Source organism: Ornithorhynchus anatinus, chromosome 19 (assembly GCF_004115215.2).
Source record: "Ornithorhynchus anatinus isolate Pmale09 chromosome 19, mOrnAna1.pri.v4, whole genome shotgun sequence".
In the NCBI taxonomy this organism is placed as follows: domain Eukaryota; kingdom Metazoa; phylum Chordata; class Mammalia; order Monotremata; family Ornithorhynchidae; genus Ornithorhynchus; species Ornithorhynchus anatinus.
Window position 1 is genome coordinate 849,357 of NC_041746.1, and position 60,284 is coordinate 909,640.

Here is a 60,284-nt window from a genome sequence, read left to right on the forward strand (position 1 = left end):
TGGCGTGGCTTAATGGAAAGAGCCCGGGCTTGGGAGTCGGAGGTCGTGGGTTCTAATCCTGGCTCCGCCGCTTGTCAGCTGTGCGACCTTGGGCAAGTCATTTCTCTGGGCCTCAGTTACCTCATCTGTAAAATGGGGATGAAGACTGTGAGCCTTACACAGGACAACCTGATTACCCTGTATCTACCCCAAAGGTTAGAACGGTGCTTGGCACATAGTAAGCACCTAACAGATACCAACATTATTATTATTATTATTACCACATGCCCCGGGAGGGGGCTGGGGTCTGGGCCCAGGGTGCGGGGACCAGGGAGTTCTTGGGCTGAGGTGCCATGCGGGGCTGCGGGGGCCTGAGTGCTGGGGGTGGTTGGCAGGGTGGGCTGGGGGTGTTCTTCAGCCCCCTCCTCCTCTCAGAAGAATACTGGCATTTGTTAAGCGCTTACTATGTGTCGAGCACTGTTCTAAGTGCTGGGGGAGATACAAGGTCATCAGGTGGTCCCACGTGGGGCTCACAGTCATCATCCCCCTTTTACAGATGAGTTCACTGAGGCCCAGAGAAGTGAAGTGACTTGCCCAAAGTCACAGAGTCGACAAGTGGCGGAGGCGGGATTGGAACCCACAACCTCTGCCTCCCAAGCCCAGGGTCTTTCATTCAATCATATTCAAGTGCGCTGCCCTAAGCACTTGGAACATACAGTTTGGCCACAGAGAGGGACCCTCCCTTCCCAACAATGGGCTCGTGGTCTAAATGGGCCCATTTAGATCACGTGGGGAAGCAGCCTGGCTCAGTGGAAAGAGCCTGGGCTTCGGAGTCAGAGGTCATGGGTTCGACTCCCGGCTCTGCCACTTGTCAGCTGTGTGACTGTGGGCGAGTCACTTCACTTCTCTGTGCCTCAGTTACCTCATCTGGAAAATGGGGATTAACTGTGAGCCTCACGTGGGGCGACCTGATGACCCTGTATCTCCCCCAGTGCTTAGAACAGTGCTCGGCACATAGTAAGCGCTTAACAAATACCAACATATAAATGCATGTTCTTGCCACTGAGCCACGCTGCCTGCCTCTCAGAATAATAATGACGGCAGTTGTTAAGCCCTTACTATGTGCAAAGCAATGTTCTAAGCGCTGGGGAGGATACAAAGGTGATCGGGTTGTCCCACATGGGGCTCACAGTCTTAATTCCTATTTTACCGATGAGACTGAGGCCCAGAGAAGCAAAGCCAAAAGTCACGGAGCCGACCAGCGGCGGAGTCGGGATTAGAACGCACGACCTCCGCCTCCCAAGCCCGGGCTCTTTCATTCAATCGTATCTATCGAGCGTATACGACGTGCAGCGCACTGTCCTAAGCGCTTGGGATGTACAATTTGGCCCCAGACAGGGACCCTCCCCGCCCAATGACGGGCTGGCGGCCTAACGTGTGCTCTTGAGCCCCACGTGGGACAACCTGATCACCTTGTTTCCTCCCCAGTGCTTTTCATCACCCTATTGATTTTGTTTAATGAGATGTACGTCACCCAGATTCTATTTATTTGCCATTGTTTTTAGGAGATGTTCTTCCCCTTGACTCTATTTATTGCCATTGTTCTTGTCTGCCTGTCTCCCCCAACTTAGACCGTAAGCCCGTCAGTGGGCAGGGACTGTATCTGTTGCCGACTTGTCCATTCCAAGCGCTTAGTACAGTGTTCTGCACATAGTAAGCGCTCAATAAATACTAATGAACGAATGAAAGCTTAATAATAATGTTGGTATTTATTAAGCGCTTACTATGTGCAGAGCACTGTTCTAAGCGCTGGGGTAGACACAAAGGAATCAGGTTGTCCCACGTGGGGCTCACAGTCTTAACCCCCATTTGACAGATGAGGGAACTGAGACCCAGAGAAGGGAAGTGACATGCCCGCAGTCACCCAGCTGACAAGGGGCAGAGCTGGGATTCGAACCCATGACCACCGACTCCAAAGCCCGTGCCCTTTCCACCGAGCCACGAAGCTTCTCTGTTATGCTTGGCTTAACAAACGCCAAGGTTATTCTTCATAAATGCCCACATTATGCCGACTTGTTCATTCCAAGCGCTTAGTCCAGTGCTCTGCACATAGTAAGCGCTCAATAAATACTACTGAGTGAACGAATGAATATGAGGCCCACGGCCTCAGGCCTCCCTGGGGCCTAGGCCTGAGGCGCGGCCTGGCGGAGGCGTCTCCCCGGCTCTCGCGAGACTTGGCGGCATCCTTCCCGCCCCCCCCCCCGTTTCCCGGGCAACCGCCATGGCGACGGCGCCGGAGCGTCTGTTCGCCCTGGAGCTGCTGGTGGAGCGCGTGCGGCTGGAAGGCCGGGGGCCGCCGGCCCCGCGGGGCTCCCGCCTGGCCGTGGCTTTCCACCCGCCGGATCTGCCCCGGCTGTCGGTGGCGGCGCCCCCCGCGCCCTGCCCGCGGCCGGGCCTCTTCCCCTTCGGCCGGGGCAAGTCCTGCCTGGTCCGGCTGGGCCCCGCCGCCCTAGTGCGCCTGCTCGGCGGCGCGCCGCTCTGCGCGCTGCTCCTGGCGCCCCCTGCCGGCGCCGCCGCCGCCCCGCGCCTCCTGGGCGCCTGCCGCGTCTCCCTGGCGACGGCCCTCGGCGGCCACCGGGGCCGCTACGCCCTCCGCGACCACGCGGGGGCGCGCGTCGGGGACATCGCCCTGGCCTTCCGCCTCACCGAGCTGGGCGTCTGCCCGCCGGGCCGCCTCCTCCGGGAAGCCCTCCCCCCGGCCTCCGACCCCCGGGACCAGCCGGCCCGGCCGGTGGACGCGGAGGAGCCCAAGCCGGAGGGAGGCGGCGGGCCCCGCCTGACCGGGGATGCCCGGCCAGGGGTCGTGCATCCCCCCCGCGGGAGGACCGGCCGGGATCCGGATGGGATGGAGCAGGAGATGGAGACCGACACGTTCCGCCCCCCTCCCCTGTTTTACACCCGTGCGGCCGGCGTCGACACCACGCCGACGGCTCGCCACGGCGGGCCCGGGATGGCGGGAGAGGCCGAAGTCGGCCTTCGAGAAGAAGCGGTTCCGAGGCCCCCGACGCGGAACCAGGCCGGGGCCCCGGGGACCGCCGGCGAGGCGGCGGCGGGGGTCGGACCGCGACCGGCCCCAGGTCTCCGGCCCGACGGGCTCCGCCCCGACGGCCTCCGCCCCGACGGCCTCCGCCGCCTGCCTCTGCTCAGGGAGCTGTTGAGGGAGTTGGCTCTGCTGGACGGCCAACTTGGGGACGGCTCCCCTCGCCCGGCCTGGGTAGTTCAGGACGCGGCCACCGAGGCCCCAGAGTTTCCCGCCCGGCCCGCCGGTCGGCCGGTCCGACGAGGAAGGGAGAGGCCCCCCGGCCTTCCGCCCGAGAGGGATGGGGGACGGGGCCAGGTGCCCACCGCGTCTCCCCTTCGGGCCGGGGAGGGGCCCGAGGACGGTACCCGTCCCGAGAAAGCTCGTGGCGCCCGGGGAGACGGACCCCCCGGGAAAAAGCCGGTGTTTGGGCTGACGAAAACCCTCAGGCTGCGCCTAGGTCAGGCCAATCCAGAGGTGTTGCTCCTGCACGAGAGGAGAGAGCAGGCCAAGAAAAAACGGGTGGAGACTCTGAGAGGAAGAAAGTTTGGGTCCCCGGCACCCAGAGGGAAGCCCTTCCGGCCTGCGGAGGACAACTGGGAGCCAGTAGGCTCGTCGGGGCCGATTGGAAACTCTGACCCGATTCCCCCTTGGGGGGAGAGGGGTGGGACATTAGCACCCAGTGAAGGGGAAGCGGACGGCCGCGGCCCTCCGAAAGGAGCGGAAGACCGGAGGATAGAAGCTCAGACGGGGTCGAGCGGCGAGGGGGCAGAGGTAGCCAACAAATCCTCCCCGCGGGGCGGTGCAAGCCGGACTCCTGGCGCTGTTCGGTCAGCCCCGGGGACGGACGCGGCGGCCCCACCCCCGGGCGCTTCCCCTCCGGACGCTGGCATCCAGAGGGACACAATAGTCCAGGAAGTTGGCGACGGGCCAAGCCAAGTCAAGGACCCGGGCTTCACCGGTCCCAGCCCCGAGGGAAACGGGCCAAGGGAAGCCAGCCCCTCGGAAAGGTATTCCGATGACTTCACCAGCTCCTGCTCTTCGGGAGCGCTCTCCAGTGCCGACGCGGGCGGCGGGGAGTCGGGAACCCTCCGTGTCTGTCCGGAACTGGAAGGAGCCAACCCGGAGTCCGCCGACGCGGAGGCCGATTCCCAAGCCAGCGCCTCCGGGACGCCTGGGAATACGTGTGGGAACGAGGGGACTTCCGCCCCTCTCCCGCCACTCTCTGCAGCCTCCTGGTCTCCCAGCTCCTCCGGAACGCCTCGGGTGGCGAGCTCTGCGGCCCCAAGCCCGGCCGCAGGGGTTGGGAGATCCGGCCAGAGTGATCCGTCGCCGATCTGGGGCCGGGACGACGGGCGGGCGGCTGCACCGAGGGAGCACCGGAACACCGGAGCAGAGAGCCGTCGAGGCATGCTAGGGTGTCAAGAGGCCACGCGGTGGGCTAGGGCTTTGGAGACGAGCCAGTCGCTAAGATCTTCTCTAGTGAGCTCTTATGTCCCAACATCCAGCATGTCTGAGGAGGAGGTCAGCGCCCCGGATAGCCCCAGCTCCATTCTCTCTGGAGAAGGGGTGGACAAGCTGGGCTCCCTCATGCTGTCCAGTCAGTACAAGGACATCCGGGAACTCGTAATCGACAAGCTCCCTGGGTATACGGTGTGAAAATGCAAAGGTTCCATTCTCTGCAAGGGGGACATTTTTTACCACTAGGAGCACCCTCCATGACTCTTGGGGCAAGTGATCTGTAAGTCACATATATGTTCTAATTATAAAAATTTGAAATCCAGCCCAGCGAATGTCATCTGTCAATTGGTGGTATTTACTGAGCACCTCCTCCGTCTGGAACTGGAATGCTGGGCTAAGCGCTTGGGAGATTTCAGCAGCACTAGTGGACATGATCCCTGCCCTCAAGGAGTTTACAGTTCAGCCAAGATTTCATGAAAATTGAATTTCTTTCTCCACTTTCTGCAGCCCAATATTCCCTATTTCCAGCAGAACATGTGAAGTAATGGTACTGCCCTCGGCAGACTGCAGGAAAAGCGGCGTGACAGGGACTTGCAGGTGAATTCTAGGGCAGTTCCTAAAGAAACTGTTCCAAACCTTAGTTTGATTTTTCCCCCGTGAAAAAAGTGCCTAAAACTCCCTTCTCGGGCGAGGATTAAAAATTGCCAAGGTGTCCGGCGAGCAAATATATTCAGGCCCTTTTTGACTCAGGACGCTTCGTGCTTTGATGGGCGACGCTTAAAGCGTGTTGCTAACTTCACGGCCCATTTCAGCTTCACGACTCGTCGGCGTGGACTTTCCAGACTCGCTCCTTGGTGGCCCCGGCTCGGTGGCTTGCCCCAAAGATCCCCCCCAAATACCGTGATTAGGGGAGTGGGGAGGGCAGGGGCAGGCAGAGCAGGAAGGGTACCACAGGCCGGGTTCGTTGGCATCCCCGTATTTCTTCGGATGACGTAGGAGTCGGTTGTGAAATCTGCCTCCGGGGAAATGCACGAGTGTCTGTCTATTCCTTATCTATGGCGGGGTGAAAGCACAATCCAAAGTCACCTCCTAAAAAAGGGGTGCGGAGGAACTTGGTTGGGGATGACACCCCTCAGAAGAAGCGTGGCCTAGTCGATAGAGCACGGGCCTGGGAGTCAGAAGGTCGTGGGTTCTAATCCCCGCTCCGCCTCGTGTCTGCTGTATGACCTAGGGCAAGTCACTTGACTTCTCTGGGCCTCAGTTCCCTCATCTGGAAAATGGGGATTAAAACTGTGAACCCCAGCTGGCACAGGGGCCGTGTCCATTGTGATTATCTTATATCTACCCCAGCACTTAGAACAGCGCCCGGCACATAGTAAGTGCTTAACAAATATCATTATTATTATTATTAAAAGACATCGTTGAAAAGGAAGATGTGACCACCGCCGCCCCAGCAAATGTCGGTGAGTTATTGCAGCTCATTCAGACCGCCGTTTTCCCCACCTTCAAAGCCTTATTAAAACCACATCTCCGAGTGGCCTCCGACTAAGCCCTCATTTCCCCGGCTCCCTCACCCTTCTGCAGCCACCCATCTACTTAGATTTGTACCCTTTATTCACCCCACCCACAGCCCTTCTGAACATATCCATAATTTATTTTAATGTCTGGTCTCCCTTCTATACTGTAAGCTCCTTGTGGGCAGGGATGGTATTTATTGAGCACTTATTGGTGCAGAGCACTGTACGAAGCACCTGGGAGAGGACGATAAAACAGAATTGGCAGCCACATTCCCTTTCCACAGTGAGCTTTCCAAGCACTTAGTACAGTACTCTGCATATAGTAAGCGCTCAATAAATACAGCTGATTCATGGGAATCGCTCTCCAACGATTGGACAACTTTGACAATTTATTGGGCGCCAACTGAGTGCAGATCCCTCTACTAAGCAGCTGGGAAAGTGCACCAGGATGTCCCCTGCCCCCCAGAAGCTTAGAGTCTAATGGGGAAGCCAGACAGACAAAAAATATCTCTAAGTGGCTGGGAGCAGGAGGGACAATCAGGATAATATAGGAACCGCGGCAAATAGGCCAGGATGGAATATCAGAATAAATCAGAATGAATAATTGAATGTACAATGAAATATTCATATGCACACATCTGCATATTTACATAAGTGCAGAGGAAATGGGCATAAAGACATAGGCTGCAAATTGTTGTTGAATTCAGAAATCATCCAAACAATATACCTCATCATAAGGCACGTTTTAAGGATTTTTCCAAATACAAAAGTAGTCAGATCTGCCTGTAATCTGCCATATTGCATTTGCCCTAAAAATCCAAGTTTCTTTAGGTCTTTCTTTCTAAGCAATCGAGGAGGGCGCTTGCAAAGCTGGAATTGGCTGGACTAGAACCGGCAACAGAAGGGGCCCAGCAAAGCTGGAGCAGTCCAACTTATATATGTCTAATATATAAATATATATGTCTTATATGTATTTCTGTACATAGATCTTCAAAATCGATTTCTAGAAGAGCTATGTAAATGTAATGCTCTCTCAGACCTGCCAGCTGTTGCTTAATTCTCTGGTTCTTTGGAGAAGGGCCAGGTATAAATGATATTGACTAATTCAAGCATTACGTTCTTTCATTAGCTGTAGCAAAGAAAACTAGCCTTTTCCTCCTCCTCGTCCTCCTCCTCTTTTAGAAAGAGAATGAGGGAAACCTTGATGCTGAGCAGGACGGTTGCTCTGCGAGGGGACATGTGGGCCAAGCAAAATCCTCCGGAAAGCAGAGATGATGGGGACGAGAAGCAGCGCGGCCTGGTAGGTAGAGCAGGGGCCCGGGAGTCAGAAGGACCTGGGTTCTAATCCCAGCTCCGCCACTTGTCCGCTGAGTGACCTTGGGCAAGTCACTTCACTTCCTCTCTGCCTCAGTTACCTCATCTGTAAAATGAGGGTTAAAGCTGTGAAACACATGAGGGATGGGTTGGTTCCGCCCTGATTAGCTTATATCCACCCCAGCGCTTAGTACAGTGCCTGGCACATAGGTCTAAGTTGAGAATATTATTTGTCTTTTTCTTCGTTTTTTCTTCCTTTTTTCCTCTCCTTCTTCTTTGATCTTCTTCCTTCCTTCTTTTTTTCTCCTTTTTCCTTCTTTTCCTTCTTTCTCCCCCCCGCCACTTTCCTTTCTTCTCTTCCTTCTTTTTCTCCTTCCTTCTTCCTCTTTCATCTTCTCTTCCTCTAAGCCATGGGGTAGACACATGATCATCAGCTCAGAGGTTGTGGGTTCTAATCCCAGCTCCGCCTCTTGTCAGCTGGGTGACTTTGGGCAAGTCACTTAACTTCTCTGTGCCTCAGTTATCTCATCTGTAAAATAGAGATTAAGACTGTGAGCCCCACGTGGGACAACCTGGTAACCTTGTATCTCCCCCAGTGTTTAGAACAGGGCTTGGCAATAGTAAGCGCTTAATAAATACCATTATTATTATCTGCAGGAGGACTGTAGTCGAAGAGGGAGGGAGAGGCACATTAACCAATCCATCAATCTTATGCATTGCTTTCCTACTGGGTGCAGTCAATCGTATTTATTGAGCACCCACTGTGCAAAGCGCACTGTACTAGATGCTTGGGAGAGCATCCAAGCAACATCAGGCCATCTTTACCCAGTGAGGATTGGGAGTACTTCGCTTGGCTTCGTGAGGGGAGATTGGAACTCCAACGTGAATGGAGAAATGATCATTTACAGTTAAGAAATACATTCCAGTAGGACTTCCCGGAAAAAAGGAGAGAAGAGTAGATGGAAATAATTACCAAAGAGTCAGGAAATCACCTTTATTGCAGTCAGAAGAGAAAACCGGAAGCCCTTGGGGATGTGGGCAGAAGTCTGCAGGGGCATCATCTCCCATCGTGAATGGATTCCCAGGGAATCTGTAGACTTAAGCTCTTTGTGGGCAGCTCCTTGTGACTACCAACTGTGTTGTATTTTCCTAACCACTTAGTCCAGTGCTCTGCACATAGTATAGGCGCGATAAATACCGTTCAATTGTGGATTGAATCAGTTCTTGGTCCATCTGGGTCAGGCCCAGTCCCCTGCAGGTGTGTGAGCCGAACCCCCAGCCTTGCTCTGCCCCACGACGACGGAGAGATTCCCCTCAGGGAGCCAAAATGGCTGCCAGCCTGCCCCACCGCAGTCCCGTCCCCCTTTTCACCCCGAGATTTACAGTGAGAAGCTGGGAGCCCAGGACCACCAAGGTCTGTATGGAAAATTACATTGTTGGGGATTTCCCATTCTTTCAGGGAGGGAAGAGAAAGAGGATAGCCTCCACGGCTAACTGTCGTTCCTGTGTCCATCTCTCCCCTGGAGCATGAGCTCTTTGAGGGCAGGGGCTGCCTTAATTAATTAATTATGGTATGTGTTAAGCGCTTATTATGGGCCAAGCACTGTTCTAAGTGCTGGGGTAGATAGGAGTTAATCAGGTTGGGCACAGTCCCTGTCCCATATGAGCTCACACTCTTATTGCCATTTTACAGATGAGGTAACTGAGGCCCCGACAAGTTAAGTGACTTGCCCAAGGTCACAAAGCAGGCATGTGGCAGAACCAGAATTAGAACCCAGGTCCCTCCTACTCCCAGGTCCATGTTCTATCCACTAAGCCACATGCATGCATTCACTCCCCTGGGCCTCGGTTACTTCATCTATAAAATGGGGATTAAGACTGAGAGCCCCATGTGGGACAGGGACCGTGTCCGCTCTGATTAGCTTGTATCTACCTCAGAGCTCTGCACAGAAGGAACCTCAAAAAATGACAGACCCCCCCCTCCCCCCCATACAGTGACCGGACCGGTATCCAGCCAGGGTGAACAGGACCAGCCTCCGATTCCTGCTCCTCAGTTCAGTGGCGGGTTTTACTCGATCGATGCCAGGGTAACCGAGATCAATTCAGCCCGCCAACTCCCCGAAGGCTCTTCGGCTGCTCGAGAAACACAGGGATCCGGGCTTCCCCAGTCGACCCGGGCGGGCTCGGCTTCCTCCGGCCGCAACGATGGTCTTCCCGAAGATCGAGAGCCCTCCGGGGACCGCTCCTGACCCCTGACCTTCCTGGAGTTGGAGTGGGCAGATGGAGCAGCAGATGGGACAGGAGGGGGACTTCCTGGTAATCTGTCTCCCAGCAGACGCGCTACTTCCTGAGCACCTACAGAAGGCACTCCACTAATAATCATGATAATGGTGGTATTTATTAAGTGCCTACTGTGTGCCAGGCGCTGTACCTGTAAGTGCTGAGTAGATACGATACATACATCAAATCAGACACAGTCCCTGTCCCACAGCGGGCTCACAGGCTAAGTAGGAAGGGAGTTAAGTGAGTCCTCATATATCTGGAAACAGGCACAGAGAAGTGAAGTGACTTGCCCAAGGTCACACAGCAGGCAAAAGGCAGAGCAGGGATTAGACTCTAGGACCTCCTCCGATGCCCAGGCTCTTTCCACCAGCCCGCACTGCTTCCCTATCAACTTTCTCCAGGCAGCAGCTGGGCGGGGATATGTCTGATGAATCAGTATGCGAGTGATTTACCAGGGGCTGGGCAAGCTTCTAAAAATAAGTGGTCGAGATTATTTTTAGTTTACGGGATTGACAATGACAATATTTTCAGCAGATCTCTGGGCTCTTATGGGAGCGAGGATGGGTGGGGAGAGGTGAGGAGGAGGGGGTGTCCTCAAATATCCCAGGATGACAGATCTCAGGGAATGTGTCAGACCGGGACAGGCCGAGCGTCTCCCTGCGAAGCCACTATCGACAGGCTCCTTCTGAGACTGCAGAGAGAGCAGAGCTGAAATCGTTGAAGGACAATGCAACCGCAGCACAGCAGCCTCCGCAAAGGAGGCCTCAGGCAGATGTCCCCCCAAAAGTGGTCCTTTTTGGTGGCCCTTTGATGTCATCCCTGCCCCCTAGACACATCCACCTGGGACTGGACACTCTTCAAAGCCACATCCATCCCTCCGTCGGTCACTCAGTCTGTCAGTCAGCCAGTCATTCATTCAGTCAATCATTCATTCAATCAGTCAGTCAGCCAGTTATTCAGTAGTCAGGCAGCCAGTCGGCCAGTCAGTCAGCCATTCAATCAGTCAGATGGCCAGTTGGTCAGTTGGTCAGTCGGTCGCCCAGTCATTCAGTCAGTCAGTCAGCCAGCCAGTTAGCCAGTCAATAGTACTAGTTACTGAAGGCCTCTGACTGGACGGCACTTGGGGCCGAGCTGGTTGTAACATCACGGGCTCTGGCCGCCCATCCTCTCGGCCGGCTCTCGGCCGGCCTCCCGAATAGCCAGGGTTCCTTCTCTGAGGAACGTGCTGTCTGCGTGGGCGGCCAGGTGTCGTCTCTCCGCCTCGGGTCCAGCCGAGGGGGCATCACTCAGGGTCTGCATCCTGGGAACCCAGAAGCTGATCCGAGGCCCAGCGGGTGCTGGAGATTGTGGGGAAAGCCCAGATCCAATCCCTAAATGCTCTCCTTCTCCTTTCCCCCATCCCTACTTCCTCTGCTGGGCAGGACCGGTCTCCCCAGGGACTCTGGCAGGCTCTAGGCCTTCCATTTGGAGCATCTCCAGGGATTGGGCTTCCCCCAACTTTCACAAAAGTCTATTTCACAGTCCGGTAATTCTTGCTGCTTTGGGTTTCTCTCCTTATCTTTTGCCCACACGTTCCCTTCCTTCTTAATTTCTTTCTGGTGCTCCTATAATGCTCTTATAGTGCTCCTATTGTGCTGTAATGTCATGCTGAGTAATTTCCAAAATATCGGCCCCAAATGATTTCCTCTTTACATCAGCAACATACATTGTTTGTGGGATGGGGAGAGGATCCTTCCCGCCACCCCCTAACAAATCCTCCTGTTCATCCCTGAATTCTTGCCTAACCTGCTCCTCAGTCAATGTTTATTTGCTGAATTTTAAAATTTGCTCTCAGCGTTTGCAGTTTTTTGTTATTTGTAATCGGTTACGGTTTTTCTGTGCGTCTTTCTTCATCCCCGGCGGCACCCGCACTGGGCTGCGGTCATTGCGGCCAGCGACGGTCCCGTGCGGAAAAACATGCCCAGACGCTTTACTGTGTGCCAACGAGTTGACCCTTGGTTGGGCTGGACCCCAGGTACCTGCTAGGCTTGCTGATTCAGGATAGCTGGTCTCACGTAACAATAATATTAATAATAGTAATAAGAATAGTAGTAATAATTATTATATTTGTTAAGCACTTACTCTGTGCCAGGCACTGTTCAAAGTGCTGGGATAGATACAAGATAATTGGGTAGGACACAGTCCCTGTCCCACATGGGGCTCAGAGTCGAAGGTGGGGGAGAACCGGTGTTGAATCCCCATTTTACAGATGAGGAAACTGAGGCAAAGAGAAGTTAAAGTCACCCAACAGATAAGTGGCGGAGCTGGGATTAGAACCCGGGTCCTTCTGACTCCCAGGCCTTGCTCTATCCACTAGGCCAAGCTGCTTCTCTTTGTGGGCCTGGAATGGGTCACCTTCCTGTTGCATTTTCCCAGGCGCTTATCACAGTGCATGGAATCCAGAAGGCACTCAATAAACACTCCTACTGTGACTACTATGGGGCCGGGCCCCAGAAAGTCAGCTTTTGGGTCCTGGTCCTGCCCAGGGGGTTGTGGAGAGGGGGCTTTTAGTTGGAGTAAAGAAGATGTAGAATGGGCCCCCTTTTGCACAGTTATTTTTCCTCTCCCTTGCCCCCATGGCAACCCCCTCTAGATAATACATCTCCGTACTTTCTACTTCTCTGTAATTGATGACAGCAGACGCGAAACCTGGCAACGGTAAAAAGCAGCATCCTGGTTTATTGGGGGCACCCATCATTGTATGAAGCCAGCTTCTCCGGCTGCCAAATTGTCTGCCGTCCAGATTTGTTCAGCATTCTTCGACTGCTCATCCAGCACTCAAAAAACCTCCGCTTTTCTGACTGCAGGCAGGTCAACGCAGTACTTACCTCACTCGGGGTTTCCCTTCTTCCCTCTCCACCGCGGAGTTAGCGTCTGAGCCGGCTCCTCCAGGGAAAGTGTCAGCCGGAGTACTTTAAAGTCCTCAATCCCCTAATGCCGATCTACTCACTGTTCCTCCATCTCGTCTATTTCACTGCCGTCCTCTTGCCCGTGTCCTGCTTCTGGCCTGGAATGCCCTCCCTCTTCATATCCGACAGACAATAACTCTCCCCCTCCTTCAAAGCCTCCTCCAAGAGGCCTTCCCTGACTGAGCCCTCGTTTCCTCTTTGCCCACTCCTCCTCTGTGGCCCTGATTTGCTCCCATTAATCATCCCTCCTTCAGCCCCAGAGCACTTATGTACATAGCTGTAATGTATTTATTTATATTAATGTCCGTCTCCCCTCTAAACTGTAAGATCGTCGTGGGCAGGGAGTGCCTACCAACTCAGTTATACTCTCCCAAGTACTTACTGCAGTGCTCTGCAATCAATCATATTTATTGAGCGCTTACTATATGCACAGCACTGACTTAAGCGCTTGGGAGACTATGATACTACAGAATTAGCAAACGCTACATTACCGCATACCGTAAGCACCCGATAAATACGACTGATTGATTGGAAGGGGAAGTCAAAGCTTAATTAGGGAAAGGGAAAGCCCGAAAAGTGTATGTTGGACAAGTAATATTCATTCAGTCGTATTTCTTGAGTGCTTACTGTGTGCAGAGCACTGTACTAAGCGCTTGGAAAGTAGAATTCGGCAACAGAGACGATCCAAACGGTGCCTATCAAGCAGCTCTCGTGAGATGCCCATTTTGTGCAGAATTCTGTGCTGGGCAACTATTATAGGCAGAGGTTGTACTGGGCACCTACTATGTGGAGAGCACTGCATAGGGTACTTCCTGTGGAGAGAGAGCTGTACTGGGCACCTACTGTATATTGCATATGTACTGGGCAAACACGGCATGCGGAGCACTGTGCTGGATACCTACTGCGGGCAGAGCACTGAAGCAGCATGGTGTAGTGGCTAGAGCATGGGCCTGGGAGTCAGAAGGTCATGGGTTCTAGTCCTGGCTCTGCCACTTGTGTGCTGTGTGACCTTGAGCAATTAACTTCACTTCTCAGTGCCTCAGAGACCTCATCTGTAAAATGGGGATGAAGACTGTGAGCTCCCCGTGGGACAACCTGATTACCTTGTATCTATCCCAGTGCTTAGAGCAGTGCTGGGCATGTAGTAAGTGCTTAGGAAGCGTGGCTTAGTGGAAAGAGCCCAGGCTTGGGAATCAAATGGTCGTGGGTTCTAATCCCGACTCCGCCACTTATCAGCTGTGTGACTTTGGGCAAGTCACTTAACTTCCCTGTGCCTCAGTGGCCTCAACTGTAAAATGAGGCCTATTGTATCTATTCCAGCACTTAGAACAGTACTTGGCAAATGGTAAGTGCTTAGCAAACACCATTATTAACAATAATAATAATAATAACAGTAAATAGACACAATCCGTGCCCACAACGAGCTTACAGTCTAGAGGGCAGAGGGCTGTGCTGAGTGCTTAGGAACCCAAGGCATAGGAAAAAGTGGCTGAAACTGGCTGGAAGGGAGCGTTACGTATATATCAGTCATTTTATTTATTTGTATTGATGTCTGTCTCCCCCAGTCCTAGACTGTGAGCTCGATGTGGGCAGGGATCCTCTCTCTTTACTTCTGTAGTGTGCTTTCCCAAGCGCTTAGTCCCCTGCTCTGCACCCAGCAGGTGTTCAATAAATACGATGAAATGAATGAATGCCCATAGTTGGGTAGGGGATTGTCTCTTTTCCCAAGTGCTTCGTCCAGTGCTCTGCACAATCATTCAATAGTATTTATCGAGCACTTACTATGTGCAGAGCACTGTACTAAGCGCTTGGGATGTAAAAATCGGTAATACAGTCCCTGCCCTTTGACGGGCTTACAGTCAAATCGGGGGAGATGGACAGACAAGAACAATAGCAATAAACAGAATCGAGGGGATGAACATCTCATTAAAACAATAGCAAAGTGCACACAGTAGGCGTTCAATAAATCCGATGGAACGAAGGGATCAACAGTAAGCGCTTATGAGGAGAGTGCCTGGCACATGGTAAGCGCCTAACAAATGCCATAATTATTATTATTATGAATAAATCGATTGAATGATCGATCGGGCGCCTTGAGGCCTTGCGGGGAAGCTCTCCGCTGAGCTCACCTCCTCCAAGAGGCCTTCCCAGGCTGAGCTTCCCCTTTTCCCTCTGCTCTCTCTCTGCTCCCCCTTCACCCCCCCTCAGCTAAACCCCCTTTCCCTCTGCTCCTCCCCCTCTCCCTCCCCCTCCCCTCAGCACTCTGCTCATTTGGATAGATTTTTATCACCCTATTTTATTGTTAATGAGGTGTCCATCCCCTTCATTCTCTTGATTGCTATTGTTTTTGTCCCTCCGTCTCCCCCGATTAGACTGTGAGCCCGTCAGTGGGGGGGATGGTCTCTATCTGTTGCCGAATTGTCCATTCCAAGCGCTTAGTCCAGTGCTCTGCACATAGTCAGCGCTCAATCAATCCTAATGAATGAATGAATGGATGGATGAATGGATGGATGGATGGATGAATGAATGGATGGATGGATGGATGGATGAATGAATGGATGGATGAATGAATGGATGGATGAATGGATGGATGGCTGGATGGATGGATGGATGGATGGATGGATGGATGGATGGATGGATGGACGGACGGATGGATTGTTCTTGTTTTATTGCCATTGTTCTTGTTTTATTGCCATTGTTCTTGTCTGTCTGTCTCCCCCGATTAGACTGTAAGCCGGTCAAATGGCAGGGACTGTCTCTATCTGTTGCCGACATGTTCATTCCAAGCGCTTAGTACAGTGCTCTGCACATAGTAAGCGCTCAATAAATACTATTGAATGAATTGAATGAATGGATGGATGGATGAATGGATGAATGAATGGATGAGTGAATGAATAAATGAACGGATGGACGAACAGATGGACGAATGGATGGATGAATGAATGAATGGATGAATGAATGAATGAACGGATGGACGAATGGATGGATGAATGAATGAATGAATGAATGAATGAACGGATGGACGAACGGATGGACGAATGGATGGATGGATGGATGGATGGATGGATGGATGGATGGATGGATGGATGAATGAATGGATGGATGAATGACTGGATGAATGAATGAATTAATGAACGGATGGACGAATGGATGGATGAATGAATGAATGGATGGATGGATGGATGGATGGATGGATGAATGAATGGATGGATGGATGGATGAATGAATGGATGGATGAATGAATGGATGAGTGAATGAATGAACGGATGGACGAACAGATGGACGAATGGATGGATGAATGAATGAATGGATGGATGAATGAATGAACGGATGGACGAACGGATGGACGAACGGATGGACGGATGGATGGACGGATGGATGGATGGATGGATGGATGGATGAATGGATGGATGAATGACTGGATGAATGAATGAATGGATGGATGAATGAATGAACGGATGGACGAACGGATGGATGGATGGATGGATGGATGGATGGATGGATGGATGGATGGATGGATGGATGGATGGATGGATGGATGAATGGATGGATGAATGAATGAACGAACAGATGGACGGATGAATGAATGAATGAATGAATGAATGAATGAATGAATGAATGAATGAATGAATGGTCTTCACCCCCTCCCCCGGCCGCCCGGGCCCGCTGTGGCGCATGCGCGGGGGGTGGGCGGGCACTTCCGGTGAGGGCGCGAGGCGGCGGCGGCGGTGGCGGCCATGGCGCCTCACGTTTTCCTCACAGGATCCCCAGGTACCCTCCCCTCCCCCCCCCGCCCGGGAACCGCCGCAGGAGCCTCCGACGCACCACCCTGGGCGCCGCAGACCCCCCCACAGACACCCCTCGACGCCACAGACGCCCCCACGCCCGCCCCTCGACACCCCACAGCCACCCCTCCACCCCCCCCCCCCCCACGGCCCTGCTCGCCACACTCCCGCCCCTGGACCCCGCAGACACCCCCGTACCTCCCTGGACACCACACACCCACCTTGGATACCCCACAGACGCCCCTGGACCCCCCAGAGACCCCTGGACACTCCACAGCCACCTCCTCTCGTCACCCCACAGCCTCCCCTGGGCACCCCGGCCCCTGGACACCCCAGAGACCCCACATCTGCCCCTGGATGCCCCACGCACGACCCTGGTCACCCCCCACACGCCCCTGGACACCCCAGAGACCCCTGGACACCCCACAGCCACCCCTGTCACCCCACAGCCGCCCCTGGACGCCCCACTCCCGCCCCTGGACATCCCAGGGACCCCATATCTGCCCCTGGACGCCCCACACCCACCCTGGACACCCCACACCTACTCCTGGACACCCCAGCCACCCCACACCCGCCCCTGGACGCCCCACTCCCACCCCTGGACGCCCCACTCCCGCCCCTGGACATCCCAGAGACCCCATATCTGCCCCTGGACACCCCACACCCGCCCCTGGACACCCCAGCCACCCCACACCCGCCCCTGGTCACCCCACAGCCACCCCTCGTCACCCCACAGCCTCCCCTGGACACCCCACACACGACCCTGGACACCCCAGAGACCCCACACATCCGCCCCTGGACACCCCACACCCACCCCTGGACACCCCAGAGACCCCACAACTGCCCCTGGATGCCCCACACCCACCCCTGGACACCCCACCCCCAGATCCGCCCACCCCCAGCTACCCCACACCCGCCCCCAGCCCCTCCACCATGATCTGTGTTGGATGTGGGACATTTGAGGTGTCAGTTGTAATTAGCGAGCGTTACTATAAATAAGTGACGGAGATGTACACAAGTGCCGTGGGGCTGGGAGGTGGGGGGGGGGCTAGGAAGGGAGCAAGTCAGGGAGATGCAGAAGGGAGCGGGAGAAGAGGAAATGAGGGCTTAGTCAGGGAAGGCCTCTTGGAGGAGGTGGGCCTTCAATAAGGCTTCAAAGAGGGGGAGAGTCATCGTCAGGTCCGGGCGTCACGTGCCGCTCGGATGGCTCGATGATAGGAATAATAATGATGATAATGGTGGTATTCGTTAAGCGTTTACTATGTTCCAAGCACTGTTCTAAGCGCTGGGATAGATACCAGGTTGTCCCCCGTGGGGCTCACAGTCTCAGTCCCCATTTTACAGACGAGGTGACTGAGGCAAAGACAAGTGACTCGCCCACAGTCACACAGCTGACAAGCGGCGGAGCCGGGATTCGAACCCATGACCTCTGACTCCCAAGCCCGGGCTCTTTCCACTAAGCCCAGCCCCGGGGAGCCCGCCCGGGCCGACCGAGGTCCACGTTGCCAGTGACCCCTGCCCGGTCGGTTGCAGGAGTCGGGAAGACGACGCTGGTCCGGAAAGCAGTGGGAGCGCTGGAGGCGGCGGGGGTGCCGGCGGACGGGTTCTACACGGAGGAAGTGCGCCGAGCCGGGAGGAGGGTCGGCTTTGACGTGGTCACCCTGTCAGGACTGCGTGGGCCCTTGTCCAGAGTCAGGTAAGGGGTCCTGGCGCGGGGGGATGCACCCCACTCAATCCGTGGAATTTACTGAGCGCTTACCGTGTACTGAGCGCTTGGGAGAGCACATTGCAACAGAATCGGTAGATCAGGCCCTATCCACAAGGAGGGTACAGTCTAGAGTGGGAGACGGACATTAAAATATATTTTGGGTAGTAGTAATAGAGTTTATTAAAGCAGTACGCTCGCTGTGGCCAGGGGATGTGTCTGCTAGTTCTTCTATTGTCCTGTCCTAAGCGCTTAGTACAGTGCTCAGCCCCTCCCCCCTTCCCCATCACCACCACTCGCTTCCTTTGCTCTTCCCCCCTCTCCCCGCCCCTCAGCACTTATGTATATATGTATTTATAATTTTCTATATATAATTCTACATCTATTTATAATATCTATAACTAGAGAAGGAGTGTGGCTTAATGGCAAGAACACGGGCTTGGGAGTCAGAGGACATGGGTTCTAATCCCGGCTCCGCCGCTTGTCTGCGGTGTGCCTTTGGGCAAGTCATTTCTCTGGGCCTCAGATACCTCATCTGTAAAATGGGAATTTAAGACTAAGCCCCACGTGGGACAACCTGATTACCTTGTACCAGTGCACAGAACAGTGCTTGGCACATAGTAGGTGCTTAACAAGGACCACAGTGCTCTGCATTCAGCAGACGCATCTCAGCGCTCAGCATGTACCCAGCATAGAGCCCTGCAAACAGAAGGCCCCCGGCGCAATGCTCTGCACACACAGGCGCCCAAAAAATACTTCCTAGCAAATAACCGGAACAGAAAAGCAAAGGCCACTGCCCCCGGGGCCAGGTCTGGACACTTGACCAGGTCCCTCAGCTCAGTGGGAGGATGGTGGGTGTAGTGGGAGGAGGGAGCTTGGATGGGAGCCCCCGGCTCCCCTGCTCTCCCCCGGTCTCCCCACGGTCTCCCCGCGTCTCCACCCGCAGCTCGGACCTCTCCCCAGGAAGCCGGGCCCCCCGGGTGGGGCAGTATGTGGTGGACGTGGCTTCGTTGGAGCGGCTGGCTCTTCCCACGCTGAGCCCTGTGAGTCCCGGCACGGCGGGCACGGCGCCGATGGGGGTGGGACGTGGGCGGGGGGGGGATGTCTGGCCGAGCCGGCAGCTCGGGTGAAAGCCTCCCCTCCCCGGACCTCGCCCTAGGTGGCCGCCGGCGACAGCGGCACCGTGGGGAAGAAGGTGTGTGTCGTCGACGAGGTTGGCAAGATGGAGCTGTGCAGCGAGGCCTTCGTCCAGAGCGTCCGCCGCGTCCTGTCGGCCCCGCGGCTCGTGATTCTCGGCTCCATCCCGCTGCCCAAGGGCCGGCCGCTGGGGCTCGTGGAGGAGATCCGCGCCCGCCGGGATGTGACGCTCTTCGTGGTAAGGAGCCGGGGGTTGCTGGGCGAGACGGGGAGGTGCGCTGGGAAGCGCGGCCGGGATGCTCTTGGGATGCAGCTCGAACTGGGCTTAGAGGGGGCTTTCAGGGCGGACGCCTCCAGCCCCGCACCCTACTGATGATGATTATGGGGCTTGTAAAACACTATGTGCCAAGCAGTAGATACGAGATCAGATTGGACACAATCCCCGTCCCACCTGGGTTCACAGAATTAATCCCCATTTTACAGATGAGGCAGCTGAGGCCCAGAGAAATGACTTGCCCAAGGTTACACAGGAGACAAGTGGCAGAGCCGGGATTAGAACGCAGGTCCTTCCGACTCCCAGGCCCGGGCTCTATCCACTAGGCCATGCTGCTTCACCTTAGGGCCCCCTCCCCCCCCCCCGGCCCAACTTTCCTGAGGCTGGATGCCGGAGAACTGGTGCCACGCGCCAGAGAAAGGCAGCTGGGCCTGGCAGAGGGGCCCGGTCCCTGCCCTTCTGGGTTCTCCAGGTGAGCCCCTTTCCCCTGCTGGGCCTCTCCTTCCTCGCCTGCAAAAGGGGGCTAAGATCCCAGCTCTCCCTGCCTGTGTCCCAGCTGATTATCCCGTGTCCAACCCAGCGCTCTGCACAGCGCCTGGGGTCGAGTAAGCGTCCAGACAGCACCAGAACTAGATGCTCCCGTGTGGAGATCAAGCTGGACGTCTGCCCCGAGGTCACAGCCTCAAGGTGAGCCCTCTGCCTCAGGTCACCAAGGAGAACCGAGACCAGATTTTGGACGACATCGTGGCGGCCGTGCGGGGCTGCAGGGACTGACCTCTCCCCGCTCCCAAAGCTCCCCCGCAGGTGAAGTCGGGGGAGAGGAGGGCGGGCAGGCGGCCCCCGCCAAAGACCTCCCAAGGCCGAGCTGGGCAGAGCCCAGGCCGGCCCACTGTGCCGATCAGGGTGTCGGCTCTGCTGCCCGCTGGCGGGGCCCACGCAGAGGGAGGGTTGGGTCGGGGCCGGGGGCTTCCGTCTCACTGGAGGCGGGCGGGGATCTGGGGAGATGGCACATTGGTGGGAATGGGGAGGACCGGCGGGGTGCGCCGGGCCATCCTTCCGATCCTGGCACCGCTCTGGCAGCGGCCGGGGGGCGTTGGCGAGGCTGCCCCGGCACTCGTCGTGGGTCCGGTCCCCCCTCCCCTTCCCGTCTGCCGCTCACAGGCTGTCACAATAAACACGGACACTTGCACCACAGGTGTAGACGCGCTCTTTTGTGCTCTGCTGGGTCCCTTCTCAGATGGGGGTCAGGGAAAGGGACATTGCCGGGGGGGGGGCGCGGGCGCAGGGGCCACAAATGCCACGCCATGCTTTATCGTCAGCCTCACGGGGGTCTCTGTTGTGTGCAGACCTCTGGACCGGATAACTAGTGTGTATAGTGCCCCACCGTGTGCAGAGTGCTGTGCTGGGCCCCTGCTGTGTGCAGAGCGCAGGACTGCTGTTGTGAGCAGGGGATGTGTCTGTTATATCGTTCTCTCCCAAGTGCTCGGTCCAGGGCTGTACGTAGAGTAAGTTCTCAATAAGTACGATCGGCTGACCGAATGTGTTCGGAGCGCTCCGTTAGGCCCTTGGGAACACGCGGGGAAAGAAAGAGTCTCAGTTGCTGCCCTCCAGAAGCTTCCCGTCGAATGAGGGAGACGAACGGTCCCGACACCAGATGTCTAATGGTGCCCAGCGACCCACCCGCCTCCGGCCACTCCACTCCTCTCTCCCCTCGCCCCCTAGTTCCGTCGAGCCGGGAACTCGGTCGGACCTCTCCGGCCGAGACCACCTGGTCGAAGCCGGGCGTCCGCCCTGCTGCGGGAACCCGAGCCCCCCACGCGTGGTTGGATACACGGCTGCACACGGGATGCCCCACTGGGAACGGTTTTATTAGAAGACCTGGGGAGGGGTGGAAGGAGAGGTGGCGGGGTTGGGGTGCTACGTGAACCCTCCCGGCCTGGATGGGGACCGGGTGTTCGGGGTCGAGGCGACGACGTCCCGAGGGCCGGTCAGGCACCAGCCTCCTCGTGCAGCTGAGCCAGGGTGGCGCCCCAGGGGATCCCGGGCTTTCCCGGAGATGAGACGAGGCCCAGAGCAGGGAGGGAGGGCGAGGACACGCATCCTGGGGAACGGCGGGCGGTGGGGGCGGGCGGAGCGGGCGGTCCGATCCCGCCCCGGCCCTGGGACCTTCCCGGGGACACGTGCACCACGCTTACCCAAGCGATGCGGCCGCTGGCACGGGGTAGGGCGGGATGGGACTCTGGGAGAAGGCGGGGGGTTCAGGAAGCTGAGGTCTCGTGCGCCGACTCCACTCTCGTGAGGATGCTCAATGGCTTTGGTTTGCGATTCCAAACTCCCAAGAAAAACTCCCGTCGGGTACCTCCGAAATTCCAGGTTGGTCTCTGTCCCGGCCAGGCTGGGCGGCGGAGGTGGGGGAGTCCCACAGGGGAGGAGTTTCCGGGAGGCTGAGGCGCGGCGTCGGGGCCCTTGGGCGGAGGCCGTCCTCGCATCCACCCCTCCCCGACTCCCCGTCCCGGCCCCCATTCGGACATGTGAGGCGTCCCCTGGCTCGGGGGGGTGAGGCGTGTCCAGGGCTCGGGGTGGGTCTGGTGCCTGTGTGTATGTGCGTGTGTATTGGGTGGGGGTGGTCCCCTCTCAGGGCCAGGGCCGGAGGAGGGCCAGAGCACCGGAGGCAGGGGGTGGGAGGTGCTATTGCTCTTCTGACAGGCTGGGCAGGGAGCCCGTGTCGTCCAGCTCGACGTCCTCCTGACTGGCCCTCCGACACAGCCCGCCCTGGCCGCCGGCGGCCGGACCCGCTCCCGGGACCCGGGCTGCCGGCCGCGCCGGCTCGGAGCCGTCCGTCACGTCGGACAATTGCTGCCGAAGAAGGGGAGGCGCGTTTAGCGGGACGTGCCCGGAGAGGGAAACCCCGGCGGCCACGGTCTTGGTCGGTACCGGGCGGAAAACCCGCGAGCCGTTGCTTCCCGCTGCCGGTCCGGGACACCGGGGATTGGCAGAGGGGTAGGGAGCAGCGTGGCCTAGTGGCTAGAGCACAGGCCTGGGAATCAGCAGGGTCTGCGTTCTAGGCCCCGGGTCGGCTCCCCTTCCCCTCCCGCGGCAGGTGGGCCGGCCGGCCCGCGTGCCCTCACCTGAGCGGCGGCCCGGGCGGAGGGTCCGGCGGCGATGTTGACGCTGCTGGAGGACAGCGTGTCGCTGGTGTTGCCGCCGTCGGCGGCCGAGAGTCCCGAGATGACCAGGACGCTGGACAGGCTCCTCTTGCCAAAGAGAAGGCTGAGGGTGGAGCTGGTGGAGGAGGAGCCGAGGCTGGAGGCCGGTGGGCCGCCCGCCCTCCCGCGGGCCGGGCCGGGGGCCGCGGGGGGCAGCGGGGCCCCGGGGGCCGCGGGCTGGGATTGCAGGGAGGCGGCCGAGCTGCACCAGGACTGCCGGCTGCCGGACGGCCGCCGGGCCATCTCCTGGGCCGAGGTGGACGTCTGCAGGACGGACTGCTGGCCCCCCGGGGCGGGTCCGGAGAGGCCGGGCGGGGCCGGACGCTGGCCCGGCCCGGCCTGGACCGGTCGGCTCCTGCCCTTCTTCCTGCCTGGGAGAGGGGACGGGGACTCTCAGGGCCGGCGGCGGCGGGGGCCGCCGCGGAACCGCCGTCGGTCGGCACGGGCAGGGATCGGCCCCGAAATCGCTTGTTCTGTCGGTGGGAGTTACTGAGCGCCCGCTGAGGGCGAAGGGCCGGGCCCCCGGGGGTACTCAGTACAGCACCCTACACTCGGGAGGATGGCAGTGACTCCCCGTTCGGAGTCTTATTGCGAGCACCTCTCCTCCAAGAGGCCTCTCCCCGACTAAAGCCCTCCTTTCCTCTTCCCCCTCTCCCTGCTTTCTTCCCCCCTCCCGGCCCTGCAGCACTTACGTCCTATCTGTAATTTATTTATTTATATTCCCGGCTGCCTCTCCCTCTAGACCCAGCTCTCCGTGGCCAAGGAATGTGTCTGTTGATTGTCGCGTCACTCTCCCGAGCGTTCACTGCGGTGCTCTGGCCGCAGTAAGTGCTTAATAAATATGACTGAATGAATGAATGGGAGGCGCTCAATACATATATGGGGAGGAGGGTGAGGAAGCCTGATTCGCTGCCCCGTGGTCCCGTGCGGACGGGGCTCGCGTCTCTCCCCGCGCCCCCCGCCGAAGCAGCTGTGCCCAGTTGGCCCGAGACCAGACGAGGGTCCCGGGGTGCCGGACGAGGGACCCCTCGCCCGGGCTCCCTCTTTCCACACCCACCTGCGTGCCGGGGACCGTCCCGGGCCGCCGCCTGCCACGGAGAGCTGGCCTTTCGGGGCTGCTCGGCGCTGCCGTGCCTGCTGGTGCTGCCGGAGCTGTACTCGCTGCTGCCCGACGTCCCCCTGGCCCCGCCGCCCCTGCTGCCATCCCCCTCTTCGATATGCCCGCTGCCACGATGCCCGGCGTGGCAGTCCTTCTGCATCCTGTGGGGCATAATCAACACAGCTTTCTGCACGCGGCGGGTGCCCAGGGCACAACCCCGCACATAGTGGACACCCAGCACAGAGCTCTGCATAGTGTGGGCACCTGCATGCAGCGCGCGTCCGCGGTGCAGTCGCACTCGCAGCAGGCACCCGACACTGGGATACTTTTGTCGCGTGAGCTGGAGCCCGGCTCTGAGACCTTACGGGATCCACCTGTACATACGTTCATACTTACGTACATAGCTCTAATTTACTTATATTAATGTCCATCTCCCCCTCTAGACTGTAAGCTTGTGGGCAGGGAAGTGCTTAATACGGTGCTCTGCACACAGTGCTCAGTAACTACGATCGACTGACTGGACCCTGACCACAAGCTTGGGGCGCGGTTGTGACTCGGTTTCCGGTGGGGGAAAAGGGGTGGCCGGCTGGGGGTGGGGAAGGGGATCCCGGCGGGGCCCCGGGCCGCAGCTGCGGGGGTGCCCCAGGGGCACCACGGGGTCGCCGTCGGGGAACCCACCTGCGCCAGCGGACGCGGAGCCAGGCCCCGAGGCGGCTCAAGCCGGCCGGCCCGCCCCAGACGCGCCCCAGCTGGTCGTGGCTGCCCAGGAAGGAGGTGATGAGCGGGGACACGTAGACGGGGTAGCCCAGCGGCTGGTCGCAGGACGAGTTGATGAGGTTGCGCAGGACCTGCCGGTGGTTCTGGATGCTGCCGCGCTCCGGGTTGCGGTTCCGCAGGAAGATGAGCTCCTGCTGCTGCCCGGCCCACAGGCCCCGGACGCACTCCCGGTTCACCTGCCGCCCGTGGGGGCCGAGGAGGCGCAGGGGGTGGGGGGCAGGGAGGGCAAGGGGCGGCGGGGACGAGGAAGAAAGAAGCACACAGAGGGGGCACGGCTTTCTTCCTCAGGCAAGGGGACTCTTGGCTCTGATTGGACGACAGGCAGGGATTTATAATGTTCTGTTGTACTCTCCCAAGTGCTTGGTACAGTGCTCCGCTCAGAGTAAGTGCTCAGTACATATCACTGATTGACTCACGTGCTTGAACCATCTGGAAGCCCAGAGGCTCCAGAGACTCATAGGGATCCCCAGGGACCCCCAGGGACTGAGGGCAAAGGGGATTCACTGCAGAGAGATTCAGGGGAGGCGTCGAAAAGGGAGCGAGGCCCAGGGGGAAAGAGGGCAGAGCCGGGAGTCGGGAGCCCCGGGTTCAGAGTGCCAGCTCTGTCCCTGGTCTGCTGGGTGACCTCAGGCAACCCCTCCCGGCCTCCATTTCCTCACGTGTAAAATGGGGCCGAGTCCCCGCTCTCCCACCGATTTAGACCACCGTGAACCCCGGGACGGCCGGTGATCGTGTCCTATCCGATGATCTCGTGTATACCTCCGGCACCTGGGCGTGGACTGACTGGGCCATCGACAGCATACCGGTGAATTAAGGATCGTGAGGTCAAGGGGCCAGGCTACCGGTTCACACCGTCCTTCTCTGGAGGTCACCATCATCCTCATCATAATTACGATGGTGGCAACGATGACCGTGGTACTTACGAAGCACACTTTATGCTAGGCGCCGGGGTCTATAGAAGGAGATCCTTTCCCCTCCTCCGGAGGCGAACCCCCGTAGGACCCCATGGACGTGATCCACCTTGGATGTGACCCCTCCCGCTCTTGACCCGACCGGCTGGGCACCGTCCCCAGCGCGCGCCCCTCCGCCTCCCCTGCCTCCGAGGGCAGTCGCGGGCCCGACGGTTCCCGGGGGCCGGGGCCGTACCTTGATGACCTTAAAGGTCAGGTAGGCGCGCCGGAGCCTGATGACCTTGTAGTCGTCGGCCCCCTCGTCCACCACGCGCCTGAGGGTGAGCAGCTCCTCGCGTCCGGCCAGCACGGCGCGGCGCCAGCCCGGGTCGCCCTCGTGGCAGACGACCACCGTGCTCTCGAAGGCACCCATCGCCTCGAACAGGACCGCAGGGTCCTCGTACTCGTCTGGGCAGGCAAACTGGTCCTGGAGCCGGGGCGGGGAGGTGGGCGTGACCCCCTGGACGCCCCCTCCCCACGGCACCGTGCCCCCCCAACCCGCCAGGAGAATTCCCAACGGCTCCTAGTGTTAGAACAGTGCTTGGCACGTAGCGCTTAACAAATATCATTATTACTGTTCCAACAGCTGTCCCATCCCACTGTGTGTTTACGCCACCACAGCAGGCGGGTGAGGGTGTGCGGGTGTGTGTGCGCATGTGTATTTTCTCGCCTACCTCTCTTTCCGTTCCATCCTACCCTAGTCTTGCCCAAATCAGGTAGAACCTTGCTCTTCCTCCTGCTCCACGGTCTCGGATCCACCCTAACTCTCAGCCCAGTGCTCGGAGCATGCTGAGCGCTCAAGAGATCCCATCATCATCACCGTTCTCTCCGAAAGGGCTCGATACACCACTCCGCACACAGAAGCCGCCCAGACCGACGCTCCGTAAATACCGAAGGCTGACTGGGAGTGAGTCCGTCGTGGGCAGGGAATGTGTCTGTTGTTGCGTTATCCCCTCCCGAGGGCTCGTTACAGTAAGCGCTCAACAAATACGACCGAATGATGAATGAGCGAACGGTGGGATGGACCGATAGACATATGGGTTGGCGGGGGAGTCGACGGATAGACGGATGGTTAAATGGCTGGATGAGTGGATGGATGGAGCGGGCGGGGGCAGCAGTTGGGCGGGCAGACCGAGGGATGTCGGGAGGAAGCGGAACGCACCTGGTGAAGCTTCAGAGACATTCTGACGGCCGGAGCGACCACTCTGTGCAGCAGGTCCATGTCGGCGAACACCCACTCGTCCCTCACCGCCACGCGGAAGTCGCCCTTGAACAGCGTGTGGAGGCCGAACAGGAAAGAATCGAGGCTGCGGAAGACGGGCCGGGTTCGGCGTCACTGGCGCGGGGGGGGGGGGGGGGCAGACCCCCGGCCCCACCCCCGGGACCCCGGGGTCCGACCCCTCGGCGGCATCGGATACCTGACGGCCATGTTGTGGGCGGCCACCCCCAGCGTCCTCCTTCCCATGATGCACAGGGCAAAGCACAGCGTGACCAGTGGGGAGTCTTCATCGCTGTCCAGGCGCTGCTGGTCAAGAGGAGAAGGGCATTAGTCCTGCCTGCCGGCCACCAAATACTTATTCACCTTTTCTTTTAAATGGAATTCCTTATGCCCTTAACTATGTGCCAAGCAATGTTGTAAGCCCTGGAGTAGGTCCAACTTTATCAGGTTGGACACAGTCCCTGTCCCGTATGGGGCTCACATTCTCCACCCCCATTTTCCAGATGAGGTAACTGAGGCACAGGGAAGCGAAGCGACTCGCCTAAGGCCACAGAGCGGACGAGCGGCCGGAGCGGGGATTAGGACCCATTAGGCTGGTCGCCCCCGGGGTGTGCTGAGTGCTGGGAGGGGTGGAAATGGCGGACGGAAAAATCAGGGAGAGCATCCTTCATTAAATTGGAGGGCCAGCTTGGCTCGGGGGAAAGAGCGCGGGTGCTCGCGCACGGGCGCACCTCCTGCCGCTTCTGGGCGCAGAACTGGATCCACTGCAGGTAGGCGGTGCAGAAGCTGGCCCGGGTGATGCCCTGGAGGCAGGGCACGAAGTCGTCGTCGACGTGGAGGCTGAACAGGGCCGGGTCCCGCTCGATGTGGTGCCACTTGGCGTACGGCTGCAGCGGCTTGAGGAGGGACTCGTCGTGAATCCACAGGGCCAGCTTCGGCGAGCTCACCACGAAGTAGATCATGCTCTGCCGAGAGAGGGCCGCACCGCGTGAGCAGGCATCGGCGCCCCTCCGGGCCCGGCCGGATGGCGGAAGCCTCGCGTGGGGGGGGGGGAGGGGTCCAGGCGGGACCGGGCGCGGGGACGGGGGAGTCCTGGAGGCCCGTTGTCCGTTGGGTTGGCCGACCGGCTCGATTCCTAGTTAGTCAAGAAGCGTGCCAGGGGAGATCCGTCCCGGGAGCCCCACGGGCCCGGAGTTGGGAGTGGGTCCGGTCGCTCTGGATACCGGGCATCGTGGGACTCGGTTTCCCCGCCTGTCCGTTTCCGGACACATCTCCCCGTGGGCTGCCGGCGGCGCTCTCTGGGACGGAGCGGGGTCGGCCGGGGGAGCCCCCCGGCGGTCCCCATCCGGGCCCCCTCCCCGGGCCCGCACCTGGACGTAGAAGCGGACGAGGATCCGTCGCAGGTCGAACACCTGCAGCATGGTGGCGGCGCTGCTGTCGGAGACGCTGTAGCCCCGCAGCACGTACTGCGTGCGGGCCACCTCCCAGCTGAGCCAACGCAGGCTGAAGGCGGCGTTGCAGGACAGCAGGTGAGGCAGGTGTCCCGGCCGGCAGCAGCAGCACCCCTGGTCCGCCTCGTCGCCCTCCGTGATGGCCTCCACCTCCCGCTGCTGGCAGTAGGTGCCTTGGAGGGCGAAGGGCGGAGGTAAGAGCCCGGGGAGGCACCACGTCGCCCCCGGGGGTCGGCCGGCGGGGGGACGGGGCGGTAACCGGAGCCGGACGACGGGAGCGGTACGGCAGCGGAAGCAGGAGTGGGGAGGCAGAGTGATAATCGGGAATAATTATGGTACTTGTTAAGCGCTTACTGTGCGCCAGGCTGGGGCGGATACAAGCAGGTCAGATTGGACACAGTCCCTTATCCCACATAGGGCTCACAGTCTCGGTCCCCATTTTACAGATGGGGTAACTGTGGCGTGCAGAAGTGAAGTGACTTGCCCAAGGCCACGCGGCAGACAGATGCGGGATTAGAACCCACGACCTTCTAACTCCCGGGCCGGTGCTCGACCCACTGCGCCACGGCGGTACATTCGCTAGGTGGGTACCACACGGCATCCCCGCTACGGTATTGGCCGAGCGCAGGGGAGGGATAAAGGAAGGCCAGTGGGCGGGCCTGTCCACAAGGAGCTCCCGCTCTAATCCGTGGGGAAGCCAGCAGAGGAATCACTCCCACCTCACGGCACCTCCTGGGGGGGAAGCCGTTTCACCTCGGGGCGGGGGAGAGGGGGTCGGTCAGTCCCTTCCTCGGTAACATCAGCTGGGGCACAGCCAATCCCGGAGGGAAGGAAGGGGAAGGAGAAGAGAGGAGGATGAGGAGGCAGGAGGAAGTACGAGGTCAGTGCCGGAGCGGGGCACTCGTGCAGAGCTAGCGACTGCTCGCGATCTGCAGCCAGGGACCCCGACAGCCAACGTATTATTTCCAATTCCTGAGCCTGGAAATTCCCGTTCCCTCCCCCTCCAGTCCCCACCCTGTCCTACTTCAGCCGCCAACCGGACCATCGCTCTGAGTGGTGGGCAGCCGGGACGGCGGGCGGTGGGTGGTGGGCGGCCGGGAGGGCAGCTGGGAGGGCGGTCGGGTTCATCACTGGATGACCCCAGTGAACGCAGCGGGCAGGGCCCCCGGCTTTACCCCGGCTGATTCTCTCAGATGGGGAACATTGTCTCCCCTCTCCATCTCTTTCCTCGACCACCCTGCTCTTACCGTTGCCGCTTACGACAGAGACGGAAAGACAGAGACAGAAAGACAGAGACAACAGGAGAGGTGCCGCGAGATAGCTACGGAGACCGACGGCCGTGGAAAGGGAGATATCGATGGCTGCAGAGGCATAGAGAGATCGAGGGCCAGGGAGAGATAAAAAGAGACAGATTGCCAAAGAGAGACAGAGAACACCAGGGAGAGAGAGATGGAGAGATAGAGCGCCAGGGAGAGACAGAGATGGAGAGAGAAAGCACTGGAAGCAGAGAGACCACGTACTCTAGTTAGACTGTGGACTGTAGTCTAGACTCTAGACTGCAAGCTTGTTGTGGGCGGGGAATCTGCCCGTTATACTGTTATATTGTACTTTCCCGAGTGCTTAGTACAGTGCTCTGCACACAGTCAGCGCTCAATAAATTCGATTGATTGAGCTGGAGAGAGAGGGAGAGAAGGAACACCGGGGAGAGAGAGACGGACGACGGAAAAGGGGAGATAGAGAGAGAGGCAGAGAGAGCACCGGGGCGGGGAGGGTAGACTCCGGGCTCGGAGGTCCGGCGGGTCTCCCCGCCGGCGCGGGGTCTCACCGCGGAATTCCAGGCCGCGCAGCTGGAAGGTGACCAGGCCGTTTCCGGTCTCGACCAGGTGGACGAAGGCGTTGAGGTAGTCGGACGCCAGAATGAAGCAGTCCCCGGCGCTGAAGCTGCCCCAGCGGCCCAGGGCCAGGTCCCCGCACAGAGACTCCTGCAGCGATCGCGTCAGGTGCTCGTAGAAGACCGAGTTGCGGTTGTTATCCTGGTCGGCCCCTAAATCGGGGACCAAAGCCCCGGCGGCCGCTCGGACCCTCGGCCGGCGAGCTCGCCGCCGCCTCCCTCGGCCCGGGCCCCACCTCGGCCGGGCCGGTGGGACGTGTACGCCGGGTGGCCTCGGACGGGACGCTTGCCCTCTCCGGGCCCTTCGACGACGAGAGTATTTTCTTCGGGGGGGAGTCCTAGGTCCAGCCCTGACCTTCCAGGCCCTGCGCCGACTCCCACCCCGATCCGGCTCGCACCCTGTGCTTCTCTAGCGTTCGGTTCCATCCCGCCCCAAGTTCTCGACTCTCCCCACTTCCGCCTCGCCCACAGCGACCCACCGGGCCCTGGTTCTCCCCACCCCCAAAGCCTCCTGGGAGCCCCCCTCCTCCCTGGGAGGGCTTCCCTGAATGCCTCCTGTCACACCCTACTCCTGTCTCCATCCTCTCGTTCGTTCATTCAACTGTATTTATTGTCCTCCACACCCACATACCGACCGCCTAGATCCCACCCTGGCGGTTTTTGGCTGCCACTTCTGTCACTCCTGACCGCCCCCGGCTCCCTTAGTGCCACGCTGCCCGCCTGCCCCCCCCCCCCGGAGACACCCCCGAGGGAGGGACCGGAGTCCCTTGCTCCTAGTGACCACTGAGAAGCGGACTGGACTCCCAGCAGGTGCTGGTGGGGTTCAGAGTTTGGCCCTCCGCGACCACCCCTGATCGGCGGATCGTCTCCGTCCCGGGTTTTGAATCCCGAATGCACACATTTGGGATCCGATCTGCTCAGGGCCCGTGGGGATGGCCCCTTCCTGCCCGTGTCTGATCCGAGAAGGCCACCAGGAGCTGGTCTGATCCCACGGGGCCCAGAGGACCCCGGGAGCTTCTCCGACCCCGCCCGGCCCAGAGGTCTCTTTCCTACCTGGGTCCTTTTCGATCTGGGTTGCCAGCCTGGTGGTGGAGTTGTCCAGGTGCCTCGTCCTGAGAACAGGGAGAGAGGGTAGGGAAAAGGGGACAAGGGGAGAAGGAAGAGCGGGGAAGGAGAGGAAGAGGAGGAGAGGGGAAGAGGAGGAAGAGTCTCATTCATTCATTCATTCATTCATTCAATAGTATTTATTGAGCGCTTCCTGTGTGCAGCGCACTGTACTAAGCGCTTGGAATGTACAATTCGGCAACAGATAGAGACGATCCCCGCCCAACGACGGGCTCATATCTTGATCCTCCAACTAGGGCCTGGGGCAGATCTCTGGTTGGGCAGGACTCTCCCCGCCTTCAAAACCTCATCGAAGGCACATCTCCTCCAAGAGGCCTTCCCCGACTAAGCCCGCTTTTTCTTTTCTTCACCTCCCTTCTGTGTCATCCTGACTCCTTCCCTTTTTTCGTCCCCCATTCCCAGCCCCACCGCACTTACGTCCATATCTCTAATTTATTTATTTATTTATTTATATTAATGTCTGCCTCCCTCCCTAGACTGTGAGCTCACTGTGGCAGAGAATGTGTGTTTTATTGTTCTACTGTCCTCTCCCAAGGGCTCAGCACGGTGCTCTGCACTCGGTAAGCACTCAATAAATACGACCGACTGACTGAGTGACTGACTGGGGGGACAACTGAGACAGAGTGGCTAGGGCAGCCGATCACCTCGGATTGCTCGGCTGCCACTCTCACCATCCCGGACAGGGTCAGGGGCCGTACCCACCTCTGCTTGACTCTCTCTGGGTCCCAGGGACATTGCAGTGGGTGGGCGGCGGCCCGGACAGACTCTGTAGACCGGGGAGTTTGGAGGGCGGGGGCCACCTAGACTGGACACCGGCTGCCAGAGCGCTCAGGGGGCTCGGGACCGGGGGCCAGACAGTCCGGGAGGGCAGCGGCCGGTGCGGCCTGAGGGACTGACCTGTAGTCCTTCTCCCAAAAGCGGACGGGCCGCACGTAGGAGGCCAGGAAGATGACGCTCCCCAGGAACGGGCTGAGGGGAGCCGAGAGGGCGGCCGTGCCCAACGTCTGGAGGAAGAGCACGGCCGAGTCTGGCGCCACACGTTAAGGTCGAACGGGCCACCCCACCGACCTCCGACCTCTGACCTCCGGCCTCCGGGCCCGGGCAGCGGAGGGAGGGGGGAGGGAGGACGCTGAAGGATACGGGGGATGGCGAAGAGCTGCGCGAACACGTGGAACGAGGAGCCCCAGGCGATCTGCCACGGGGCCACGTAGGCCAGCACGAACCGCAGCTTGTGGAGCAGGTCATCCAGCTGAAAGGACGGGGGCCGGCTGGGAACGGAGACGGAGGGCGCGGGGACAGGGAGCCGATCGCGGGGAGGAGGGGCGGGACCCGTGCACCCGTCGCGGTGGCCACAGAACCAGCCCCGCAACCCCAACGCCCCCGGACCTTGCCGAAGAGGATGGACACCACCAAGAAGTTCAGCAGGAAGCTCTCGGAGGCGCCCCTGCAGTCGAAGCGGAAGAAGAGGACGGTGAAGCCGAGGGCCAGGAACTGGTGGACCGGGTTGCAGAAGGCCGTCCGCAGCAGCTTCATCCCGGCCACGGTCAGCAGGAAGACTTCGCAGCTGTGGGAAGACAGGCAGATGGGCCTCGCCAGGGCCGGCGTGAAAGGGAGCGGCCAGCGGTATGTACTGAGCCCCCGACGGGTGCCCGGCCCGGAGCAGCGGCCGGAGTAACGGTATCTGCCGAGAGGGAGCCAGATGTGGGCGGTGGGTCTGCGCGACGTCCGGCCGATCCGTCGGGCGGGACCCGGGGTGCGGCGGGGGGCGGAGACCCGGGCACGTACCGGGTGGCCGGCACGCGGCGGACGCTCATGGCGAAGGCGTCGACGGTGAGGCCGTGCAGGGCGACCGCCGGGTACAAGACCAACTTCTCCAGGTACTGCAGCCACACGTAAAGCCGCTCGAACCACATCAGGCGGGCGGGCTCTGCGGAGGACGGAGCGGAGACGGGCGGACGCTGGCTACCCCTTGCCGCCGCAGGAGCCCCGCACAGCCCCTAAGCTCCAGGCCCCGGCCCGCCCCTCGGCCGAATGGCACGGCCACCTCCGGGCAACGGCCGATCCGTCGGCCGAGCGGCGAGGCTGTCTCCGGGGTGACATCGGGGCTCCGGACCGGCAACCGTCCCTCCTGCTCCAGGACGGTGTCCGGCCGACGGCCCAGCCCGCCCCGGGAACAGGTGCGGAAGGAACAGGGCCCAGTTCCGCAGAAGCCCTTAGGGACGAGGCGACCCCCACCCCGCATCCAAATGGCCCCAGGGACAAACCTCGGACGGTGAGTGCTCGGCCCGGGAGCGAAAGGTGGGCTGCCGGAGGGTGTGGGAGGGTGGGGACGGCGGGGATCCGCTCACCGTCGCTGCTACCTGTGGCTCCGGAGGAGGGGGTGGTGGAGGTGTAGGGTGGGTGGGGTGATGAGAGGGTGCGGGGCGGGCAGGGGTCCGCTCACCGCTCACATGGCGCTGGCGGTGCTCGTGGCTACGGAGGAGAGGGTGGGCCAGCCACATCCACGGGTGGTGCTTGCGCAGCTCGGGGAGCAGGTAGTGGGTGGTGAAGCCCACGGCCCCGGCCAGGGCGAACAGGGCCGTGCTCAGGAATGGCTGCGGGCATCGGATGGCACCGGTGGGCACCGGCGGGGAGGGGAGACCCAACGTTTCCCTCTGGCCACCCTCGCCCTCCTAGGTTAGGCGTGGACAGGGCCCAAGAGTCGTTCGAACCCTCACGTCCCCTCTCCGGTTGTCCCTCGCCTCCCAAAGAGGCCCCTCCCCGGGGGCGTCTGGACACCACAGGGCCCTTCCCAGAAACTCTCCCCTCACTGTCCCGAGAGACTAGTCTTGGGAAGGAGGAGGAGTGGAGGTGGGAGGGAGGGGGCCGGGACCCCCCGGGCAGGAGGGAGGGAGGATGGAGAGGGCCAGGACCCCGGGTGAGCACCCACGTACCCGCAGTGCCAGGAAGACGGTGCTGGCACTGACGGCGAAGGCCAGAACCATCATGGCCGCACACATGATCAGGTCCGACTTCAGGATCTCCTTCTGCCAAGAGAGATCGGGGGTGGGTGGGTGAGGGGAGTCGAGGCCTCTCTCCCTACCTGATCTGTCAGGATCCACCCTGCTGTTCCCTCCCACTCCTGACCCAGGGATGGACGGAGCAGCAGAGTCCTCCGGAAGGCCGCTCCCCACAGGTCTTCCCTGGCTACCCCCCAACCCAGGCCGGTACCGCACCGTGTCCTCACCACAGACTCTCTCATCTTCTCGGGCAGCGGGTCAGACGGGGACTCGGCCCAGGCTGGACACAGGAGGCGGGGGCACGATTTGCCCTGGAAAAGGGACCTGCCAGAAGGGCAGACGGAACCGAGCTCGGGATCTCCCCGCCGGTCCCTCCTTTGTTCTGGTCCTGCCCTTCCCCACCCGACCTTTCCGGCCCACGAAACCATTTCAATTTTCACTCTCCACCATCTCCTTTCCAACCCCGAAACCAGAGAGAACCAGGAAGGGGCAGGAAGGATTTCTCCTCCCCGCAACTCGCTCCGCAGCCAAGGGTGTTTGAGAGTCTCTGTCAAGAAACCAACCCCTTTTCCGGATCTTCTCCCAAGAGGTGGGTCGAGGAGCCCGGGGAGGCAGAGAGGCCAGGGAGGCTGAGGAGGTGGGCAGGCCGGAGAGGCCAGGGAGGCAAAGAGGTTGGGGAGGCTGGGGAAACTGAGGAGACGGGGAGACCAGGAGGCCAGAGAGGTGGGTGGGAAGGCCAGAGGTCAGAGAGGCCAGTAAGGCTGGGGAGGCAGAAGGGGCAAGGAGGCTGGGGAGGCCAAGGAGGCAGGTGGGGAGGCCCGAGAGGTAGGATCTGCTTCAGGCGTGGGCTCGGTCGGCGCTGAAGCCGAGGAGGTGATGACAACTCCTGGAATAGGCCCCCCCCTCCCTCCATCTGCATGACCCCGAGGCTCCCGAAGTCCATCCCCCCGGGCTCCTGGGTCCCAAGGGGGTAGACGGGTGGAGGAGTCCCGGCCGGTGACTCACAGCAGCACGGTCGGGTCGCTGCTGTGCCGGCTCAGGTGGTAAGAGAGGGCGACCAGCAGCCCGCAGAAGGTGGAGAACAGGGCCGGCACATGCTGGGGGTTCCACGGCTCCTATCAGAGAGACAGACAAACGCACTGACGCCGCCTGACATGACACCTGCTCCTCTCCCTTCTCCCTCTGGCCTCTCTCTCGCTCTGTGTCTCTCTCGCCGCGCTGGCTGCCTGCCGGAGGACAGGTGATGCCCTTTCTTTGCGGCCTTTCGAAACGAGCCCAGCCTGGGCCCGCGGCGGGGGATGGACTTGCCGGCTCGCCACGGCTGTGGACCACCGGAGGAAGCCGGGGGAGGCCCTGGGGATGGTGAATGGCTTGGAAGGTTTTTCCCCAAATGTGGATCGCCCCGCTCGTCCCCTGTGGCGTCCGAAGGGCCGGACCTCTCATCCTTCCCAGCCCGGTCCGTGCCGAACGCTGTGCTGGGTTCCGGGGTGGGTGGGAGAAAAATCGGGCTGTGCCCCTCCCTTCAGTTGCACAAACACATGTCTCCCCGCCAAGGGCACGAGTCAACCGGAACTTCCATCTGCTTGTTACGCTCCACCGGCAGGGAAGGGGAAGAGGTCAAGTGAAGATGAGGAAAAGCGGAGCCGATCCATTTCCCCTCGTTCATATTCGAGCGAGTGGAATGAATTAACCACCCCTTAATCGGTTTCATCCCTTAGCTGACTTCTCCAAACCAATAATGCTAAAAATCGATTAAATTGAAGACCCAGATTGGAGGCAACCACATACACACGTGCGGATTCACGGGTAGTGAGGTGGCGCCATCTAATGGAAACGGCGTGGAACTGAAGGTCAGGAAAGGGGGCAGGACGTGGGTTCGAATCTCCATCACTGCCCGGCTGGGTGACCTTGGGCAAAATCACTCAGCCTCTTTGGGCCTCAGTGTCCTCCTCTGTGAAGTGGGTACGCAAGCCCCCCCGCCTCTCCCGGTCTCCCGGGGATGCTGGGTTCTAATCCCGGGCTCTGCCACTTGTCTGCTGTGTGAATTTGGGCAAGTCACTTCGTTTCTCTGTGCCTCAGTTCCCTCATCTGTCCAATGGGGAAATCTGTCAAATCTTAGCCCCATGGGGGGGAGGGAACTGTGTCCAACCTGATCAACTTGTATCTACCCCAGTGCTTAGTACGGTACCTGGCACGTCGTCAGGGCTTAACGAATACCATTTAAATAAATATGAAAAAGGACCAGATGAGATCAGCACAGCACAGGAGCCCTTCATACGCAAGGCAGAGTGGCGGTGGGAGGCTTCCGGCTCTGTGCCGACCTCGTCCTCGGGGCCCAGGATGGGGGGACGGGTCGAGGGACTGCCCTCTCTTTCTGCTTGCTCACCTTCACGGCGCTGAAGCAGAAGGCGTTCAACCCCACGGCGGTCAGGAGGCTCCGGGCGACGCCGTACACGGCAGCAAGGCCTCCGGTCACCGCTGAAACACAAACAGCCGCAGGACGCTCGCTCTCGCCACAGGCCACGCTCCCCGCCCGTCGGTCCACCCCTCTCCTCCTTCCCCCTCCAGCTCCCACTCTTGGCCGGCGAGACCGGAGGCCAATCGCTCCGAGCATTCGAGAGTTGACAGTATCTGAACGTCAGCCTCCGCCCGCAGATTGTAAGCTCACTATGGGCGGGGAGAGCGTAGGGGAAGCAGTGTGGCCTAGCGGCAAGAGCCCGGGCATGGGAGGGTGAGGACCTGGGTTCCGAACCTGGCTCTGTCATTTAGCTGCTCTGGGCCTCAGTTTCCTCAAATGCAAAATGGGGATTCAATACCTGTTCTCCCTTAGACTAGCTCAGGCCAGATTATCTTGAATCTACTCCAGTGCTTTAGAACAGTGCTTGACACAAAACAAGCACTTAACAAATTCCTATCCTCATCATCATCATCATCACCGTCCCTGTTCTGTACTTTCTGTAGTACAGTCCATGCTGCTGATCCTTCTCCTCCTAGAAAATCTGCTCTGCTAATTCATTTCCCCTCAGTACCAGACTAATAATAATTAATAATCATTAAGGTATTTGGTAAACACTACGTGCCAGCACAGGACTACTCCAGCTTAGAACAGTGCCCGGCACAAGGTAAGTGCTTACCAAATAGCATTATTATTATTACAATAACTCCTAATGCACCCCTAGGAGAGAAACCACAACAAACTTTCACCTCTCCTCTCCTGGTCCGTGTGGACCTTCACCCCGCCAGTCCCTTAGAGCCCCTTCCCATCAGGACCTCCAGCAAGAGGTGAGGGAGGTGGGGAGAAGAGGGGAAGGTGGGGAGTGGGAGGAAAAAAGGGTGTGGAGAGGGAAAGTGGGGAGGGAGAGAGGAAAAAGTGGAGGAGGGGTCAGGAGAGGACATACCAGAACCACCAAAAACCAGCATGTCGACCTGCTCCAGGAGGTAAGTGCAGAACGTATCGATCTGCGGGAACAGGCCCAGGAGGGAAATGGCAGGGAAGCAATACAGAAACACTGGAAAAGACAGACAATAGGCCATGGCGGCTTGGGCCACGGCGCCGGTGGACCCCACCGATCGATCGATCGGTCGGTCGGTCGGTTGATGGATAGCATGGCGTCGGGGGCCCGTCTCCCATCCCGTCCCCGGAGTGAGTGGCTCCGCACTACACGCTGACCCCTCGGCGCCGCTGCCGGTGGCTGCCCTGTGGCTTTTCCATCTCTCTCCGGCCTCGAGGTCCGTGTGCTGGACGCTCCGGGACCGACAGCCCCACAGGCAGCGAGAGCAGGTCAGACCACTCGTCGGCAAGGGGGGAAGTGATGCTGGCTAGGGGAGCTGGTGAGGTGGGGCGGGGCAGAAGCGCGGGCGGGCAGAGGGCCGAATGGGGAGAGGGAGGTTGAGAGTGATAGGGAATGGGTCCTATTTATCAAATATCTGTGAGCGGTATCCCTGCCCACTCCCTGCCCTGTTGCGCTCTGGCCCTGGCGAGAACAGGTCGAACAAGGGCGAGGGAGCGAGAGTGGTGTCGCCCAGCCCCTGGCACTACTACTGGGGATGGTCTAGTTGATAGAGCCCGGGCCTGGGAGTCAGGACCTGGGTTCTAATCCCGGCTCTGCCACTTGTCTGCTGTGTGACCTCAGGCAAGTCGCTTCACTTCTCTGGGCCTCCGTTACCTCATATGTAAAATGGGCATAAGTGTGAGCCCCATGTGGGATGGGGACTGTGTCCAACCTGATTACCTTGTATCTAACCCAGCGCTTAAGCAGTCCCGGACACAGAGTAAGTAAGTGCTTAATAAATACCACCATTATTATCATTATTACTATCACTGACTCCACACGGGCTCTGCACCCTGGCACCTAGGCCCCGAGGCTCGCCGGATGCTCCCGGCGGAAGACTCCGTCCGTCGGGTCTTCCCACGGTGCCCCCCGGCCTCCCCGGGGGTCGCTGACTTACCGATGAGGGCGTCCCGGGCCAGGCGGAGCCCGCCGGGGGAGAAGAGCCGAACCCCGAAGACGACCACCGAGGGAGGCGGGCGGGAGGTGGACCCGGCGTCCAAGAGCAGGATCAAGGCACACAGGACGCAGAAGTAGGCGGGTCTGCTGTACGTGATGATCTGGTTGTAGCCCTGGGAAACACATCCGTGCACACACATGCAGCCACGGGAACGTCTGTGCACTCACGCACACATACACACGCGCACGATCCCCAATTCGCACTCTCCACCGGGCTGCTGGGGAAGCCGGTTGAAATCAAGGGGGTGGAAAGCAAACTCAAGAGACATCTCGCTGAGCTTCCTGGCGAGTCCGAAACAAGAAACCAGAACGGATGCGGGCCTCTCTCCGGGGAGCGGCATGCTATATTTCATTCTCTCCATCTCTGCCCTGTCTCTGTCAGTGGAAGCTCCCTCTGGGCAGGGAACATGCACAGCTCTCCCTGCACACTTCTGGTACATGGTACAGAGCTTTGCACACAGTAGGAGCCCAGCGCAGTGTTCTACACCCAATAAACATATGGATTGATTGATGGGTGGAGACCCCGTTCCTGCAGCTCAAGGTGGGCTAGCCCAAGGTCCCGGAGTCAGTCAGTCGGTCAATCGTATTTATTGAGCGCTTACTGGGTGTACTGCACTGTACTAAGTGCTTGGAAGAGTCTAGAAGGAAGCACCACCGGGTGGACAGTGGCCACTGAGCCCATTTTGACTTTCCTGCCCCAAGCCAGTGGTCAGTATGGGATGCCATTCCACCCCTCAGACCCCCTGCCCGCATCCTTACTCCGATCATTCCCTCTGAACCCGTTCCCCCGGCAGCGAAGGGGCCGAACCCGACGGTGCCCTGGGACTTACGTGGACTGGGGAGGCTGGGTCCGGCTGGACACTCTGAAACACACAGCAGAACCGAGCCGCGGGAGTCGGTGCTGGCTCATGATGATAATGATAATAATGACGGTATTTGTTAAGCGCTTACTGTGTGCCAGGCACTGTATTAAGCACTGGGGTGGATACAAGGAAATTGAGTTGGTCACTGTCCCTGCCCCATGCGGGGCTCAGAGTCTAAATCCCCATTTTACAGATGAGGCAACTGAGGCACAGAGAAGTGAACGACCAGAGGTCACCCAGCAGACGAGCGGCAGAGCCGGGATTAGAACGCACGACCTTCTGACTCCCAGGCTCGTTTTCTATCCACCATGCCACGCTGCTCCTCTAAAAAAAATTCAAGTACACGGGTGCACATTCGCACACCTAAACGTGCATACTCACCCTCACGCTGGCTCATATGAACATTTGGCTCACATATTAATCGTGACACAGCCACGTGGTACCCTCCCACGTCCGCAGGTGCACACCCACACTCCCATGCGGACCCACCGAGTCAACGGGAGACTTGCCTTTAGCAGGGAATACTGGCAGCTGGCCATGACCAGGCAGAACTGCAGGGCCCACAGGTCCTTGCAGAAACCGCGGCTCAGAGTCACGAAGCCCAGAAGGGAAACCAGGAGGACCAGCACGGTGGCCAAAACGTTCTCTTTGACGTCTTCCGTTCTGCGGAATCGCCAATAATGGTACTCGTTAAGCACTTTCTAAGGGCCGAGCGCAGTTCTAAACAATGGAGTAGATACAAGGTAATCGGGTTGGACACAGTCGTTGTCCCACATGATAATAATAATAATGATGATGATGACGATGATGGTATTTGTTAAGTGCTTACTATGTGCCAGGCACTGTTCTTGGCTCACAATCTTAAACTCCATTTTCCAAATGAGGTAAGTGAGGCCCAGAGAATAATAAAAATAATAATAATAATAATGATGGTACTTGTTAAGTGCTTACTATGTGCCAGGCACTGTTCTTGGCTCACAATCTTAATCTCCATTTTCCAGATGAGGTGACTGAGGCCCGAACAATAATAATAATAATAATAATAATAATGCTGATATTTGTTAAGCGCTTACTATGTGCCAGGCACTGTTCTTGGCTCACAGTCTTAATCTTCATTTTACAGATGAGGTAACTGAGGCCCAGAGAATAACAATAATGATGGTATTTGTTAAGCGCTTACTATGTGCCAGGCACTGTTCTTGCCTCACAGTCTTAATCTTCATTTTACAGATGAGGTAACTGAGGCCCAGAGAATAATTTTAATAATTATGGTCCTTGTTAAGTGCTTACTATATGCCAAGCGCTGTTCTAAGCGCTGGGGTAGATACACGTTAATCAGGTTGGACACAGTCTCTGTCCCACATGGGGCTCACACTCTTAATCCCCATATTACAGATGAGGTCACTGAGGCCCAGAGAAGTGAAGTGATTTGCCCAAGGTCACGCAGCAGACCTGTGGTGGAGCCGGGATTAGAACCCAGGTCCTTCCGATTCCCAGGCCCGTGCTCTATCCACTAAGCCTCGCTGCTTCTTCGAGGAATAACACCAAGTGAACGTTTTCTACAGATGACGTGCCTCTCCCTCCCGACCAGGGCCAACGGGAGTCAGCACTGAACCGGGAGCACTTGGGAGGGACCCCAGAGCAAGGCCGCCCAAGGGTCCCCGCCCTCCAGGAGCCAGTGGTCCAGACCGGGCCGGCAACGGGCCGGAGATGCCCACTGGACCACTCTTCCCCTCCCCGGGTCTCGCCCGCCGCCCTCCGCCGGGACGCACCGGTCCAGCAGCGCCAGCAAGGTGAGTCGGTCGTGCCAGACTTTGATCCACTTGCCGGGGAAGATGATCAGTTTGTAGAACTGTTCCCGGCTGAACTTGCGCTGGCTGGAGGAGCACGAATAGTCTTCCGGGTCCTGGCACGGCTGCCGGGGACACGGGGGCGCTGAGGGGCCGTGGTCACGGGCAGAGGTGACCGGCACAAACAGAAATTGTACCCGGCGGCACTCCGGCCCCAAGCTCCCTGCGGGACTCCCAGAGGTGCCCCGACCCAGGGCTCCCTGCCACGGTGTTTCCAGAAGCACCCCGGTCCCGGGCATCCCCCTACACTGCTCTCAACGGTGCCTCAGCAGAGTGTTCAGTGAACACAGGGATTGGGGGAAGCAGGGTGAGGCTGCTCTGCAGAGCTTGGAGAGGTGACCACCCCCCCAGGGCCTTCCTCTTCCCCCCGTCCCACCGTGGGCCCGGGTCCGGCCCGCCTCGGCTCCACGGCCTCGCTGGTGCGGGGCGTTACGGGAGACGCCGGGAGCCCTGTGCCCCAACGGTGCCCCAGAGATGCCCCCAGAGGCCCGCAGAGCGTACCCGAGGGCGGTCGGACTGGGTCCTCCGGGCCACCAGGAGCAGGAGCTGCTGCTGGAGCGCGCTGGCCGCTGGGTCCCCGGACGGCGGCTCCAGGCTGGCCGAGGGGGTGGAGCTGGGGGAGCTGAACAGCGTCTCTCTGTGGGGGCGATCACAAATGTCCGGGGGGCGAGGGGGCCGCCCATCAGCCCATAGGGGTTCAAAACACCCCCTCCTGAGAGCATTCCTTCTAGACCGTAAGCTTGTGGGCAGGGAATGTGTCTGTCGTATCGTTGCATTGTACTCTCCCAAGCGCTTAGTACAGTGCTCTGCACACAGTAAGCACTCACTAAATACCACTGACTGACTGGCAGAGCAACGTACGCCACTGATTGGCCCCTTACTCTGTGACAAGAGGAGAAGCAGGGTGGTCTGGTGGGTAGAGCACGCGCCTGGAAGCCCCGTTCGTCGTTCCCCGACACCACAGGGCATCACCGGCGCGTTGTAACCCTCCCGCCCCTGGAAGCCCATTTTGTTTCCGTTTTAAAGACACCCAGCCATGTTGGGTGACGCCCCTCATCCCCCCATGCCACCCCCCAGTCGGAGCAAGCGGTGCCCGCCCCCCACAGCGGGGCCGAGTCCGAGAGCCCGAACGCCCCCAGTCCACTCACTGCACGCTGCAGACCCGGTCGCTGCTGGGGCCCTGCGGCCTCGGGGGTCCCTCCTTCTGAGTCCCGGCCTTCAGATAACAGGACCGGATTTCCCCTGGAACACATGAACCCCCTGTAAAACAGGCCCGTTGGCATTCACTCTTGCCCGCCTGTCTGATCTGATCACACCCTTATTCATTCATTCTACTGTATTTATTGAGCTCTTACTTTACGCAGCGCACCGTACCAAGCGCTTGAGAGTACAGTATAACAATAAACAGACACGTTCCCCACCCACAGCGAGCGCCCGTCTCCCCGGCTCGACAGTCAGCTTCTCAGGGCCGGCATCATGTCTACTGCCTCTCCTGAGCGCTCGGTACGGCGCCGTGAGCGCGGTGGGCCGTCCGCTCCTCGTGGTGCGGACCCACCGTGCTCTCCGATGAACACGTGGACGGCGCCCACGGAGTCCTCGTCCTGCACCGAAGCGTCGGGGCCGCTGATGACCTGCAGCAGGGAGCCGTCCGGCTGCGACTTCACCCTGTAGACGATCTGCCTTTGCCTGCTGCCCTGAGAACTGGAAACAGTGGAAACGAAAAGTTTCCCCGGCAAAGACCAGGAGCTTGATCTTCCCGCCGAACCCTGGGCCTAGAGCAGGCAGGCTGGAGAGAAGGATGTGGGCTTTGGGAAAATGAGTGTGCGCGTGTGGAGGCGTGTGTGTGTCAGGGAAACGGGGGAGGGAAACAGGCTCCGAATCCCCCCAGCCCGATCCCGGCAGCCCTTCTTCTGTGTTTCAGGGGCCCTGGGCCAGTGAAAGGTGATGAGGAGGGACAGAAGGGAGGGAGACCAGAGAGACCGAGACTTTGAGGGCAGGGATCGTGTCGACTCGCTCTACTGCACCCTACCGAACCCTGACAGGAGACAGACAGACAGACAGGAAGAGGAGGAGGAAGAGGAGGGAATGCAGGCCCGGGGAGGGCCCGGGGGCTGTCGGCCGGCTCAGTCCGCTAGTGAAACCCGGCCCAGTGGGATACCCAGCCGAGCCGCCGGAGGGTTGGGGAGCTCACGGGAGGGCGCTGGGCCGGTCTTGGCTCCGCACATCCGACTTCCCAGGTTTGGGAGGACGATCGCGGGGTTTTCCCCGTTCCAGGATTTCTTCCTTCTTCTCCAGGGGGCCGCCGCCTCCACCGCCTGAAAACACACAGGGAGCGAGTGGCCGGAGTCGAGGCCGTCACGATCGAAGGATCACAGAGGCGGTCCATCCAGCCCGCGGCCCATCTAGCCCGCGTTCTAGGCACCGGGTTGTCCAGTCTAAATCTTTTCTCATACTTCATTTTGTGGCCTCTCTACTGGTTGGTAAATCTAGCCCTGGGGGAGAATTCGGGAAAACCTGCGTCTTAGCAGTCACTGGATCAATGGAAAATAAAGGGTCAGGGGCTACAGCCGTCCCCACCCCAAAAACCGGGCCCGCCGGTGAACGACGCTGGGCCGGCCAACATCCCCACCCTTCGATTCCTGGGCTCCCTCTGCCTGGCTGAGGACCTGGGGACTGGCGACCGAAATCACAGACTGCCCTCGGGGAGCGTCACTCTAATGCTCTAGGCCGGGCCGGTGGGTTAGCCTCGGAGAAGGGAGCAGAGCTTCCCGACGACGGGATGGGAGCTCTCGGACTCCGCTGGCATTTAGCAGTGTTAGCCGCGGTCGGAACTGTATTTATTAATAGCTTACAGTGTGCGGAGCTGTGCTCCTCGCCCACGCGAGGCAGAGCGGAGCGATCGACGGAACGTTCTCTGAGCCGGCTCTCCTGGGGAGGCTCTGTGACGGCACCGTTGGGGACGCCAGTAGGGATGTCGGTGGGGACGCCCACGGGGAGACCGGAGGGGACGCCCACTGCCCCCTTAGAGGAGCTGATGGACTCCAGCAAGGAGACGAACTCCAGGAAGTTGGACTCGCTGGGGGGCTGCCCCTCCTTGGCCTCCAGGTCCGACTTGGATGTCGGCAGGGCCCTCTCCGTGTCGCTGGTGACCTCGGCGGACTCGTGGCTGGAGGCCAGATCCGTCCCGCTGTCCACGCTCAGACCCCGCGCCTGTCTCTGGCCCCGGGCCCGCCTCGGGGCCGGCGTGTCGGGCCCGGCCTCGTCGTCCGGGTCCAAGAAGGGTGCGTGGTCGGCCCCTCCGCCGCCCCCTTCAGGGGCAGAGTCTGGCGCCTCGTCCCCGGGGCCGCTCCGCTGGGGCACGTCGCCCCTGTCCGGCAGCTGGAACTTGATGAGGGGAATCCTGAGCGGGCGGCCGGCAGACGGCGTGGCCCCGGTGGGCTCGAGGTCCGACTGGGAGTCGTCTCTCCCCGGTTCGTGGCCCCCCGCCGTGCCCGCCCCGGAGCTCGGCCCGCCGCTCATGGTGACCACGATCCTGACGGGCTCGTGCGGGCACAGGGGGTCGCCGGGGACCGAGTTGTCCACCAGCGTCACGGCCACCTCGCCCTCGGAGTCGTCCAGGTCTCCGCTCGCGCCAGCAAGGGGCGACGGGCTCCGTGACCCCTCGTGCCCACAGTCCCCCCGTGGTTCCCGCCTCTCCCCGCCATCCGCCAGCAGGCTCTGGGGGTCGTCCCCCTCGGCACCCGGCCCTTTCTCCCCAGGCGCCGGAACCACGGGGTCGGAGCCACCGTGGGCCGGGGATCTGGGCTCCGCTGTGGCCGGGGGTGTCGCCGTGGCCGGCCGCTCTGCGCATCCCGTGATCCCTGGAGGGGGTCCAGGCGGTGTCGCCCGGGGTCCCGGCTCCCGGCCCCCAACGGGCCCCGCAGAGCAGGCTGACGAGGGAACGGATCTCGCACCTAGGGGATCTTCAGCCGCCTCTGGCTCTTGCCGCTCCTATAGGGAAGAAGGGTCTCCATTTCCTCCACAGCCCCAGCACTTTTCTCCAGCACGGTCCCCGGCATCCGGCCCGGAGAGGGCGGCCGTCCGGGCCGCGTGCTGCGGTCCAGGGTTTTACTAAGCATGTAGTAATAACAATCGATCATTTTGGTACTTGTTAAGCGCTTATTATGTGCAGAGCACTGTTCTAAGCACTGGGATAGATACGAGTTTATCGGGTTGGACACAGTCCCTGTCCCACATGCGGCTCAGGCCCTTAATGCGTGGGTGGGAGGTGACAACCTGTGCCCTCGTGGTGGGTGCAGGCGTTCAGTCACTCATTCGATCGTATTTATTGCGTGCTTACTTTGTGCAAAGCACTGTACTAATTCATTCAATAGTATTTACTGAGCACTTACTATGTGCAGAGCACTGTACTAAGCGCTTGGAACGTACAATTCGGCAACAGATAGAGATAATCCCTGCCCATTGACGGGCTTACAGTCTAATCATCACTTGGGAGAGTACAATATAACAATAAACAGACATATTCCCTGCCCACCGTGATCTTACAGTCTAAAGGGGGAGACCGACATTAATATAAAAAAATAAATTACAGAGAGGGACTTCCCCAATACCTTCCCCATCTTTCCGCATTCTATCGCCATCCTGCTACTGCCGGTATTCCTGACAGCCCGTCTGACACCGAGCCGAGAAATCGTCTGGGGCCTAATGTTCTTTTAAGGTCTTTGTTAAGCGTTTATTACATGCCAGGCTCTGTTCTTAGTTAATCAGGTTAATCGGGTTTGACACAATTAAGTAATTGTGATTAATTCATCAATCAATCAGTCAATCAGTGGTATTATCGAGTGCCTAATGTGTTCACAGAACTGTATAGAGCACTTGGGAGAGCACAACTCCTACTTGTCCGCGAGGAGTTTACAGTCTAGAGGGGTAGGTAAATATTAAAATTAATCACGGATATGTACATAAGTGCTGTGCGGCTGAGACTGGGGTGAATGTCAAGTGCTCAAAGGGCATAGATCCATGGGCGAGGGTGACCGGAAGGGAGAGCGAGTAGGGGACATAAGGGCTTAGTCGGAGAAGACCTCCCGGAGGAATCGTGAGTTTAATGAGGGTTTGGCAGTTGGGAGAGGGATGGTCTGTCGGATGTGAATGGGGAGGGAGTTCCAGGCCAGAGGAAGGATGTGGGCGAGGGATCGGTGGTGAAATAGACAAAATCAAGGCACAGTGAGTAGGCTGGTGTTAGAAGAGTGAAACGTGTGGGCTGGGCCGCAGTGGAAAATCAGTGAGGCAAGACAGGAGGGAGAAAGCCCTTCGAGTGCTCCAAAGCTGATGGTAAGGAGCCCTTCTTGATAAGAACAGTAATGGTATTTGTTAAGGGTTTATTATGTGCCAAGCATTGTTCTAAGGGCTGGTGTAGGTACAAGGTAACCAGGTTTTCCTACGCGGGGCTCACAATCTTAATCCTCATTTTACCGATGAGATAACTGAAGCACAGAGAAGTTAACAGATTCGCTCAAGGTCACCCAGCAGATGAGTGGCGGAGCCAGGATTAGAACCCAGGCCTGTGCTCTTTCCACTAGCCCACACACTGTCCCTCTTCTTCTTCTTCCAGAACAACTAGATTCTTCCAACAGTGTCTGCCAGAACCCTGAAGACTCATCTGGGACATAACCATCTCCCAGCATGGACCCCAAGCAATTACGTCCACGATGATGTACACACAATCCTTGCACATCCAGCTTTCCACACTCTTGCAACTACCCACTGTATCCTCATCTGCACAGTGAGAAATAACAGGGGAGGCAGTCAGACATAAATCAGACTACCGCTCCTCCAGACAAGGGACTGTTTCTTTTATCTCCACTGTGCTGTCCCGAGAGCAGTGTTCTGCGCACATGAGGTGCTTAATAAATGCCTTGGACTGGCTGAGTATTGTTGTAAAAGCCATCCAAGTCAGGGCCCACCAGACATCATCGTCCCTCCTCAATTCGAGGTCCGCGTCGTATCGAGACACCCGGCTAATCGCGGGCGAGAGAGGGGCAGACTACTTACCGAAGGTCCCGATCCCGACCAGCTGTGAGAGTTTAGGCTGTGTCCTCTCGAGCTGCAGCGCAGCGGGGGCGTGCAGGAATCCCACCTGGCTCCTTCCCGTTGGCGGCGAGCCAGTCTTTTATTGCTGGGTCAGAGGAAGAAAAATCAACAGAGCAATGCCACACCTACCTGTTCCCCTCATTAAAAGCCTCAGCTCTCCCCCTTCAAGATAACACCTGCCAAGTTAACTTTGGCCTAAACCCCTCCTCTCCTCTCCCCCTCACCCTCTGAGGTGTTCTGACTGACTTGAATAGAGTGATGAAAACCCATTTCACTTTTGCATCGGATCATGGCAGATCCGTTGAGTAACGGATCATGGCAGACCCACCCGGCATAGATCAGGGCAGATCTCTAGTCCATTATTAGCATGTCATGTTGAATAGGATGGAAAAGAGATTTTTCAAAATATTGAGTACTATTTTGATAGACCAGAAATCATCTAAGGTAAGCATTTTTTTAATGGTATTCGGTCCCATCATCACACTCGGGTCTGAATCACTTGGGAAAACAGATTCCTAACGTATTGGGCTGTTTCCAGGGGCGCCCCAACAAGGCTGCTCCACCCACAGCCTGGTAAAGCCGGACTTCACTGGGGAGGGGGTGGGCGGGTGTGGAAGAGGCAAAAGCATTGTACACGAAACCACCACCTGCCCACTGGCCACCACAACCGGCCCAGAGGAGCCTGGCGGAGGGACGGGCCCTGAGCGGGCGGCCGGAAATACCTCGGGCTCTCGGCGGGGAGCGTGGCGCCACTCCTCGGCTTTCTGCTGTCCTTCTGGGCTCTGTCCTGACTGGGGCCTCCCCGCTGCTCTGCCTCCCCTTCGTCAAACATGAGGTGCAGGCGGTAGCTGACCAGTTTCATCGTGGCGAAGACCACCGTCACCGAGCTGCAGTACACCAAGGCCGTGGCGGCGTTTGGGGGGAAAGCCTGAGGATCGGAAGCGGGAGGGGCCGGGGCGTCATCGGGGCTCACGTCCGACCCGCTCCGGCTGTGGCCGCCCAACTGGCCGCCCGCAGGTATCCGGAGGATCAGGAGTGGGGAGGCAGAGGCGGCCAGACCTCTCAGCCTGCGGCCCCCGTCGGCCTCGGCCTCCGTATCTCCAGAGCCTGGGCCCAGCCCTCATCCCAAAGCCACTTACACTTACAGAGGAGGTTTTTCTTTTTAAGTAGCATTTAAGTGCTTATTATGTGTCAGGATCAGTACTAAGTGCTGGGGTAGATCCAAGATTTTCAGGTTTGACACAATCCCTGACCCGTATGGGGCTCACAATCTTAATCCCCATTTTACAGGTAAGGTAACTGAGGCCCAGAAAAGTTAAGGGACTTTCCCAAGGTCACACGGGAGACAAGTGGCAGAGCTGGAAAGAGATCCAGGTCCTTCCGACTCCCACGTCCATTCTCTTTCCAGTAGGGCATGCTGCTTCTCTCCTTAGAGCTTAGTACAGAGGTCTCCACACTGTAAGTCGATCAATCAATCAGTCATATTTATGGAGTGCTTACTGTGTGCAGAGCATTGCAATAAGCACTTGAGAGAGTACAATAGAGCAATATATCAGACATATTCCCTGCCCACATGAGCTTAAAGTATAGAGGACGAGTTTATGGTCTAGCTACAGTGTTCATTAGATACCAATAACTGATTTATTGACTTCAAAAGTGGCAGTCTGGAACAGAGTCTTTCTCCAATTTTCAGTTCCAGCTTGTCGGGTGAAAGTGATAGAGGGCTTGGGTGGTTTTGGAATTGTGCCCATCCTAGATGGGAGTGGATGTCCCTTGCCGACAGGGAACGTGCCACTCTGTTTGGTCTTCTTTCACTTAATCCAGAGCACGGTCTCCCAAAGGCACTCAATTAATGCTATAACAGTCGTTCCTCGGCATCTGTGGTTTCGCCTATTTGCCACTGGCCTAACCACACTCCCAACCGCTGCCTCGGGTTCCGCCCCCGCCCCAGCCATCTCCCGGTGTCCCGTAACTGCACCCTGCCTCTTTAGTGGCCCGGCAGCCACCTTGCCCGTCAGACAGCCCAGAGAGCCATGAGTTTCAGGACAAACTTTAACGCGGCTGCCGCTGGGTGCAGGCGGTCGTGCCAGCGTCCCCTCACTGAGGGTTTTCTCCGGCCAATCCCCTGACAGAACCCGAGGGGCCACTGACCGGACCCCGGCTAAGGGGCCGGGAAAGAGTGTGACGAAGCCTCCGGCTCCCAAGAAACGCTTCAACCCCTCGTCCCCCTCAGAGCTGCACGTCGGATCGCTCACCGATCGAGAGCACGAAGACGTTAATGGAGGGCAGCAGTCTGAGCGGATGGCTCCCAGAACGCTGCTACGCCTTTTTAAAAGCTCCCAAAGCTCAGATGAACCTAGGAAATGGGATTCGTCGGGAGACGCCACGGCCCCCTGGTCTATTAATATTACATGAATGCATCTTAATGTAGAGACATTTAGCTTTTTAAGCAATGTTTCTTTATGGGGAAGCACAGCGGGACGGAAATTGATGCAGGAAGATTTCCTATGGGGACCCCGGGGGGGCTGGGGGAAAGAGCCCGAGGCTGGGAGTCAGGAGAGCTGAGGTCTAACCTCTGACCCCGGCCTACTGGGTGATTTTCGGAGGGGCACGGGGGCATATGCCGATGGACCACGGTCCCGGAGAGGACGTGGATGGGGGAGGAGAGAGAGGGTGGACATACTGATGGACCACGGTCCCGGGAAGGAGAGCGAGAAGCAGCGAGGTCGAGTGGAAAGAGCCCGGGGCCGGGAAGTCAGAGGATCCAGATTCTAATTCCAACTCCACCATTTGCCAGCAGTGTGACTTTGGGTAAATCACTTCACTTCTCTGTGCCTTAGTTACCTCATCTGGAAAATGGGGATTAATAAGGTGAGCCCACGTGGGACACGGATTGGGTCCAACCTGATTATCTCGTACCTACCCCAGTGCTAAGTAGAGTGCCTGGAACATAAGTACTTTACACATACCATTAAAAAAAACCCAAACCCTAAAAAAGAATAAATACCATAAAAAGGAGTGAGAGGGAGGATGGAGAGGAACTGCAGTATGTTCAGAAATATGCATATGTATATCTTTATATAGTCAATTATTTATTCGGCTGTTTCACGCTGATATGTTTGTACCGATTCCTGCCTCATCCTTCTTTTAGCTTGGTCTTCATTAGGCGGAAGTGAGACTTGCCCGCCTTCCCCCATTTGAGCAGAAGCTGTACTCTCCCGGGCGCTCAGTACAATTCCCTGCACTCAGGAGGCGCTCAGTACAGACTACTGAAGGATCCCCATGGGAGAAGGCACTATCATTAAAGGGGATTCCCTCAGGGAAGCAACCACTGTGCTTTCTCCCTTATCATTCTTCACCCCGCTTCCCTCCTCGGTAGGCTAGACAGAACGGGCGTGATTGGAAAGGAGAAACAGCGTGGCCTACTGGATAGACCACGAGCCTGGGAGTTGGAAGGACTTGGGTTCTAATCCCGGCACCGCCGCTTGTTTGCCGTGTGACCTTCGGCAAGTCACTTCCCTTCTCTGTGCCTCAGTTACCTCATCTATAAGATGGGGATTAAGACTGTGAAACCCCAAAGGGGCACGATTACCTCGTATCTATTCCAGCGCTTGGTATCGTGCCCGGCACGTAGTAAGCGCTTAACGCAGACCGTTTAAAAAATGGGCGCACGCCCAGGGCTACGGAAAGTCATGACCGGGAAAGCCCCAAGTGCCTGGGTCCTGTCTTCCAAGCGGAACCCCCGGGCGGAGGATCGGGCAAGGCTGGGCTCGAGGTCGACCCTAACCCCAGGTGGGGTGGGGGATGAGGGGGCGGGAACTTTTCTCCGCAGAAAGCGGACTCGGTATCATCCAGGACCCACGCGACGCTAGGCTAAAGCATCCGGGGCTCCGATGACTCATCTTTTTGGCTGGGATCAATCTTTAATGAACCTCATGGGCCCAATGCCCCACCGCCCCATTCCCGTCTCTCCCCTCCTCTCTGCGACCCCATCGCCCTCTCCCATTCCCCAACCGACCATGTTTTTCTTCAACTGATACGGACGAGTGCAGACACGTACGCGCAGGTTCCTCTTTTCTCTCCCCGCTCCGCTTCCCCGGTACCCGAATTTCCCCCGGTCCCCGTCCTCCCAGCCCAGAGCGCCGATCCCGAATAGAAACGCAACCCCTTCCCGACACACGTACACTCTTTTTCAAAGGTTTTAACTTGGTGCCGGGCACTTTACCGAGCCCCGGGTTATTCACAAGCTAACGAGGTGGGACACGGTCCCCGTCCCGTAGGGGTCGCGCATTACGAATCCCCCTTTAACGGATGAACTAAAGGAGGCCCAGAGAAGTGAGGTGACCTGTCCAAGGTCACTCGGCAGACACGTGGTGGAGAGAAGATCGGAGCCCGGGTCCCCCCGACTCCTGGGCCCCGTGTCTATTCTCCGGCGCTTGGCACAGGGTAGGCGCTTACCAAACGCCATCCTCCTCCTCCTCCTCCTCCTCACGACCGACCCCCTTCCTTTCCCCAGGGATGCCCCTCGACCGGTCCTGCCGGTGCCCTCCGTCCCCCTTGGGGCGGCCCGGATGCCTCTCACCAGGTGCAGGGCCAGGGGCAGCAGCAGGAGGAAGAGCCACAGGTAGAGGTGGCAGCTGTTGGTGAACTTGCTGTGGTCCGGATCGTGGTACCAGCCCCCGGTCAGCGCCGCCCACACTCCCTGGCGGAGCAGCTGCAGCCCCTGGGACACCATGCCGGGAGGAGGCCCGGCCCGGCCCGGCCCCGGGACCCCGGGCCTCAGCGCCCCGGCCCGCTCCCGGGCCCGGTCCCGCCTGCCGCCCCGCCGCCCCCCGGCCGGGGCCCGAGCTGCAAGATGCCACCGGCGGCGGCGGCGGCGGCGGCGGCGGCGGGAGGAGGAGGAGGAGGAGGAGGAGGAGGAGGACAGGTGGCCGCCATGGCCGCGGGAGGAAGGATTTTCCCATCATGCTCGGGGGCGGGCGGCTGCGGATGCTCGGGAGGCTCCTCCTTTCGGTCCTCCCTCTAGCCCTCCCTCCTCCCCTTCATCCCTCCCTCCCTCCCTTCATCCCTTTATTCCTCTCTTCATCCCTCCCTCCCTTCATTCCTTTCTTCCTCGCTTCATCCCTTCCTCCCTTTTATCCCTCCCCCCTTCATCCCTTTATTCCTCCCTTCATCCCTCCCTCCCTCCCTTTATTCCTCCCTTCCTCTCTCCCTTTACCCCTCCCTTCCTCCCTTCATCCCTCCCTCTCTTCATCCCTTTATTCCTCCCTCCCTTCCTCCCTCTTTTTACACCTCCCTTCCTTCCTCCCTCTTTTTACACCTCCCTTCCTTCCTCCCTTTATCTCTCCCTTCCTTCATCCCTTTATCGCTCCCTCCCTTCATCCCTTTATTCCTCCCTTCATCCCTCCCCCATCCCTTTATTCCTCCCTTCATCCCTCCCTCCCTTTATTCCTCCCTCCCTCTCTTTACCCCTCTCTTCCTCCCTTCATCCCTCCCTCCCTTCATCCCTTTATTCTTCCCTCCCTTCCTCCCTCCCTTCTCCTTCCTTCTCTTTACCCTTCCCTCCGTTCATCCCTTTATTCCTCCCTCCCTTCATCCCTTTATTCTTCCCTCCATTCCTCCCTCCCTCTCTTTACCCCTCCCTCCCTTCATCCCTTTACTCCTCCCTCCCACCTTCCTCCATTCCTCCATCCTCCTTCCCTTCATAATCATAATAATAATGTTGGTATTTGTTAAGTGCTTACTATCTGCCAAGCACTGTTCTAAGCGCTGGGGTAGATACAAGGTAATCAGGTTGTCCCAAGTAGGGCTCACAGTCTTCATCCCCATTTTACAGATGAGGTAACTGAGGCACGGAGAAATTAAGTGACTTGTCCATGGTCCCAGCTGACAAGCGGCGGAGCCGGGATTAAAATCCATGACCTCAGACTCCCAAAGCCGGGCTCTTTCCAGTAAACCACGCTGCTTCTCCCTCCCTCCCTCCCTCCCTCTATTCCTTCCTCCCTTCCTCCCTGCCTCCCATTATCCTTACTTCCCATCCTCCCTCTCTCCCTTTTTCCCTCCTTCCCTCCCTCACTCCATTCCTCCCTTCCTCCCTCCCTTTATATTCCTCCCTCCATTCCTCCCTCTCCCCCTCTCTTTATCCCTCCCTCCATCCCTCCCTCCCTAGTAAACGCTAGGTCGTGAGCTAGTTGTGGGCAGGGATCGTGTCTGTTTGTTGCTGCATTGTACTCTCTCAAAGAGCTTAGTACAGTGCTTCGCACACAGAAAGCGCTCAGTAAGTACGATAGAATGACTGAATGATTAACAAATTCCTCAGTTGTTATTATTAAAAGGGGGACTAAAACTGTGAGCCCCAATCTGGGAGATGATTAACTTGTATCTTCCTCAGTGTTTAGTACGGTGCTTGGCACATGGTACGTGCTTAAAAAATGCCATTTAAATAAATTAAGGGGTACACAGAGGGGATGTCAGAGAAGGGAAATGAAGGTTAGGGAAGACCTGACTAAACCGTGGGAGTAAACAAGTTCTGAGTTCTAAGAAAGTGGATGTGGATGAAGAATGGAAGGCCAGTGGACAATTGGGAATTTAATAGCTGTTCTCCCTCCTATTTTAGACTGTGAGCCCCATGTGGGACCTAATTAGTGTATCTTTACCCCACCACTTAGTTCAGTGCCTGACACATAGTAAGGACTTAACAAATACATTTTTTAAAAAGAAGAAAGATCTCACTGTTCAGCAGAATTAGCATTTCCAAGGGTTTCAGTCCAGTCATTTCAGGAGCCTCCAAGACCCTTTGGAAGGTAAGCAGGATATCCTGGAATTCAGCTGATCTCCTGCAGAAGATCCCCTTGCCCACGTCCTACCTCTGGCCTGGAACACCTTCCCTCCTCATATCTGATGAACATTCTCCCCGTCCTCAAAGCCTTATTAAAAGCACATCTCCTCCAAGAGGCCTTCCCTGACCAAGCCCTCGTTTCTTCTCCCGTTCCCTTCTGCGTCACCCTTGCTCTTAGAATTTTGGCCTTTATTCACCCTTTCCTCAGCCCCACCGCACTTACGTGCATATCTGTAATTTATTTTTATATACAAATGTCTGTCTCCCCCTCTAGACTGTAAGCTCACTGTGGGCAGGGAATGTGTTTCCCAACTCTGTTATACTGTATTCTCCAAGCAAGTGGAGGGGTCGGGGTCCCTTGATAGAAATGTTGTAGGTTCCCAGTGGACGGGAGGCAGGAACGAGAGGAGCGAATCCATCAGTGTCCAAGGAAAATATCAATCGAAAAAGCGTGAGATCTGCAGAGAAGGGAGAAATGAAGCTCTAGCTTAGGGACAAGGTCGGGAATGCTCAGAGGATAGAAGTGCTAGGAAAACTCACTTTCCTTTTTTTTTTAGTGGTATTTGTTAATGGGTAGGAGTCTTTGGAAAATTCATTTTTGTTTTGTATTTTAATAGTATTTGTTAAACGTTTATTACATCAGGCACTGTCCCAAACTCTGGGATAGTTACAAGCAATCAGATTGGACACAGTCCGTGTCCCATATGGGTTCACACTCTTAATCCCCATTTTGCAGAAGGGGAAACTGAGGCCCAGAGAAGTGAAGTGACTTCGCCAAGGTCATACAGCAGACAAGTAGGAGAAGCAGCATGGTGGAGTGGATAGCGCACAGGCCCGGTTGTCAGAAGGTCATGGGTTCTAATTCTCCTCCGCCATTAATGGGGGTGGGTGGGCGGGGCTTGTTGGGTGGGGACCCGTCCGCGCGCTGCTCCAAAGGGGCGGGGCCTGTCGGCGCGCGAGCCAATGGGGGGAGGCCTGTCGGCGCGCGCCCCCTCTAAGGGGCGGGGCCCCAGAGGGCGGGGGCCTGTCCGCGCGCGCTCCCAAGGGGCGGGGCCTGTCGGCGCTCGAGCCAATGGGGCGGGGGCCTGTCCGCGCGCTCCTAAGGGGCGGGGCCTGTTGGCACGCGCGCTCCCAAGGGGCGGGGCCTGTCGACGCGCGAGCCAATGGGGCGGGAGGCCTGTCGGCGCGCGAGCCAATGGGGAGGGGGCCTTTCGGCGCGCGCCCCCCCCTCCCACAAGGGGCGGGGGGGGGTTCTGCCGCGCGCTCGCTCCAAAGGGGCGGGGCTCGCGAGGCGGAATGGCGGGCCTGAGATGAGGCCGGCCCGTCGGGTGCTTTTCCCCGCCCCGACACCCTCCCTCCTTTTCCTTCCCCGGCCCCTGGCATTCATTCATTCAGTAGTATTTATCGAGCGCTTACTATGTGCAGAGCACTGTACTAAGCGCTTGGAATGAACAAGCGTTCCATGGGGTCCCGGTCCCTTGGGGCCTTTGGCCAGTCCTGGTCACCGCCCTCGCCGGCGCGCGGAGGCCTATGGGAAGCCGAGGGGCGGCCGCCTGACTTTGGTCAAGTCGCCTCGCCTCTCTGGGCCTCAGTGCCCTCCTCTGGAAAAGGGGAGACCCGGGCCCCCACGGGGGATGACCTGATGACCCCCTAATAATAATAATGTGGGTATTTGTTAAGCGCTTACTATGTGCAGAGCACTGTTCTAAGCGCTGGGGGAGATACAGGGTCATCAGGTGGTCCCACGTGAGCCTTACAGTCTTCATCCCCATTTGACAGATGAGGTCACTGAGGCCCAGAGAAGTGAAGTGACTCGCCCAAATAATAATGTGGGTATTTAAGCGCTTACTATGTGCCGAGCACTTTTCTAAGCGCTGGGATAGATACAGGGTCATCAAGTTGTCCCACGTGAAGCTCACAGGCTTCATCCCCAGTTGAGAGATAGGGAACTGAGGCCCAGCGAAGTGAAGTGACTTGCTCACAGTCTTATTCCCCATTTTACAGATGAGGGAACTGAGGCCCAGTGAAGTGACTTGCCCACAGTCACACAGCTGACAAGTGGCAGAACTGGGATTCGAACCCATGACCACCTACCCCTGTGCTTAGAACAGGGCTTGGCACATAACTGCTTAACAAATACCATCATTATTGTTATTCATTCAATAGGATTTATTGAGCTCTATGTGCAGAGCACTGTACCAAGCGCTTGGAATGGACAATTCGGCAACAGAGAGAGACCATCCCTGCCCAATGATGGGCTCACAGTCTAAACGGGGGAGAAAGCAGAGCAAAAGAGAACAAGACAAAAACAAAACATCATCAAGACACAAAGAACCAAGGAGATATACACCTCATTAACAAAATAAATAGGATAATACATAATAGATATAAATGAGCACAGTGCAGAGGGGAAGGGGGAAGAGCAGGGGGCGGGGGGGAGCAGCACTCACTATGCGCCACGTGCTGTACTGAATTGTCGTGGCCTAGTGACAAGAGCCACTTGTCTGCTGTGTGACTGTGGACAAGTCACTTCACCTCTCTGGGCCTCAGTTCTCTCATTTTTAAAATGGGGATAAAGACTGAGAGCCCCACGTGGGACAACCTGATTACCTCGCTTCTACCCCCGCACTTAGAACAGTACTTATGAAATGCTTAACAAACACTATCATTATTATTAAGAGCGCGGGCTTGGGAGTCAGAGGACATGGGTTCTAATCCCTGCTTCGCCACTTGCCTGCTGTGTGACCTTGGGCAAATCACTTTTCTGTGCCTCAGTTACCTGTAAAATGGGGATAAAGACGGTGAGCTCCAAGTGGGACAACCTGATTACTCTGTATCTACCCCAGCGCTTAGAAGAGTGCTTGACACATAGCGCTTAAATGCCATTATTATTATTATTATTATAATAAGTGCTTAACAAATACCACCATTATTAGGGTATTGGACAAAATGAATGGACCCTCATTAGGTTGGATCAGAATGAATCTCCCCCCCATCCTCGGGACTGGGGCTGTTGGGGCTGGACATAATTTTGCCTACACCCAATAGATGTCAGCAGACTCTGTGGAAGGAAGACCGCACCGACCGCTCCTCTGCAGAAAGAAGAGATTGCAGAGGTGAGAAGGGAGGATGGGGTTGACATGGGGAAGTCGGAACTGGGAAAGAGTCCGGGCCTGGGAGACATAGGACCTGCATTCTAATTCCAGCTCCCCCACTTGCCTGCTTAATAATAATAATAATAATTATGGTATTTCTTAAGTGATTACTATGTGGAAGGCACCATATTAAGCGCTGCGGTGGATACAAGCAGATGGGGTTCACACAGTCCCTGTCCCACGTGGGGCTCCCAGTCACAACCCCCATTTTACAGGTGAGGGAACTGAGGCCCAGTGAAGTGACTTGCCCCAGGTCACCCAGCAGACAAGTGGCAGAGCCGGGATTAGAACCCATGACCTTCTGGCTCCCAGGCCTGTGCTTTATATCATGTTGCTTCTCTTAACAAATACCACTACTGGTATTAAGTGCTTACTATTGTTATTGCAGTATTGTATTTTCCAAGCGCTTAGTACAGTGCTCCGCACACAGTAAGCACTCAATAAGTACCATTGAATTAATGTTTCAGGCACTGTTCTAAGTGCTGGGGTAGATTTTATCACCCTATTTATTTTGTTAATGAGCTGTACATCCCTTTGATTCTATTCATCGTGATAATGTTGTCTTGTTTTTGTTTCGTTCTGTTTTGCTCTGCCTTCTGTCTCCCCCGATTAGACTGCGAGCCCATTATTGGGAGAGGATTGTCTCTATCTGTTGCCAAATTGTCCATTCCAAGCGCTTAGTACAGTGCTCTGCACATAGTAAGTGCTCAATAAATACTATTGAATGAATGAATGAATACAAGCTAATCAGGTTGGACACAGTCCCTCTGCCACTTGGGGCTCACAGTCTTAATCCCCATTTTACAGATGAGGGAACTGAGGCCCACAAAGTGAGGTGACTTGCCCAAGGTCACAGAGCAGACAAGTGGCAGAGCCGGAATTAGAACCTAGGTCTTTCTGATTCCCAAGCCCGGGCTCTATCCACTAAGCCACGATGCTCTCACACCACAATACCCATCACTGTAGGAGACAGACCATCAGTCAGTCGAATTCATTGAGCGCCTACTGTGTGCTTAGAACACTGTACTAAATGCTTTGTGGAGAGCACAGCATAACAGAGTTGGTAGCCCCGTCCCCTGTTCACAGCAAGTTTACAGTCTAGAGGGGGAGACAGATATTAATACAAATAAATAAATTACGGGCACATACATAATCGCTGTGAGCCTGAGGGAGGGGTGAAAAAAGGGAGCAAATCAAATTAATTCATTAGTATTTATTGAGCGCTTACTATGGCTCAGTGGAAAGAGCCCGGGCTTGGGAGTCAGAGGTCATGGGTTCGAATCCCAACTCTGCCACTTGTCAGCTGGGTGACTGTGGGCAAGCCACTTCACTTCTCTGTGCCTCAGTTACCCCATCTGTAAAATGGGGATGAAGACTGTGAGCCTCACGTGGGACGGCCTGATTCCCCTCTATCCACCCCAGTGCTTAGAACAGTGCTCTGCACAGAGTAAGCACTTAAATACCAACATTACTATTATTACTATGTACTAAGCGCTTGGAATGTACAATTCGGCAACAGATAGAGACGATCCCTGCCCAGTGACGGGCTCACTGCGAGTGTGATGCCAAAGGGAGTGGGAGATGGGGAAATGAGGGCTTAAGGAAGGCCTCATGGAGGAGGCGTGCTTCTAATAAGACAACTCTCCTCCTTGGTTGCCCCTGGCACCCCTAGGCAAGCCACTGGGGCACCTGTCCCCGTCAACAGCGTGGCTCAGTGGAAAGAGCACGGGCTTTGGAGTCAGAGGTCCTGGGTTCGAATCCCGGCTCCGCCACTGGTCAGCTGTGTGACTGTGGGCAAGTCACTTCACTCTCGGTGCCTCAGTGACCTCACCTGTCAAATGGGGATGAAGACGGTGAGCCTCACGTGGGACAACCCGATGACCCCGTATCTCCCCCAGCGCTTAGAACAGTGCTCTGCGCATAGTAAGTGCTTAACAAATACCAACATTATTATTATTATTATTAACAGAACGGGGGCCGGGGGCCAGGCCCTTGGCAGCTCTTTGGCGATGGTGATTCAGAGTCAGGTTTTGTGCTGTTCTTTCCTGGCAGGAGGTTTCTGCCCCTCGTGTTTGCCGTGCAGCGCAAGAGAGTAAACTGGAGGCGGTCGGGCTGCTGATCAAGCCAACTGGCTTTTCTCTCTCCCTCCCTTTCTCCCTCTCCCCTGTCTCCCAACTTCCAAATCGAAATGAGTCATCACCTGTAAATTAGAGCGAGCACTCTGCTGACATTTCCCCGCTACCTCTCCTGCTTTCCCCCTTTTAAGAAAATGGAGGAGACCGTGCCGTGATCAAGGAGGAGGAGAGACTTGCAACTGAACGTGAAGAGGGCTTCCAGCGTCGGCTGGGTTAAGGACAATCTGGGCTTTTTTAGAGCCACAGCTCTCTAGAACTAATAAGTTCCAGGGGGCGGCAGATTTGTGTGCAGGCAATCGATCGATCGATGTGGATTAGGAGTGTCCAGTCTGATCGCTGGAGTTTGTTGACCGCCCACCGTGCGCTGCAGATGGGAACATAACACAGAGGGGCTATGGTTGACGATCGCGTGACTTGTGACAGCAGAGTTAATCGGGGAGAGCTTCCTGGGGGAAGTGGGCCTTTACCGTGTGCTTATTTTGGTGCTGGAGACCTCCAGTAAATGCTCAAATACCACTGACCAGGAGGGCTCAAGATGGGGAGAACTGTGGTCTGACAGTCTGGGGAGGGAGGGGGAAATCCAGGAAGGGGGAAGAGCGTGGTAGGGGGTTTGAGAGGTACAGTGAGCTGGAGAGTTTGGGAGAAG

At 57.9% G+C, this 60,284-nt stretch overlaps 3 protein-coding genes and 1 long non-coding RNA gene across 6 annotated transcripts; 3 read left to right on the forward strand and 1 right to left on the reverse strand.

The window, feature by feature from the left end:
- Positions 1 to 2,260: 2,260 nt before the first annotated feature.
- Positions 2,261 to 4,841, forward strand: MAP10 (microtubule associated protein 10). Its single transcript, XM_029047632.2, has one exon. The coding sequence runs from the start codon at positions 2,261 to 2,263 to the stop codon at positions 4,715 to 4,717; it is 2,457 nt and encodes an 818-aa protein (XP_028903465.2). The 3' UTR covers positions 4,718 to 4,841.
- An 11,426-nt stretch (positions 4,842 to 16,267) lies between these two features.
- On the forward strand, positions 16,268 to 20,676 carry NTPCR (nucleoside-triphosphatase, cancer-related). Its single transcript, XM_029046902.1, has 5 exons — positions 16,268 to 16,352; positions 17,900 to 18,062; positions 19,018 to 19,114; positions 19,231 to 19,446; positions 20,188 to 20,676. Exons 1-5 carry the CDS (start codon positions 16,319 to 16,321, stop codon positions 20,254 to 20,256), a joined length of 579 nt encoding a protein of 192 aa, XP_028902735.1. The 5' UTR covers positions 16,268 to 16,318; the 3' UTR covers positions 20,257 to 20,676.
- Positions 20,677 to 21,329: 653 nt separating this feature from the next.
- Positions 21,330 to 52,281, reverse strand: PCNX2 (pecanex 2). Of its 3 annotated transcripts, none has more exons than XM_029047595.2 (33): positions 52,093 to 52,281; positions 48,233 to 48,438; positions 47,472 to 47,595; positions 44,273 to 45,410; positions 43,612 to 43,735; positions 42,976 to 43,121; positions 42,569 to 42,662; positions 41,922 to 42,057; positions 41,343 to 41,485; positions 40,080 to 40,233; positions 39,538 to 39,570; positions 38,649 to 38,820; positions 37,598 to 37,708; positions 36,586 to 36,677; positions 35,205 to 35,314; positions 34,427 to 34,523; positions 34,134 to 34,226; positions 33,644 to 33,794; positions 32,986 to 33,127; positions 32,587 to 32,644; positions 32,341 to 32,449; positions 32,098 to 32,227; positions 31,129 to 31,187; positions 30,010 to 30,228; positions 28,104 to 28,357; positions 27,465 to 27,698; positions 26,933 to 27,039; positions 26,677 to 26,821; positions 25,711 to 25,941; positions 24,466 to 24,740; positions 23,746 to 23,948; positions 22,611 to 23,059; positions 21,330 to 22,338 (listed from the first exon to the last, which is right to left on the reverse strand). In XM_029047595.2, exons 1-33 carry the CDS (start codon positions 52,243 to 52,245, stop codon positions 22,171 to 22,173), a joined length of 6,060 nt encoding a protein of 2,019 aa, XP_028903428.1. In that variant the 5' UTR covers positions 52,246 to 52,281; the 3' UTR covers positions 21,330 to 22,170. The 3 variants fall into 3 exon arrangements, with proteins under 3 accessions (XP_028903428.1, XP_028903425.1, XP_028903424.1); XM_029047592.2 differs by having other exon boundaries at positions 26,933 to 27,036; positions 32,587 to 32,764; XM_029047591.2 differs by having other exon boundaries at positions 32,587 to 32,764.
- Positions 52,282 to 55,619: 3,338 nt separating this feature from the next.
- LOC114805622 lies at positions 55,620 to 59,952 on the forward strand. Its single transcript, XR_005661136.1, has 3 exons — positions 55,620 to 55,676; positions 57,397 to 57,464; positions 59,770 to 59,952. It is a non-coding gene; the product is annotated as an uncharacterized LOC114805622 (long non-coding RNA).
- Positions 59,953 to 60,284: the final 332 nt, after the last annotated feature.

Excerpts from the sequence above, each read along its gene's own strand:
- NTPCR (XM_029046902.1), top strand. The coding sequence starts at position 16,319 with ATGGCGCCTCACGTTTTCCTCACAGGATCCCCAG. Across the intron at positions 18,063-19,017 it reads GGGCCCTTGTCCAGAGTCAG|CTCGGACCTCTCCCCAGGAA; the intron begins GTAAGGGGTCCT and ends CTCCACCCGCAG. Across the intron at positions 19,447-20,187 it reads GGGATGTGACGCTCTTCGTG|GTCACCAAGGAGAACCGAGA; the intron begins GTAAGGAGCCGG and ends CCTCTGCCTCAG.
- MAP10 (XM_029047632.2), top strand. The coding sequence starts at position 2,261 with ATGGCGACGGCGCCGGAGCGTCTGTTCGCCCTGGAGCTGCTGGTGGAG.
- PCNX2 (XM_029047591.2), bottom strand. The coding sequence starts at position 52,245 with ATGGTGTCCCAGGGGCTGCAGCTGCTCCGCCAGGGAGTGTGGGCGGCG. Across the intron at positions 41,486-41,921 it reads CCCAGTCCGACCGCCCTCGG|CCGTGCCAGGACCCGGAAGA; the intron begins GTACGCTCTGCG and ends TGTCCCCGGCAG. Across the intron at positions 27,040-27,464 it reads GCGCCCAGAAGCGGCAGGAG|CAGCGCCTGGACAGCGATGA; the intron begins GTGCGCCCGTGC and ends CCTCTTGACCAG.